Consider the following 57,584-nt stretch of genomic DNA (forward strand, 5'->3'; position numbering starts at 1 on the left):
GACCCCCCCTGTGGATCTTGAAATTCTGGATCCGTCACTGAGTGCAACAATCCTCAAGACTGCATTGGAACTCTATTATTAAGTAAACGTGTGAAAACTATTTGACAAATGCAATATTATAAATAATTCTTCTTCAAAAAAAATGTAATATTATAAATAATTAAATATTGTTTATTAATATTTTGGGTTAATCTCTATTTACTACCTTTAAGTTTCGTGGTTTTCAACATTTAGTACATGAAGTTTTTTTCGTCCCAGAGTCATACCTAAATTGTTAATTTTGGGACAGTCTCATACATCTGTTAAGTTTTATGTTAGAACTTTTGTTAATTGATAATGTGGCGCCCACTTGGACAATTATTAGACGCCATGTGTCAATATGGATCCGCTTCAATATTAAAAAATTTTAAAAAAAAAATTAAAAAAACACAAAAAGAAAAAAAAAAAAAAAAAAAAATGTCCATACCCATCTTCTTCCACGCACCCTCTCCCTCCCTTCCCTCTTATGCAACCCCACTCATTCCCTCCATTCTCTCTTCTGCACCTGCAGCACCACCACCACCCTCCATTCTCTCCTCTGCAACCCATACCCACCCTTCCCGCACACCCAACCCAACAAAACCTAGTTGACCCAAATCCCTAATTTGGATAAATTCCCAAATCCCTAATGAGGACCTCCACCATCTCACTCTTGGCAAAATAGTTCTTAACAATTTTCATCTTCATCAGACGGTCCTGAATCAGCAACTTCAGCTGCAACACCCTAACTATACCCATCATCTTCATTTTTAGATTTTATCGTCACGCTGAAGTGTAGTATTGTTGATCAGTGTGATACATTATCAGAGAATCCTAACATTGATAATGTCACTGAAGAACTAAGTAAACAAACCATCACGAGGCAATTCAGTTGTTGAAGATGAATTCAAGGCTTATATTTCATACATCATGTTTGAGGTTCGATTCCTTGCACTGTTGAATGGTTAAGGAGATGTTAAAATACCTATGTGAGTCTTTTTAATCCCTGAAAATGTGGACTAACGTGATAAAATTACTGCTTTTAAAGAAAAAAAAATATCTAAGCAATCATATGCTCTATTGATGTGGCAGGCCAATCCAAAGTTTATGGCTACAAATTCTACATGCCTTAACCACATATATAGAATCTTTGCATGATCCACGTTCTAAATATTTTTCATCCGAATATCTTGGTGTAGGTGCAATTAATATGAAATATGACGTGATGAGAGAGACATCAATAAGAAAGGGTTGTTTTACTAACACTCCACATTTTATTGATTACACCCTACAGATTTAATATATCTCATATTTATTTTTTAGATTAAAATTTATCTTAATACACCCCACTTATGTTCCGATACTCTTCACACCTCACATCTTATACACCCCACAATCATCAACTAACCACACATCAAACTCTTCATCTTTTTCAAACATAATAATAATTCACATTTTAAAGATATCCAAGTACTCTTTCAAAATTTCTTAAACAATCATTTTAGATTCTAAAAAAACCTTATGGACAAATGGCAGGAATTGTTCTTATAAGATCATATCTATTTGTGTAAATGGCTTTTCCCGTTTGTGTTTTCAGATTTTAAAAAGGAACACATTTGTTTGTTTAAAAACTGCCAACCGCCATACATTATTTTATGAAAGATTATAACCCAATTCCAAATTCCTTTGAACGGTTATATGTCTAATGGCACTGCTCCAGTTCCTACCAGCCAAGAAACATTGAATTTCCTCATCATCAAACAACTACAATAATATTACATTTAGTTACATCCTAAAATTTTACTACATTCTCCACTTTTCTTCCTATTTCTTGGATTTCAATTAGAGCAGGGCTTTGCAAAATGTCAATTTTATATTCCATTGTTTAAATATTTCTTAAATGTGAAAACCAACGAATGAACGAGGAGCAAAACTTGATTTTATGTTCCGTTCATCAAAAGTAATTTTCATCAACGTGGTTGTGTTTTTAGTGTTTTGTTCTACAATAGAGAGTAAGAGTGCTGTAAGGGCTTGAACAATCATTTCATATTAGAGTTATAAGTTGTTTAGTATTAAAGTTTTTATGTAAAGTGTATTTAACAACATGTGGGATGTTAATAAAAAAACCATAAAAAAATATACTTTGATCGTACGTTATAATTTGGCGAGAGTACAAATTAGACGTGAGTATTGATATTATTACAGTAATAGTTTAAATACTATGTGAAGCTCCTAAACTGTTACCAAAATTTAAGAATAAATGAAGAAAAGATAAACAATTGTATAAATCTTTCATCAAGTCTTAAGTCAATACGAGTACGCGTTCATTATGCGCCAAAGAAAATCAGACACAACCCTACAAATTCTTGGTAAATTCAAGGCCGGCATTCATGTACGTTAGCACCAAAATATGTAATTTACAAGTTGATAACAAAAAAATTGCAAATAAAACATTTTCTTAATCAAAATATCCCCCTCCCCATTCCTTGACTATTTATTTTCGACAAATGTAATGCGTTTAGAAGTGTTCTTAAAATAGTTAAATATGCTGAAAGAAACACCAGCTATGTACTTTTTAGAACCCAAAAACATATTTTTTAAAAACGTTTTTAATTATTTTAAAAACAATTTCAAATAAGCCCATAACTACACTAATTAAAGAGTGTTCAGATCTATTGGCTCTTTTCCAGTTTAGCGGTTTTGGTTGGGGCTTTTTCCTTATTGCATGTTGATTTGTTTTGCGCTACAACACCTTCGTCAAATTCAAGAAGAAGTTAATTTTCTTCGGGCGACTACTTATGTGGTCACTAGCGAGGTGATGGCAGCGGTGATGTCGAGCTATGCGGGATGAGGATTAGGTTTTTTTTATTTTCTGCATTTTTTGTTGATTGGCCCTTCGATATCCCCACCTTATTCGGCTAATTTGATGTACTTGTACTGGGCCTTTCCCTTTCAATGAAATTGCTTGCTTTGTTTTCGACAAATTTTTTTTTAAAAAAGAATGTATCACGTTACAGTATGAGTTTAAATTTTTACTTTTACAATGTTAATTTACAATAAAATATCACTTGTATTTAAAAGGCTTTGTATACAGAACCTCCCAATATCTAAATCATTTTCCCTCAACCACCGAAAAAGAAACAACCCCAGAAAAAAGAGTGAATTTTCCAAGGATCTTTCCAAATACGCGGCAAGATTTTTTATGTTTTGTTTTTATCAACATGGGGACATGAATCACGTGGTCGTGAATATACACATGGCTCATAGAGTGGTCCAGTTGATTTTAGATTTTTCATCTACTTTCATTGATTTGAGAATTCTCCGAATTTAATTTAAATTTTTTTATTAGATAATTGTGTGTAGATTTCCTAATAAAATAAATTCGTTATCGGTCCAACTCCAAGAAAAAACAAAAAAAATATCGATATAGTAGCAGATTATTGGGAAGGTCCAACTTTGTCCAAAAAGTAGAGGTTAAATCATCAAAAGTATTGTCAGAGTCACATAAAGTTAGCTGACCATGACTTTCGGAGGCCATTTTTCAGGCTTTAATTTAATCACAGTCAATCTTGAAATGTTTCATGCGTCAGCGCTCACGTACGTGGTTTGTACGGTATCCTGAACCTAGTTAAGGGGAATAGATCTTAAGGGTGGAAACTTGAAACCGAAAATCGAAACACGAATCAAATCAAACTACACTGAATGATTTGGTTTTGTAGTTTTGAAACGGTTGTAGTTTTGAAACCAAACCGCAAAGTAGGAAACTGTTTGGTTTCGATTTTGGTTTTTGAAAACCGCACCGAAATCGAAACCACACATCAAATTAAATGTCATCTTTTATATGGTTGTTTGTTAGAGTCCATATATTTAGTATTGGACTCAACTACACTAGTATGTCATTCTTTTCCACTCCTATTCTATTCGACAATTATCACTTATCAATGCAGTCTTTCGAAGAGGAAGAGCTATCTTGCATTTCTTTAGGAAACAAAATAATAGATTAACAAAATCATCCCCAGCTTCTCCATAACAAACCATGTTCTTGGATTTGATAACCATAAGCTTATCAGTAGATGGTGCAAATTAACACTTGCATTAGGATTAACATATCATTTTATTGGTGCAAATTTACAAAAAACGTTTTTGGTATTTTACCATTTTAGTATTAACATTTAAAGGTGGAAAAACAGGCGTGTGTGTGTGTGTGTGTGTGTGGAGTTTGAATATTTGTCAATTGTTACAAGCAAATATGGTGTGTTGACTTATAAACAGTTCTCCTATCCTCCTCATTTACATGTTCGATGTAGGCTTTATTATGCTAATCAGCCTCTACTGCAAAATACAAATCTCCTTCGTGGCCAAGTGAAAATATGCAGACGATCCTATTTTATTAATTTTCAGCATAAATTAACACTTGCGTTAGATAGGTGTAAACATGTATTGTTTGGAAAATGAGACCGTCTTATGCAAATGACAAAACAAAGGTGTAAATGAATAGTACCAGGTGTGATTTTTCAAGGTAAAAAATATACTTAACGTTAAAAGTGAATAATAAGGAGATTGTTTAAATATGATTCCTTATTTTATATGCTAGTCAAAGCAATTCCACTCGTTAAAGGGGCAAGGGCAGCTGAATGACAATGTACTATTACTCTTTGACTTGTTGAACAAGGGCAATGATGATTATTTTTGCTTAAAAAATTAAATTTATAACGAAAATTTCGGACACAACTAAATCCAGTACAATAAAAGAAGAAAGCATAACAATCATTCATCGAATGGGCTTTTTTGTATAAATCTTTTATCAAGTCTTAAGTCAATACAAGTACGCGGTCATTATGCGCCAAAGAAAATCACCACAGCCCTACAAATTCATGGTAAATTCAAGGCCGGCATTCATATACGTTAGCACCAAAATATGTAATTTACAAGTTGATAACAAAAAAATTGCAAATAAAACATTTTCTTAATCAAAATATCCCCCTCCCCATTCCTTGACTATTTATTTTCGATAAATGTAACGCGTTTAGAAGTGTTCTTGAAATGATTAAATGTGCTGCAAGAAACACCAGTTATGTACTTTTTAGAACCCAAAAACATATTTTTTAAAAACGTTTTCAATTATTTTAAAAATAATTTCCAATAAGCCCATAACTACACTAATTAAAGAGTGTTCAGATCTATTAGCTCTTTTCCAGTTTAGCGGTTTTGGTTGGGGCTTTTTCCTTGTTGCATGTTGATTTGTTTTGCGCTACGACACCTTCGTTAAATTAAGATAAAGGTAGTTTTCTTCGGACGACTACTTATGTGGTCGCTGGCAAGGTGATGGCAGCGGTGGTGTCGAGCTATGCGGGATGGGGATTAGGTTTTTTTTTTTTTCTGCATTTTTTGCTGATTGGGCTTTTGATATCCCCACCTTATTCGGCTAATTTGATGTACTTGTACTGGGCCTTTCCCTTTCAATGAAATTGCTTGCTTTGTTTTCGACAAAAAAAAAATAAAAAAAAATAAAAAGAATGTATCACGTTACAGTATGAGTTTAAATTTTTACTTTTACAATGTTAATTTACAATAAAATATCTAAATCTTTAAATTTTTACTTTTACAATGTTAATTTACAATAAAATATCTAAATCTTTAAATTTTTACTTGTATTTAAAAAGCTTTGTATACATAACCTCCCAATATCTAAATCGTTTTCCCTCAACCACCAAAAAAGAAACAACCCCAGAAAAAAGAGTAAATTTTCCAAGGATCTTTCCAAATACGCGGCAAGACTTTTTATGTTTTGTTTTTATCAACATGGGGACATGAATTTCCATGGCTCACACATCGCGCACATGGTCGTGAATATACACATGGCTCGTAGAATGGACAAGTTGATTGTAGATTTTTCATCTACCTTTCATTGGTTTGAGAATCCTCCAAATTTAATCTAGAATTTTTTATTGGATAATTGTATGTCGATTTCCTAATAAAATAAAATCGTTATCTTTCCATCTTCAAGAAAAAAACAAAAAAATATCGATATAGTAGCAGATTATTGGAGATGGTCCAACTTTGTCCAAAAAGTAGAGGTTAAATCATCAAAAGTATTGTTAGACTCACATCAAGTTAGCTGACCATGACTTTCGGAGGCCATTTTTCAGGCTTTAATTTAATCACAGTCATTCCTGAAATGTTTCATGCGTTGGTGTGTCAGCGCTCACATACGTGGTTTGTACGGTATCCTGAACCTAGTTAAGGGGAATAGATCTTAAGCGTGGGCACTTGAAATCGAAAACCGAAACACAAATCAAATCGAACTGCACTAAATGGTTTGGTTTTGTGGTTTTGAAATGGTTACAGTTTTGAAACCAAACCGCAAAGTAGGAAACGGTTTGGTTTTTATTTTGGCTTTTGAAAACCGCACCGAAACCGAAACTGCACATCAAATTAAATGTCATCTTTTATATGGTTGTTTGTTAGAATCCATACATTTAGTATTGGACTCAACTACACTAGTATGTCATTCTTTTCCACCCCTAAGCTATTCGACAATTATCACTTATCAATGCAGTCTTTCGAAGAGGAAGAGCTATCTTGCATTTCTTTAGGAAACCAAATAATAGATTAACAAAATCATCCCCAGCTTCTCCATAACAAACCATGTTCTTGGATTTGATAACCATAAGCTTATCAGTAGATGGTGCAAATTAACACTTGCATTAGGATTAACATGTCATTTTATTGGTGCAAATTTACAAAAAACGTTTTTGGTATTTTACCATGTTAGTATTAACATTTAAAGGTGCAAAAACAGGTGTGTGTGTGTGTGTGTGGAGTTTGAATATTTGTCAATTGTTACAAGCAAATATGGTGTGTTGACTTATAAACAATTCTCCTATCCTCCTCATTTACATGTTCAATGTAGGCTTTATCATGCTAATCAGCCTCTACTGCAAAATACAAATCTCCTTCGTGGCCAAATGAAAACATGCAGACGATCCTATTTTATTAATTTTCAGCATAAATTAACACTTGCATTAGATAGGTGTAAACATGTATTGTTTGGAAAATGAGACCGTCTTATGCAAATGACAAAACAAATGTGTAAGTGAATAGTACCAAGTATGATTTTTCAAGGTAAAAAATATTCTTAACGTTAAAAATGAATAGTAAGGAGATTGTTTAAATAAGATTCCTTATTTTATATGCTAGTCAAAGCAATTCCACTGGTTAAAGGGGCAAGGGCAGCTCAATGACAATGTACTATTACTCTTTTACTCGTTGAACAAGGGAAATAGTGATTATTTTTGCTTAAAAAATTAAATTTATAACGAAAATCTCGGACGTAACTAAATCCAGTACAATAAAAGAAGAAAGCATAACAAGCATTCATCGAATGAGCTTTTTTGTTAATGTGGCAGCTGGTGGGAGTTCACTGGCTGAGTTAGGCCCGTTTAATATAGCGGGCTAATCTGAACAAACGCTGTTTTTTACATGTGGGCCTGGATTAAAATTACCGAGTCGGCGTCGTCCAATCAGGCCCAATAGCGATCGCGTCCAATGGTACTGGCATCGCCAGATCGAAAGAGCCTGCAAATCGCGAGCTTCTGGTTTCAGCGAATTTCCAAAATTAGGGCTCTTCTTGTTTGAAATTCGGACTGCTACGATGTCAGATTACGAAGGCGTCAGCAAGGTTCTTTTCTAAATTCCCTTCTGTTAATTTGTTAACCCAATTTCTGAAACTATGCTTTCTCGTTTAATTTGTCAATTTGTTCATTTTCGATATGTTAATTTGTCGAATCGGATTAGATTTGGGTAAATAATTTATTTATGGTTTTCCAGAGTAAGATGTTATTGTTTCTGTTTGTTAAATCACTTAGGGCATGAAATTAGGCAGTAATTTGGTATATTTGAGTATGAATCCCTTTTCCTTAGAGGAAACGATGAATTTGAAATGAATTACTTGATTTGAATGCGAAGTAGTTGTAAAGAGTGATGCATACGTAGTTTCGGATCGCGATTTTCTGTTGTGTATGTTTGTGTGACGATTATCGAATTGCTGAGTGATGTTTTAATTGCCTCTGCCTCAGCACAATTCTCGTGGATCAGAACGTGAGAGCTCGTGGAGAGATCGAGAGCGAGACCGAGGTGACGATAGAGCAAAAGATGGTGACCGTTATACACGGGAGTATAAGGATAAAAGTGGAAGATTTGACAGAGGGAGAAACTCGTACGATGGCCATTGCCGCGGTAGAAACCAAGATTTCGACAGGTTAAACATGTGCTTCTTAATGAAATAAACTTATCCAAGTTGTTCGCATAATCTCAATTGCATTGTGGAGTTATCAAGTGAAGTTGTTTTTTCAACTTTAGGTTTGCTTACGTTGTATGTTTATCTTGTAGGCATCGTCATTATGATCAAGATAGAGAAAGGATGCATAGACATAGATCACGGTCACGTTCTCCTTCTCGCTCAATGGACAGATCTCCTTCTTGTTCCCGTTCAAAGAGGTTCGGGAAACTTTTACATAAACATTCACTTTCATATTGTTATCTTGATCATGACACATCTGATTGTCTTTTTAGTTGATGAGAAATATATCTTTCTTGCTCCTTTAGGTTATGCATTTCGTGTTGAGTAATGTTGTTCAAACATTATTTCCTATTTCAAAAGCTTTAGCTGGTTAAAACATAATATGGATGCTGTTAGTATTTTTTCATGAAAGCCGCATTGCTCCGTTGATCTTGCTGAAATCCTTGTCTATAGCAAGAGTACAAGTGGTTTTGACATGGCACCACCTGCTTGGTCAGTGCTGCCTAATGCTTCCGTTTCAGGTTTGGATCTGACTACTCGATCACCAAATTCTTGTCAAAGTATATTTAGCACTTTCCATTCGAGAATAGCTTCCTGACCTCCTGTTATTTATATGAGCATGCTAGAAGTTATCTTTCTTATTGTTTTACTCTGGAAACTGAGAGCCATTGTTGTGTTGTTTGGTTGTTGTTGTGTTGTTGTTTGTATGTGTTTGCTTTTATGGTTTGGGTAAGAAGGCGATTGGCATGACTACATCAATTGATGTTCAAGGGAGAACCAATGGAATGATTAGCTGGACATTCTTCTCCTTCGACTGATACAGTTGACATTTGGTTGACCTACAGATATTTCCCTACCATCCGCAATGATGGAATTTGTTTCTTTATTATTTCATGGTATATCTTAGGTATGAAATTTTAGCTTTTTCAATGTAAAAGATACTTCTGGGCTTTCAGATGGCTTTCATTACTAGTGTAGTTGTGACATATTTTTTCTGTATAGCTATACTACTGATCCTTCTGTTATTGCTTCAATAATAATAATGCAGGACAACTGTCAGGTATTCCACAAACAATGCCTGGAGTGGTACAAAATTCATTACCTTTTGGGGCATTGCATGTACGTTTCACCAGTATAAGCTTCTATGGGATCTTGAGTTCTATTTTTCTTTTGTGTTCTTTGTGAATAACTCATATGCTTTTGCTTGTTACAGATGGCTCTTCCATTGATGCCAGCTCAAGCCATGACTCAGCAGGTAAATTTATTGTATTTATGTTCATATATATAAATTTGCAATTTATTTTTCTCATAAATACATGAACGGTGTCTTTGTCATTGGCCGATGAGCAGTATATATATATTTCTCTCTAGCAGGCTACAAGGCATGCACGTCGGGTATACGTTGGTGGGCTTCCTCCCTTGGCTAATGAGCAGGTTATAGTTCTGGATTCTTTCCCAAGTCATAGCAAGTGTTTTGACTCTATACTGGAGTGGAGATGAACAGGGAATATAGGCTAAAGTTTGATGCCATTTGTGTCATCACTCTAGAATCTAGGGATTTACTTTGTATATAAGGAAGCTTATAAGGTAGCTTTCTGTAGGTTGTTACAGGGCCATCTGCAATGGGTTACAAATAAGCCAAAATTTTGATTAACCTATTTTTGAAATTCTTGTTTGCCTCTTTCTTGTATTCTTTAAAAGACTTTGATGGAATGTTATCTTTTTGTCAGACAATTGCCACATGCTTTAGCCAAGTCATGGCTGCCATTGGAAGAAATTCTGTTGGTTCAAGTATGTGTAATCATAGTCTCACTTTAACTAGGTTCAACATGTGCCTTAATGTATTACATGATTCAGGATCTCATGGGTTTTATCTGAGAGCAATGTGTTTTCTAGTATCTGAACTTGCAGGTGATGCGGTTGTAAATGTCTATATTAATCATGAGAAGAAGTTTGCATTAGCTGCAACACTTGGTCCCAGCCAACCAAGTCCTCACCTTAACTTGGCTGCCGTTGGTCTCACACAAGGGTAGGTCAATTTCGGTTTTTCAATTTGAAGACTACTTTAGTTTCGTACTCTCTATAATTACTTTTGAAGTTGTTGGATTTGAGTTGTAAAAGTCTTCTGTTGTACTAATTTTGCATTTGTTTGGCAGTGCCGTTGGTGGAGCTGAGGGACCTGACCGTATCTTTGTGGGTGGGTTACCTTACTACTTCACTGAAGCTCAGATTAGAGAATTGCTTCAATCCTTTGGGCATGGGCTTAAATTTCAAGCAATCTTGACATTCCTCATTTGTGATAAAACCATAGTTGCATATTCTAACTTCGTATTGATCACTGCAGGCCTCTCCATGGTTTTAACCTCGTGAAGGATAAAGATACAGGAAACTCTAAAGGATATGGATTCTGTGTTTATCAGGTACATACTCAAAGGCCTGGCTTTGATTTTGATTGTTACTTTTTCAATTGTTTGTTTCTTCTCAGTGATTGATTTTAGGCCGTCTCCTTTCTCTTTTATACCTATATACTGTTTTATGATTCTTGGAGGTCACTCCTAAAAATCTGCTCGACTGATGTTCTAGAACTTGAGGATCCAACTGTGACAGACATTGCCTGCGGTGCTCTCAACGGCTTAAAAATGGGTGATAAAACTTTAACTGTCCGGCGTGCTACTGCCAGGTTGTTATTCTTTCAAACTGAAGGGCAAGCCTGATTTTTTTATTATTCAAGCCAAGTTAGATAATTTGGAACCTTTTTGCAACGATTTTACAGCAACGGGCAGTCTAAAACAGAGCAAGAAAACATCTTGGTACAGGCACAACAGCATATAGCCATGCAGGTAAGGAATACACATCATTGGTTCGTTGTAAATGTTTTTCGAATGCACTGTTGACTTATGTCTTTCGTTGTAGAAAATGGCCGTGCAGGTTGTTGGCTTGAATCTTCTAGGAGCTGGAATGGCAACTATGGCGAGTGGTGAGACACCCACTAAAGTCCTATGCTTGACTGAGGTAGTTGACATTTATTCAATACTATGGTCAATCGTATTCAAGCTAAAAATTAACAAAACGAGGTTAAGAAGATTAACAACTTCAGGTCGTGAAGATCGAAAATCACACTCGGTTTTATCCTAATCTCACACAATTCACAAGCTTTGCTACACATAAAATAGCCGTACCTACAAGTGGATTGAAGACCAGCCCATATGAAAAATTTAGGATCCATCTTAGTACTATGTTCTAATGGTATTCTTCTTTTCTTGTAAATGTGAGGTTATAAGTTCGATTCTGGCCAAAGACGAATTTAAACCATATTATTGTGAACTTATTGTGAGGCTAAAGTTACCCACTCCACTTTAGTGGAGATGATATTGGTTTTTTTTTTTTTTTTTTTTTAAAGAAAAAGAAAAAAACAGACCCATCTGGGATTGGCTACCATAGCATCTCTGTAAAACTTGACTTATACATTTTTGTATTCTTGCATCTTTTGGCTTGAGCTGTGTCTGGGCTCACTCTCTAGTCCTGAAAAAACAAAATCCAAATGCAAATGTGTTTTGTTGTGTTTTGAATTCGTAAAATTGAAAGGAAGAAGACGATAGAAATATGTAAGTGTTACGAAATTCAAACTTTAAACATGAAAATTAAAATTTCACGATACTTGAGAGTAATATAGTAAAAATTATATAGTATTATTATTAAGAATACATTCGTTGTCAATCATGACGTGGAAATTACCATTTCGTACTTTTTCTCTCGCAAACTTCCATCTCTTGGAACAGATGTTTTTTAATTTCTTTTATTTTTCAATATAAATGTATGATATTTCTGTTCTTTCTTTTTTCAAGTGACTACAATCAAATAAAACAGAAGCCTGTGGTCATTTTGCCAGAAAAATATTGTTGTTTGTTTGAGGCTTGTCGGTACTAATTGATAAATTTTTAGTTATGACGGGAACACGGATGGTACGCCATGTGTTTTTATGCAAGTGGTGAAAAATTTTATTTTTTAAGTTATTAACTTTTTAACACACATATCTCACAATTTATATGGAAACACGTGGTGTACCGCATCATGTGAAGGTCACATTGAAAGTGCTAATTGGTACCTCTATATAAAGAGGGCATGCATGTTCATTGTTGCAAGCAACCTACCATACCATTTATGCAAGCCATGAACACTCATCTGCTTCTTTCACCCCCTACTACAGTTATTGACCGTCGACCTAATGATTTGTTCCCAAAGAAGCTGTCCTCCCAAAGTAGCTGTGTAAATCGGAAGGGAAGGCGGAGCTGCTCTGTAGGCTACAAAGGAGCAAATGGTGCTCACAATATTAACCCTACCTGCCGTATCAAGCCGGAGGCCGACGAGGATAGGAGAAAAAAAATGGACAGGAGAAATGTGTTAATTGGTCTTGGAGGAGGTCTTGGTCTTGGAGGAGCAGGTCTTGGTCTTGGTCGTGGTCTTGACACCAATCCATTGCCCTCTGGTGCACCAATTCCCCCTCCGGACTTTACCATGTGCGGCAAGACTACGGGCGAAGTAACAGGACTTGATTGTTGTCCGCCAACAAGTGAAGTCAAAACTCCCACTCCCTTCAAGCCAGTAGCGCCCCCAAAAAGCTCAGTCCGCACTCGGCTAGCAGCTCAGAATGCTGTCAAGGATCCTGACTACATAAAGAAGTACAGAAGAGCCACTGAGCTCATGAAGGGCCTTGACGTTGACGACCCGCGTAATTTCTGGAACCAAGCTAATGTTCATTGCAGCTATTGCGATGGTGCGTTTAATCAAAACTTAGCTGGGTACAAATGTCTGGAGATACAAGTTCATAGTTCGTGGCTCTTCTTTCCCTTCCACCGCTGGTACCTCTTCTTCTACGAGAGAATCCTCGGTAGCCTTATTGACGACCCGACTTTCGCTCTGCCATTTTGGAATTGGGACAGTCCAGATGGCATGTACTTGCCTGAATTGTTTGAGCTCCACAACGGCGCCTCCCCTCTGTACGACCACTACCGCAACACCAAGCACCGGCAGAAGGATTTCTTGCTGGACCTCAACTACAGTGGTACAGACGTCGCCCAAGACCCAAAAACGCTAATAGATAATAACCTCAAAACCATGAACCGGCAGATGAATACCAAGGACCGGTGCCTATTCTTTGGGCAACCTTATAGGGCTGGCGACTGTCCAAACCCCGGTGCAGGAAACATTGAGCTTGTACCCCACAATACGGTCCACAACTGGACCGGTGACCCCAAGTGGCGTGCGGAGGACATGGGAAACTTTTACTCTGCCGGTCGAGATCCAATCTTTTTTTCACACCACTCCAACGTGGACCGCATGTGGCACCTGTGGATCGAGAAAATAGGAGGCAAGAATTTGGAACAAGATGACTGGCTTAACGCCGAGTTTTTATTCTATAACGAGAAGAAGGAACTGGTGAGTGTTAACGTCCAGGACTCTCTCGACATTGGAAAACTCGGCTATGCTTACGAAAATGTTGACATTCCGTGGCTCCAGACCAAGCCAACTGCACGTAAACCAGCGAATAAGGCGAAACCTGATGGTTTAGGACTCCAAGATCAGTCCTCTGCAGCTAAAGGTGGATTCTCTTTGGACTCCAAGATCAGCATTGCGGTGCCGAGACCAAAGCAGGGCGTGGAGAAGGCGGAACGAGAGGAGATATTGATCTTGCGAGACATTAAATTTCCGAGCGACCAGGGTTTGAAGTTCGATGTATACGTGAATGATGATGCCGACACGCCTAGTCAGCCCAGCCAGAGTGAATTTGCGGGGAGCTTTGTGCATGTCCCGCACAAGCACAGCATGACTTTTAAGACCAACCTGTATTTGGGAATCACGACGTTGTTGAAGGACGTGGGAGCCGATAAGGCCGCTAGTGTTGTGGTCACTTTGGTGCCAAGGTACCGGAATGGGCCGGTCAGCATTGGGGGCATCAGCATCGAGCAATCTTCTTGTGACTGATTTTCGTAATGATTCTTAACGACAGAATCCTGGGAGTTAACTATTAAAACCCACGCTATAGTATATACATATGAATAAACCATGATCTGTCGTCTAGGTCAATGCATGCATGCATGCATCCCTGTTTACCTATGTATCCTGCTGCTATTCCATCTCCCATCTCTGCCGGCTTTAATAAATTCTCTGAACTTTTTATTACTCTGCTTTTATCTTGGTTAGTGATTTTTTCGAGTTTCTTCTCCGTCAAACATATCAAACCCACGATCAGATTGCAGAAAGCAAAATAAAAATTAACCCAAACCCACAATTAAAACATTATAAAATCAAGAACAAGAAAATTGATTATGCAAATGGCCCCTGAGGAAAATAATTGTAAGTTTGATTGATGGGAAATTTGGATTAGAGGGTATGAATCGTATGATGCTGGCTAAGAAAGTTAATATTAATAATTTTGTTTTCTCATTGTATTTGGTTTAGAAAACAACAGGTAGGTGGCTAGGAAGGGGAGCCTGCCATGGAAGACAGGAAGAGTGGCAACGATAAGATGCAAAGTAGTCTAATACAATATTCTCACGTGGCCTTATTAAATTTGTCAGATTAGTCTAGCGGTCCAGATTGTTTTAAATGCGTGTAATATATCGCATCCAAATGAGAGGTTTTTTTGTGCATAATTTGTCACCTGATGCTATTATTCAATATATTAATTGTGTATATTATAGACTTCGGGTAGATAATAAATAATAAATACAATGTTTTTTTTTTGTTTTAATTTTTTTTTTTTAACAAACAGTATTATCTACAGAAAGGGATGGGCTTAGCCTCACAATGGGCCAGCAATAATGTAGTTCAAATTCGCCTTTAACGAGAATCGAACCTGTAACGACCCGTCCTCAAATTTAACGGGTTTATGAATCCAAAAGATGTTTTTTTTTTAAATCACTATTTTATATTATTATTATTATTATATTTTATTTTAAACGTTTAATCAGATATTTTAAATATAATATTAATATTTATGGTGCGTGGGGCCACACCTCATCCAAAGTCGCTCACGGCTCCACGTGTCCCCTTCCTAAGCTCTATGGAATCTCTCCCGAGCTCTCTCTGGAGCTCATCTCTCTCGGCTCATTCCCTCTCTCTCGAAGACTCTCGAACTCTCTATACGTGCCTCCCTCAACTCTCTCAACTATCTCTTCACTCTGTCTCTCCTACATCTCCTCCTCACACTCTTTTTTTTCTCTTAGTCTTCTCCCGCATCTCTCTCTAACTCTCTCCTCCCCTTACATCACCGACGTCGAGGACCACCACCACTCATCGTCTACTCCGGCGAGCATTGCCACCACAACCCAACCTTCCACCTTGTCCTATCTCTATCCCTGAACCCATAACTAAGGACAAAACTGTGGAAAATCCTTGTATCGAATAGCTCCGGCATCGAACGGGATGTTTGACGAATTCACAATGTTACTCCAACTTGGGTAAGGATCGAGAATGCTCAAACCCCCTTTTTTAATAACTTTTTGGTGCGAGTTATGAGTTCCTTGTCTGTTTTGGCAATGAAATTGTACAGAGATAACTTGGAGAAGTTATTTCCCAAATTCCCGCGAAGCCCAAGATGTTTGGAAGCTATTTTCGACTGACTTCGGCCACATCGGGGGACCATAATGGTATATTCTTGTTCCTAGCATTCTTAATATCATTTTTGCCTTTTTGACTCGTAGAAAATGGTTAAGTTTTGAAGCTAATCAAAGCTCGGGAATGTTTTGACCAAAATCTGGCCTTCTCATCCATTGGGTCCGGCAACCCGTGAGCGCAATCGGGTTAACCCAACCCACAACCCAAAACAGAACCGAACCCAACATCTGGCCCAACCTGGCCCAACCCAGCACCCAGTCCAACCCAACAAACCCGGCCCAAACTAGATGCAATCCAACTTGGCCTAACCCAGATGCAATATGACCCGAAACCTAGTGACCCGACCCAATGGAATATTCTTCGAAATATTCTCTGGAATATTCTGAGTTGATCGGCTCGGCATCTCGGTTGACTTTTTAGGGTCAATTGTTGACTTCTTATGAAATTTACCTAAACCCCACTTAGGGTAATTCGACGCCTTGATTCTAAATCTGTGCTCCGTTATCCCAGAATCGATCGTTATAGAAGGGTTTTACTAATTGGTCCCTCACTTATGCTTAGGTACGATTACTATCAGAGACTCCGATTTTCCTAACTCACGGTTGCGACCTCGTAAGTATCTGTGAGCGAACCCCTTCTTAAATTGCATGATTTTTATTAAATGCTAGGCTTGCATTCACAAAAAGCATGATTTCATGATTTTACGTTTTATACATTATTTATGCTTTATCGAATTTACGTTTTACGAAACGTCTAGAATTATTGGATTTTCGTTTATGAAATACTACGAATTTGTGAATATGATTTATTATGGATTTATGGGATGAGGCTTTGAGCTTTTGAGCTCCAGTGATTTGATATGAGTTTTTGAGATACGTTTTCTATGCTTATCTAGTGGGTAATCATACAACACATACACACAACCTGAGTATGTATACGTCTATGGCCATATGACACAGCTGAGGATATTTATGACGTACTCCCAGCTTCACTGGCAAAACCAGTGTCGAACAGTTTCACTAGCCACGGCTAGTACAGTGTGTTATGTAGATATACTCTAGCATAACCCAGAGTCGGACAGCTTGACCTTCGGGTGATGGGGCCTACCATATTTCTTCACTGGCGTAACCTAGTGTCGTACAGCTTCACCTTCAGGTGATGGATATGCCTTCGGGTGATTATGATATCCCTAGTTGAGTATATCGCTGAGTTATTTTACGAGATTCTTTATATTTGCCTCTGGGCGTTTCGATAAGACTTTGAAGAGATGGTTTTATTGCTACAAAGAATTCTTTTGGGCATGTTAGAGTTTTCAGAAAAACCTACTATGTAGTATTATATGATTTTTCAAAACAGGAGGTTAGTCTCATAAAGAAAATGGTTTTCTTATTATTATTATTATAAACTATGGTCCACTCACCTTTTGTTTTTGCGCCTCCTTTAGGATTTAGAATCGAGATGTACGATCCCGGCATCAGGGCACTTCCACATGGGTATCTTCGAGTCTTCTCAGTGTAGTACCCATTCCTTGATTCGTACCTTCTTATAATAATTCTTCCACATTATTCTTGATTAGTTGTATACTCTGAACATGTTTCCACATTTGCGTATTTCTTTTTATTTACATATTTTTATTTACTTTTGTTTACTGATACCACTTGCATGCATGTTAAAATGGCTTCGTCACCCTCGGATGTCGGCCAACACATGCCTATCCTGGTATCTAAGGATATCGAGGTCGGAGTGTGTCAAAACCTATATAATAAATACAATGTTATAAGTGTATCGTCAACATCGTTTTTATTTCAATTGCAGTGTATTGGTAACATGACGTTATAGTGGTCACAAAAAATATTCCCATCCCTGCGTATGAATTATGTTTGGTGGCTGTAATAATATGCTTTTGGACTGCTATTTCACATGACAACTGCACTTCATGTGCTTATTTTTGGGATTTAGCTTGCTCCTTCTATTGATATGGTTGTTTGACGTTCAAAATTGGAAGGTTAATTCTTCATGGGTGTGGATGCTCATCAATACTATATTGGGAGATCAATTTTTTGAAGCTTCTGCCTGTCCATGGCCTTGCGGGTAACAGGGAGTGGAGGTAAGTTGACAAATGCCAAGCTCCTTGTACCAGTCTGCAACTTCGGAACTAGTGAATTGTAGCCAGTTATCTGTAAGTATGGCATGGAGAATACCAAAACGGCATATAATGTTTTGGCAGCTTTCTTTTAAAAAAATTAAAAAATTAAAAATTAAAAACTGATTGTTTATTATGTTTGAAAGTCTGTTGAGGAGAAGTATTCTTGGCAGAATCCTTTTTGGCGATATCTGTGTTCGAGGGTTTGGAATTGTTAATGCGACTCTGAATAAAGTTAACAGACTCAACTTTCTCTTTTTCATCTCCACTTCCTCACTCACACAGGTAGCAATCAATTCATTGACATCTCATTTTTCACGCAGTGCATTATAAGAAAATAACTTCGAGTTGAGTGTAGCTATCGGGCAGTGAATTCATAATAACAAGCACCGGAAAAGTTTCAGATATGGGCACCTCTAATGCTTTAAGCTTTCCAGCAATATCAATCATTTTGAGAGCATATCCACGGACACTTTGAACACCATCATATCTCATGGTTGTCAAGGAGTTCATCAAGTTACTAGTTTCAGTCTTCCCCGACTCCTTGTACCCTTCCTTGATTGACTTCAGAAACTCCTTAACATTTGTTGCATCAGGAAAACCTCGACGCACAACATCAGTCATGGTCCTCTTGATGGTCATCAGAGAGATCCTTTTTTACTTTTGCCATTTCTCATACTTCGATCTCTGACTTGTACGTGGTACTTCCATCAGCAGGCAGGCGCTGGTGGTTCATCAACTCTCAGCGCCAAGTCTATATCCATGACGCACAACACTATTTTCAGATCCTGCTTCATTTCTTGTAGTTGATCCAGTGAGAGGTCGGCCGTGTTGAGATTCATGGAGGTTCACAACTGAACACATAATATGTAAAGAATTAATCTTTAGTCCCCAAAACCATATGTTATAGATTCAACATCTTTAGGTCGAAGAAGAGTGAATAATTTCTCTTGATCTTAATACGGTCATAACCATATGTGTTTGAATTTTCTGTAACCATGTAGCACACCTTTGTGGTTAGAAAACATGGTTGAATTATTATGCCACTTAAAATTCGAAACATGAATAATAAACCTTCTTTAGATGATTAGTATTCATGTTTTAAATTTTAGTGCAAGTACTGATGTTCAGATCGTTGTAAAAAATACATGCATGAACAAGAAAAGGTTTAGGTAATACATGTCCATAGATGACTTCCCTGATGATCTGAAATCAGTCCCTAATCTGCATACAATGGAAATTGTTCTTGATGCTTTCGACAATAGGTTAAAAGGTATGTAAAAGCTCTAATACCAAATGTTAGAGTATGTGATGCTGAAACCAAATCACGATACAACACTCACTGTATGCACTACTCAATCGATAGGGCTTGAGACTTCCTGTATTGCACAAAGAATATGAGAGCAGGGACCTGCTTTATACTGGAGATGGTGGTGTTCAGCGGGATACTTCCCATTATGTAATCCTTATCAAACTGATCCTTATTACTGTAAAACTACAGTATCCATATCACATTAGACAAACTATTCACATTAGGACTCCTCTAGCTACATTATATGTCTACGTACATTCCTTAATAGCTTACTAGTATAGCTAACCCTAACTTTCTTATCCCAAGACTTTAAGCACATGCAAAACAAGTGTGCAGCTCTAATAAGACTTACATACTCAAGCATGCCATTTAAAATAGAGTAATGCTAAGTTTCCAAAAAAAAAAAAAAATAGAGTAATGCTAAATATTAGTGAGACCACAATTTTGTACCGTATTAATAAAATAAAAAATATTAGGGAAGCTACTTTTTTGAACCACATTGGTCTACCATTTGAAGTGGCATCCTTAGCATTACTCTAATAAACCATTTGATGCGGCAACCCACTAGATGTATGAAGTGCCTTGGCATAAATGACCCACGTAATTTCTGGAGCCAAGCTAATGTTCACTGTGCCTATTGCTAGGCCTCATATCATCGTTTAGAATAATAGATCCGCGGGCCGATTGATTTAATATATAGATACGGAGATAAAAAGTTCCTCTATCAAAAAAAGGTAAGGAGAGAGTTGAATATCAGAGGGCGAGACAATTAAGATTACAAAATAATAAGAATATTATTAAATAAACAAGAATGTTAAAATGGCTACAAAATTTCAAGAGACTATATCATGACTAACTTAATTTCAATTGAATAGCAAGCATGCTATTTATAATAAACACCTAACCCTAATAGGTAAGAAACCAAAATCCTAATATTAACAGGCTAAGCCTAAAAATCGAACATTAAAGTAAATACTAATATTTTCCAACATCCCCTATCAAACTCATAGCAGTATACAGCATGGGTTTGCAAACAAGCAGATGCAGACTGGCTTCGATATGCGGACAGGCAGGCAGGCGAACTTGACTTGACTTAACTTGACTGGCGAACTAGCAAACTTAACTTGACTTAACTTGATTGGCAAACTAATTCTTGCTGGCAGGCTGATTCTAACTAGCAAACTAATTCTGATTGGCTAGTATTGAGAGTAAGGAAGAACTCGTGACTCATCACTTAACATATAAGATTTCCATATCTCAATTGTAGCAATGAATGAACAAAAACAAAGTATTATCACTCGAGTAGTCACATATTTAAGTACTTGAGTGGTTACAGAATAATCCTACAGGCCAACAACTAGTGGGCCTCCTATTTTAAACCAAAAATGCCAAAACATCCCATTCCCATGTGGGCCTCAAAACCGCCAACTTTTTCTCTTTCCTTTTTCTTGTTCTTCCTTCTGTTTTTTTTTTTTTTTCCTCCTCTTTTCTCCTTCTTCCTCTTTTTCCTTTCGGTTTGTTCTTTTTTTATTGTTTTCTCCTAACAAGTGCAACCATGGGCGGATTCATATAGGGACCTCAAAGGTCCCGGGACCCTCCTAAAACCTGAAGAAACACTTGTGATTGACCTTTGGAACCTCCAACAATTTGGGCAGGTGCAGCGGAAAGACTTGTTGCCTTCATGGATGTGCATGCAGCAGTGTTTATAACGAAGAAGAACAGGTTTCTAATTTTTGTTTTAATCCTCCAAATCGTCGCAACCTCCCAACTTTAAAATCAAGTTACCCTATCCCCTAGCACCATTTGCCGTTGCACCACCTCTAGCTGCCTAATTTTATTTCTTCCAAATTCATTTAAGTTTTTTAATCCTAGACTTTAGTCTCAACTCTCAATTGTAATATATATGTTACATTAACAAATTTCATCTTTGTAGAATCATTAATTGATGCGTTATGTTGCTAAGGAGAATTTGTTGGTTTTATTACCTTTGAAATTAATCTTGATTATTATTATTTTTTTAAAAGCGAGATAACTAGTGGTAAGCCACGGTTATCCACCTCTTATAAGGGTCTAGAAGACTCACAGAGGCATTTCAGCTTTCTCCTGGCCACGGTCAAGCAGACTCACTAGCTTGGAGCCTCGAAACCGGGACCTCCCTGTCTTTTGTATTTTGAGAGCCGAAATTCGCGGCCTTACCATTGAATCACTTTATGCGGTTGATTAATTTTCATTATTCAATTAACCAAATTCAATAAAAAATAGTGATATGGAACCAAACTAGTCTAATTTTTTTTTTTTAATTTTTATCTTGGGACCCCCCGATCTTGAAATACTGAATCCACCACCAAGTGCAATAATCCTCATACTGCATCGGAACTCTATTACAATCGTCAGATCAATAACAAAAACAGCAAGGACAAAAAATTACCGACAGCAGTTGCAAACAGTTCGATTGGCGTGACTTTTGGTTGCAGGCGGCAGGGTGACAACATCGTGCGATGGCGATGAGATTCTGGTGTAGCACTGGTTCAAACTGACGCAGATGCAGCAAGTGCAAGTTGAGGGGTTTCTGGGTAGGATCTGGTGTGTGCGGTGGCTTCGGTTACAGGCTTTAGGTTCTGTCTTGGCTCCAATGCGGCGGGGCTCTCGTGGCTTAGCGCGATGACATTTTTTTTTTCTTTTTCAAACTAAACTGACGACAATTTAAACAACGAACAAGGCAGAGAAACAAACTGATACGAAATAAGGGCAGATTAAATTTCAAATGATCAAATCTGCTCTGGTCAAGTTGAATATCAAATGCGTGACAATCAAGAATACAAAAATAATAAGAATATTATTAAGTAAACGTGTGAAAACTATTTGACAAATGTAATATTATAAATAATTAAATATCATTTATTAATATTTTTTTCACATTTTAAAATTTTATCTTCACACTGGAGTGTAGTATTGTTGATCAGTGTGATACAATATCGGAGAATCGTAACATTAATAATGTCACTAAAGAACTAAGCAAGCAAACCATCACGAGGCGATTTGGTGGTTGAAGATGAATTCAATACTTGTATTCCACACATCATGTTCGAGGTTCGATTCATCGCACCGTTAAATGGTTAGGAAGAAGTTAAAATACCTATGTGAGTCTTTTTAATCCCTAAAAATATGGACTAACGTGATAAAATCACCTCTTTTAAAGAAAAAAAATATATATATATATAAACAAGCATGTGCTGTATTGATGTGGCAAGCCAATCCAAAGTTTATGGCTACAAATTCTACATACCCTAACCACATGTATACTCTTTGCATGGTCCACATTCTAAATATTTTTCAGCCGAATATCTTCGTGTAGGTGCAATTAATATGAAATATTATGTCACGAGAGTGACGTCAATAAGAAAGGGCCGTTTTACTAATACCCCACATTTTATGACTACGCCCTACATATTTAATATATCTCATATTTATTTTTTAGATTAAAATTTATCTTAACACACTTCACTTATTTTCCAATACTACCTTCACACCTCACATCTCATACACCCCACAATCATCAACTAACCACACATCAAACTCTTCATCTTTTTCAAACAAAAGAATAATCCACATTTTAAAGATATCCAAGTACTCTTTCAAATTTTCTTAAACAATCATGTTAGATTCTAAAAAACCTAATGGACAAATGGCAGGAACTGTTCTTATAAGGTCATGTTTATTTGTGTAAATGGCTTTTCCCGTTTGTGTTTTCAGATTTAAAAAAGGAACACATTTGTTTGTTTAAAACTGCCAACCGCCATACATTATTTTATGAAAGATTATAACCCAATTCCAAATTCCTTTGAAAGGTTATATGTCTAATGGCACTGCTCCAGTTTCTACCAGCCAAGAAACATTGAATTTCCTCATCATCAAACAACGACAAGAATATTACATTTAGTTACATCCTAAAATTTTACAACATTCTCCACTAGAATTTACACAATCACATTCCTAATCTAATAGGACTACAACAATAAGAATATTATTAAGTAAACGTGTGAAAACTATTTGACAAATGTAATATTATAAATAATTAAATATTGTTTATTAATATTTTGGGTTAATCTCTATTTATTATCCTTAAGTTTCGTGGTTTTCAACATTTAGTACATGAAGTTTTTTTTCGTCTCAGAGTCATACCTAAAGTGTTAATTTTGAGACAGTCCCATACATCTGTTAAGTTTCATGTTAGAACTTTTGTTAATTGATAACGTGGTGCCCACTTGGACAATTATTGGACGCCACGTGTCAATATGGACCCACTTTAATATTAAAAAATTATAAAAAAATTAAAAAAACACAAAAATAAAAATAAAAAAATTAAAAATAAAACGTCCGTACCCATCTTCTTCCACGCACCCTCTCGCTCCCTTCCCTCTTATGCAACCCCAATCCTTCCCTCCCTTCTCTCTTCTGCACCTGCACCACCACCCTCCATTCTTTCCTCTGCAACCTGTACCCACCCTTCCTGCACACCCAACCTAACAAAACCCAATTGACCCAAATCCCTAATTTGGATAAATTCCCAAATCCCTAATGAGGACCTCCACCATCTCACTCCTGGCGAAGCAGTTCTTAACGATTTTCATCTTCATCAGACGGTCCTGAATCGGCAACTTCAGCCGCAACACCCTAACTATACCCATCATCTTCATTTTTAGATTTTATCACACGCTGGAGTGTAGTATTGTTGATCAGTGTGATACAATATTAGAGAATCCTTACATTGATAATGTCACTGAAGAACTAAGCAAACAAACCATCACGAGGCGATTCAGTTGTTGAAGATGAATTCAAGGCTTGTATTCCATACATCATGTTCGAGGTTCAATTCCTTGCACTGTTGAACGGTTAGGGAGATGTTAAAATACCTATGTGAGTCTTTTTAATCCCTGAAAATGTGGACTAACATGATAAAATTACCGCTGTTAAAGAAAAAAAATATATATCTAAGCAATCATATGCTCTATTGATGTGGCAGGCCAATCCAAAGTTTATGGCTACAAATTCTACATGCCTTAACCACATATATAGAATCTTTGCATGATCCACGTTCTAAATATTTTTCAGCCGAATATCTTGGTGTATGTGCAATTAATATGAAATATGACGTGATGAGAGAGACATCAATAAGAAAGGGTTGTTTTACTAACACTCCACATTTTATTGACTACACCTTACAGATTTAATACATCTCATGTTTACTTTTTAGATTAAAATTATCTTAATACATCCCACTTATTTTCCGATACTCTTCACATCTCACATCTTATATACCCCACAATCATCAACTAACCACACATCAAACTCTTCATCTTTTTCAAACATAAGATAATCCACATTTTAAAGATATCCAAGTACTCTTTCAAATTTTCTTAAACAATCATGTTAGATTCTAAAAACCCTGATGGACAAATGATAGGAACTGTTCTTATAAGGTCATATCTATTTGTGTAAATGGCTTTTCCCGTTTGTGTTTTTAGATTCTAAAAAGGAACACATTTGTTTGTTTAAAAACTGCCAACCGCCATACATTATTTTATGAAAGATTATAACCCAATTCCAAATTCCTTTGAAAGGTTATATGTCAAATGACACTGCTCCAGTTCCCACCAGCCAAGAAACATTGAATTTCCTCATCATCAAACAATGGCAAGAATATTACATTTAGTTACATCCTAAAATTTTACAACATTCTCCACTAGAATTTACACAATCACATTCCTAATCTAATAGGATTGCAACAATAAGAATATTATTAAGTAAACGTGTGAAAACTATTTGACAAATGTAATATTATAAATAATTAAATATTGTTTATTAATATTTTGGGTTAATCTCTATTTACTATCCTTAAGTTTCGTGGTTTTCAACATTTAGTACATGAAGTTTTTTTCGTCTCAGAGTCATATCAAAGTGTTAATTTTGGGACGGTCTCATACATCTGTTAAGTTTTATGTTAGAACTTTTGTTAATTGATAACGTGGCGCCCACTTGGACAATTATTGGGCGCCACATGTCAATATGGACCCACTTCAATATTAAAAAAAAAATAAAAAACACAAAATAAAAAATAAAAAATAAAAAAAATAATAAAATAATAAAAAATAAAACGTCCGTACCCATCTTCTTCCACGCACCATCTCGCTCCCTTCCCTCTTATGCAACCCCAATCCTTCCCTCCCTTCTCTCTTCTGCACCTGCACCACCACCCTTCATTCTCTCCTCTGCAACCCGTACCCACCCTTCCTGCACACCCAACCTAACAAAACCCAGTTGATCCAAATCCCTAATTTGCATAAATTCCCAAATCCCTAATGAGGACCTCCACCATCTCACTCCTGGCGAAGCAGTTCTTAATGATTTTCATCTTCATCAGACGGTCCTGAATCGGCAACTTCAGCCGCAACACCCTAACTATACCCATCATCTTCATTTTTAGATTTTATCGCACGCTGGAGTGTAGTATTGTTGATTAGTGTGATACAATATTAGAGAATCCTTACATTGATAATGTCACTGAAGAACTAAGCAAACAAACCATCACGAGGCGATTCAGTTGTTGAAGATGAATTCAAGGCTTGTATTCCATACATCATGTTCGAGGTTCAATTCCTTGCACTGTTGAATGGTTAGGGAGATGTTAAAATACCTATGTGAGTCTTTTTAATCCCTGAAAATGTGGACTAACGTGATAAAAATTCCGCTTTTAAAGAAAAAAAATATATCTAAGCAATCATATGCTCTATTGATGTGGCAGGCCAATCCAAAGTTTATGGCTATAAATTCTACATGCCTTAACCACATATATAGAATCTTTGCATGATCCACGTTCTAAATATTTTTCAGCCGAATATCTTGGTGTAGGTGCAATTAATATGAAATATGACGTGATGAGAGAGACATCAATAAGAAATGGTTGTTTTACTAACACTCCAAATTTATTGACTACACCTTACATATTTAATACATCTCATGTTTACTTTTTAGATTAAAATTTATCTTAATACATTCCACTTATTTTCCGATACTCTTCACATCTCACATCTTATATACCCCACAATCATCAACTAACCACACATCAAACTCTTCATCTTTTTCAAACATAAGAATAATCCACATTTTAAAGATATCCAAGTACTCTTTCAAATTTTCTTAAACAATCATGTTAGATTCTAAAAACCCTGATGGACAAATGATAGGAACTGTTCTTATAAGGTCATATCTATTTGTGTAAATGGCTTTTCCCGTTTGTGTTTTTAGATTCTAAAAAGGAACACATTTGTTTGTTTAAAAACTGCCAACCGCCATACATTATTTTATGAAAGATTATAACACAAATTCCAAATTCCTTTGAAAGGTTATATGTCTAATGGCACTGCTCCAGTTCCCACCAGCCAAGAAACATTGAATTTCCTCATCATCAAACAACGACAAGAATATTACATTTAGTTACATCCTAAAATTTTACAACATATTCCACTTTTCTGCCTATTTCTTGGATTTCAATTAGAGCAGGGCTTTTCAAAATGTCAATTTTATATTCCATTGTTTAAATATTTCTTAAATGTGAAAACCAACGAATGAACGAGGAGCAAAACTTGATTTTATGTTCCGTTCATCAAATGCAATTTTCATCAATGTATTTGTGTTTTTAGGGTTTTGTTCTACAATAGAGAGTAAGAGTGTTGTAAGGGCTTGAACAATCATTTCATATTAGAGTTATAAGTTGTTTAGTATTAAAGTTTTTATGTAGAGTGTATTTAACAACATGTGGGATGTTAATTAAAAAAACCATAAAAAAATATACTTTGATTGTACGTTATAATTTGGCGAGAGTACAAATTAGACGTGAGTATTGATATTATTACAGTAATAGTTTAAATACTATGTGAAGCTCCTAAACTGTTAACCAAAATTTAAGAATAAATGAAAAAAGATAGACAATTGTATAAATCTCTTATCAAGTCTTAAGTCAATACAAGTACGCGGTCATTATGCGTCAAAGAAAATCACCACAGCCCAACAAATTCATGGTCAATTCAAGGCCGGCATTCATGTACGTTAGCACCAAAATATGTAATTTACAAGTTGACAACAAAAAAAATTGCAAATAAAACATTTTCTTAATCAAAATATCCCCCTCCCCATTCCTTGACTATTTATTTTCGACAAATGTAACTCGTTTATAAGTGTTTTTAAAATGGTTAAACGTGCTGCAAGAAACACCAACTATGTACTTTTTAGAATCCAAAAATATTTTTTTAAAAAACGTTTTCAATTATTTTAAAAACAATTTCAAATAAGCCCATAACTACACTAATTAAAGAGTGTTTAGATCTATTGGCTCTTTTCCAGTTTAGCGGTTTTGGTTGGGGCTTTTTCTTTGTTGCATGTTGATTTGTTTTGCACTACGACACCTTCGTCAAATTCAAGACGAAGTTAGTTTTCTTCGGGCGACTACTGATGTGGTCATTGACGAGGTGATGGCAACGGTGGTGTCGAGCTATGCGGGATGAGGCTTAGGTTTTTTTTATTTTCTGCATTTTTTGCCGATAGGCCTTTTGATATCCCCACCTTATTCGGCTAATTTGATGTACGTGTACTGGGCCTTTCCCTTTCAATGAAGTTGCTTGCTTTGTTTTCGGCAAAAAAAAAAAATTTAAAAAGAATGTATCACGTTAGAGTATGAGTTTAATTTTTTACTTTTACAATGTTAATTTTCAATAAAATATCACTTGTATTAAAAAAAAACATTTGTGAACATGAACCTTCCAATATCCAAATCGTTTTCCCTCAACCGCCGAAATAGAAACAACCTCAGAAAAGAGAGTGAATTTTCCAAGGATCCATCCAAATACGCGGCAAGATTTTTTATGTTTTGTTTTTATCAATATGAGGACATGAATTTCCATGGCTCACACATCGCACACGTGGTCGTGAATATACACATGGCTCGTTGAATAGTCAAGTTAGCCTTAGATTTTTCATCTATTTTTCATTGGTTTGAGAAACCTCCAAGACTAATTTAGGATTTTCTATTAGATAATTATATGTCAATTTCCTAATAATATAAAATCATTATCGTTTCAACTCAAAAAAAAACAAAAAAATATATCGATATGGTAGCAAATTATTGGGGATGGTCCAACTTTATCCAAAAAGTAGAGGTTAAATCAGCAAAAGTATTGTCATACTCGCATCAAATTAGCTGGGACGATGGTCCACAAACTGACCATGATTTTCAGAGGCCATTTTTCAGGCTTTAACTAAGTCACAGTCAATCCTGAAATGTTTCATGCGTTGATGCATCAGCGCTCGGGGAATACATTTTAAGGGTGGGCACTTGAAATCAAAAACCGAAACACGAATCAAATCGAAATGTACTGAATGGTTTGGTTTTGTGGTTTTGAAACGGTTGCAGTTTTGAAACCAACCCGCAAAGTGGGAAACGGTTTGGTTTTGATTTTGGCTTTTGAAAACCGCACATCAAATTAAATGTCATCTTTTAAATGGTTGTTTGTTAGAGTCCATACATTTAGTATTGGACTCAACTACACTAGTATGTCATTCTTTTCCACCCCTATTCTATTCGACAATTATCACTTATCAATGCAATCTTTCGAAGAGGAAGAGCTATCTTGCATTTCTTTAGGAAACTAAATAATAGATTAACAAAATCATCCCCAGCTTCTCCATAACAAACCATGTTCTTGGATTTGATAACCATAAGCTTATCAGCAGATGGTGCAAATTAACACTTGCATTAGGATTAACATGTCATTTAATTGGTGCAAATTTACAAAAAACGTTTTTGGTATTTTACCATGTTAGTATTAACATTTAAAGGTGCAAAAACAGGGGTGTGTGTGTGTGTGGAGTTTGAATATTTGTCAATTGTTACAAGCAAATATGGTGTGTTGACTTATAAACAATTCTCCTATCCTCCTCATTTACATGTTCAATGTAGGCTTTATTATGCTAATCAGCCTCTACTGCAAAATACAAATGTCCTTCGTGGCCAAGTGAAAACATGCAGACGTTCCTATTTTATTAATTTTCAGCATAAATTAACACTTGCATTAGATAGGTGTAAATATGTATTGTTTGAAAAATGAGATCGTCTTATACAAATAACAAAACAAAGGTGTAAGTGAATAGTACCAAGAGTGATTTTTCAAGGTAAAAAATATCCTTAACGTTAAAAGTGAATAGTAAGAAGATTGTTTAAATAAGATTCCTTATTTTATATGCTAGTCAAAGCAATTCCACTCGTTAAAGGGGCAAGGGCAACTCAATGACAATGTACTATTACTCTTTTACTCGTTGAACACTTTTGCTCAAAAAATTAAATTTATAACGAAAATCTCGGACACAACTAAGTCCAGTACAATAAAAGAAGAAAGCATAACAAGCATTCATCGAATAGGCTTTTTTGTTAATGTGGCAACTGGTGCGAGTTCACTGGCTGAGTTAGGCCCGTTTAATATAGCGGGCTAATCTGAAGAAGCGCTGTTTTTTACATGTGGGCCTGGATTAAAATTACCGAGTCGGCGCTGTCCAATCAGGCCCAATAGCGATAGCGTCCAATGGTACTCGCATCGCCAGATCGAAAGAGCCTGCAAATCGCGAGCTTCTGGTTTCAGCGAATTTCCAAAATTAGGGTTCTTCTAGTTTGAAATTCGGACTGCTACGATGTCAGATTACGAAGGCGTCAGCCAGGTTCTTTTCTAAATTCCCTTCTGTTAATTTGTTAAGCCAATTTCTGAAACTATGCTTTCTCGTTTAATTTGTCAATTTGTTCATTTTCGATATGTTAATTTGTCGAATCGGATTAGATTTGGGTAAATAATTTATTTATGGTTTTCCAGAGTAAAATGTTATTGTTTCTGTTTGTTAAATCACTTAGGGCATGAAATTAGGCAGTCATTTGGTATATTTGAGTATGAATCCCTTTTCCTTAGAGGAAACGATGAATTTGAAATGAATTACTTGATTTGAATGCGAAGTAGTTGTAAAGAGTGATGCATACGTAGTTTCGGATCGCGATTTTCTGTTGTGTATGTTTGTGTGACGATTATCGAATTGCCGAGTGATGTTTTAATTGCCTCTGCCTCAACACAATTCTCGTGGATCAGAACGTGAGAGCTCGTGGAGAGATTGAGAGCGAGACCGAGGTCAAGATAGAGCAAAAGATGGTGACCGTTATACACGGGAGTATAAGGATAAAAGTGGAAGATTTGACAGAGGGAGGAACTCGTATGATGGCCATCGCCGCGGTAGAAACCAAGATTTCGACAGGTTAAACATGTGCTTCTTAATGAAATAAACTTATCCAAGTTGTTCGCATAATCTCAATTGCATTGTGGAGTTATCAAGTGAAATTGTTTTTGGACTTTAGGTTTGTTTATCTTGTAGGCATCGTCATTATGATCAAGATAGAGAAAGGATGCATAGACATAGATCACGGTCACGTTCTCGTTCTCGCTCAATGGACAGATCTCCTCCTCGTTCCTGTTCAAAGAGGTTCGGGAAACTTTTACATAAACATTCACTTTCATATTGTTATCTTGATCATGACACATCTGATTGTCTTTTTAGTTGATGAGAAATATATCTTTCTTGCTCCTTTAGGTTATGCATTTCGTGTTGAGTAATGTTGTTCAAACATTATTTCCTATTTCAAAAGCTTTAGCTGGTTAAAACATAATATGGATGCTGTTAGTATTTTGTCATGAAAGCCGCATTGCTCCATTGTAATCTTGCTGAAATCCTTGTCTATAGCAAGCGTACAACTGGTTTTGACATGGCACCACCTGCTGGGTCAGTGCTGCCTAATGCTTCCGTTTCAGGTTTGGATCTGACTACTCGATCACCAAATTCTTGTCAAAGCATTTGTAGCACTTGCCATTCAAGAATAGCTTCCTGACCTCCTGTTATTTATATGAGCATGCTAGAAGTTATCTTTCTTATTGTTTTACTCTGGAACTGAGAGCCATTGTTATGTTGTTTGGTTGTTGTTGTGTTGTTATTTGTATGTGTTTGCTTTTATGGTTTGGGTAAGAAGGCGATGTTGAGTTGGCATGACTACATCAATTGATGTTCAAGGGAGAACCAATGGAACGATTAGCTGGACATTCTTCTCCTTCGACTGATACAGTTGACATTTGGTTGTCCTACAGATATTTCCCTACCATCCGCAATGATGGAATTTGTTTCTTTATTATTTCATGGTATATCTTAGGTATGAAATATTAGCTTTTTCAATGTAAAAGATACTTCTGGGCTTTCAGATGGATTTCATTACTAGCGTAGTTGTGACATATTTTTTCCGTAAAGATATACTACTTATCCTTCTGTTATCGCTTCAATAATAATAATAATGCAGGACAACTGTCAGGTATTCCACAAACAATGCCTGGAGTGGTACAAAATTCATTACCTTTTGGGGCATTGCATGTACGTTTCCCAAGTACAAGCTTCTATGGGACTTGAGTTCTATTTTTCTTTTGTGTTCTTTGTGAATAACTCATATGCTTTTGCTTGTTGCAGATGGCTCTTCCATTGATGCCAGCTCAAGCCATGACTCAACAGGTAAATTTATTGTATTTATGTTCATATATATAAATTTGCAATTTATTTTTCTCTTAAATACATGAACGGTGTCTTTGTCATTGGCCGATGAGCAGTATGTATATATTTCTCTCTTGCAGGCTACAAGTCATGCACGTCGGGTATACTTTGGTGGGCTTCCTCCCTTGGCTAATGAGCAGGTTATAGTTCTGGATTTTGTTTTGGATTCTTTCCCAAGTAAGAGCAAGTGTTTTTGACTCTATACTGGTGTGGAGATGAACAGGGAATCTAGGCTAAAGTTCGATGCCATTTGTGTCATCACTCTAGAATCTAGGGATTTACTTTGTATATAAGGAAGCTTATAAGGTAGCTTTCTGTAGGTTGTTACAGGGCCAACTGCAATGGGTTACAAATAAGCCAAAATTTTGATTAACCTGTTTTTCAATTTTTGAAATTCTTGTTTGCCTCTTTCTTGTATTCTTTAAAAGACTTTGATGGAATGTTATCTTTTTGTCAGACAATAGCCACATTTTTTAAATTCTGTTGGTTCAAGTATGTGTAATCATAGTCTCACTTTAACTAGGTTCAACATGTGCCTTAATGTATTACATGATTCAGGATCTCATGGGTTTTATCTGAGAGCAATGTGTTTTCTAGTATCTGAACTTGCAGGTGATGCGGTTGTAAATGTCTATATTAATCATGAGAAGAAGTTTGCATTTGTGGAGATGAGAACGGTTGAAGAAGCAAGTAATGCAATGGCATTAGACGGGATTATATTTGAGGCATGTCAATTACAAGTTATCATTACAGTTTTGTTTTTTGTTTGATCTGTTTATAATCGTCATAGGGGAAGGTGTCAATGGTAAAGTCCCGTAAAAGAAGAATGTGAGGGTAAAATAAGAAGCATAACTAGTGTAGAACTGAAATGTTATCATGTTTATCGGATCAAAGCTTTTCTAATTTCAGTATTATCAAACCCATTAAGTAGGTTAACTCTCTTGGGTAAGGAACCCTATCAAATTTATAGAGAATTATCATAAATATGCCAAAAAAAAAGAAAAAAAAAAACATATTGAGATTTGTATTTGTTGGTTATGATGGGGCTTAGGTCAGAATCTTTAGATAATGTTTTAATCATTCTTCTGTGTGCTCTGTGGGTATGGAGGAAATATTTCTTTGTTAACATGCCCCTTTTGATTATCAGGGGGTTGCTGTGAGGGTAAGAAGGCCAACAGACTACAACCCTACTTTAGCTGCAACACTTGGTCCTAGCCAACCAAGTCCTCACCTTAACTTGGCTGCCATTGGTCTCACACAAGGGTAGGTCAATTTTGGTTTTTCAATTTGAAGACTACTTTAGTTTCATACTCTCTATAATTACTTTTGAAGTTTTTGGATTTGAGTTGTAAAAGTCTTCTGTTGTACTAATTTTGCATTTGTTTGGCAGTGCTGTTGGTGGAGTTGAGGGACCTGACCGTATCTTTGTGGGGGTGGGTTACCTTACTACTTCACTGAAGCTCAGATTAGAGAATTGCTTCAATCCTTTGGGTATGGGCTTAAATTTCCAGCAATCTTGACATTCCTCATTTGTGATAAAACCATAGTTGCATATTCTAACTTCGTATTGATCACTGCAGACCTTTCCATGGTTTTGACCTCGTGAAGGATAATGATACAGGAAACTCTAAAGGATATGGATTCTGTGTTTATCAGGTACATACTCGAAGCCTGGCTTTGATTTTGATTGTTACTTCTTCAATTGTTTGTTTTCTTCTCAGTGATTGATTTTAGGTCGTCTCCTTTCTCTTTTATACCTATATACTGTTTTATGATTCTTACAGGTCACTCCTAGAAATCTGGTCAACTAATGTTCTAAAACTTTAGGATCCAACTGTGACAGACGTTGCCTGCGGTGCTCTCAACGGCTTAAAAATGGGTGATAAAACTTTAACCGTCCGGCGTGCTAGTGCCAGGTTGGTATTCTTTCAAACTAAAGGGCAAGCCTAAAGCCTGATGTTTTATTTATTCAAGCCAAGTTAGACAATTTGACTCATGTCTTTCGTTGTAGAAAATGGCCATGCAGGTTGTTGACTTGAATCTTCTAGGAGCTGGAATGGCAACTATGGCGAGTGGTGAGACACCCACTAAGGTCCTATGCTTGACTGAGGTAGTATCACGGTTGAAAATGAAGTTATATAGAATTCATGCTTTTTGTTTGTATATTTAGTTTTGGCACCCTACTTTTAAAAAATTTAGACTTGTGGATTATGGGTTAATATTTGATTGTTCCTACTGGCTGGTTCTTGTATTTTCTCGTGATAAAGGCGATTACTGCTGATCAACTGGGTGACGATGAAGAGTATGTCGAAATATTAGAAGACATGAGGGATGAATGCAGCAAATTTGGTAGTTTAGTCCTAACCTGTTTGCCTGAATATTTTTTATTTAAAACCTTTGGTGTGTCTGTGGAAGATGTTTGATGTTTTTTCAAGTGAATTGTTGATTGTAGGGTATTTAAATTTGAGTGCCCGGAACTTTAACAGGTTCCCACTGCTTGACTTTTGCTATGGTTTTGATTGGAACTGGGAAATTTCTCGTGTGTTGAATGATTAGGAACTCTTGTGAATGTTGTTATTCCTCGTGCGGATCAAGGCGGAGAACAGATTCCAGGTGTTGGGAAGGTAAAACTCTTGTGCTGCATCCACTTACCGTGCTCTTATTGACGTTCTCTTTTCTCGGAGTATTGTATATGTAGCTTGTTTCTCATTATAATTATACGACGCTTTTAGGTGTTCTTGGAATATACGGATATTGGGGGTTGCGCCAATGCGAAGAATGTACTCGGTGGGAGAAAATTCGGAGGTAACAGTCAATGCCGTTTACTATCCAGAAGAGAAATACTATATCAGGGACTACAGTGCATAAGAGTACTAAGCCCCCCCGGCCTAGGTTTTTATCGTTTTTGTTGCAATGTAAAATAGCTGTACGTTCCAAAGCGAACTTTCGGATGTCGGTTATGGTTGCTCAGGGAACCGATGGCGTGCTAGCATAATCGACGAGTGCCTTTCCCGGCCTTCGTTCTCTTGATGTTTTGATGATGGCGTGGTTTTTTGGCCATTTAGGTTGGTTTGTATTAGTATGGAAGTGTACATACCGTTTAATATACTCCTCAGAGATTAATAGTGGTCTTCTCATTTGCATAGCAACTCTTTATTTAGTGTTCTTTTTATTGGGTCGACCCGTTAACAGTTTGCTCGTCATCTGTTAAGGACACGATAAAATCACTCAAATGACCCGAACATGAGACAAGCACAACCTGTTCGATAGGTCTGGACATTAGGCACTGCAATTTCTTGCATGTCATGTTAATCTGATACGTAACTACACGATCTGTTAACTAATCGAATTATTATTGAGTCATCTTTTAAGAATTATTAAGATAATAGGTTTGATATGACGCGATTTGTTAAAACAACGAGTATGTCACAAAAATAACATGGGTACAATAAAGACGACTCGTTTATCAAGTGTACCTAATTGAATGATAATGCTACTTTTAACAGAGTTTCATTGGGTTCTCTTCGGATTCCTTTTTCTTAATCCACAAAATCAAGAAATTCGTGTCATTAAAAATTGATCAAACGGTTATAAACAGTGGCTCACTTTAAAAATTATAATAATTTTAACCATTGAATCAATTTTTAATTTCACGAATTATTTGATTTGATGGATTAAGAAAAAGGGATCATCGAGAAAACCTTTCCGTTGCATCGGTTTCCTCCATTCCGGTATATGTCTTTGGGCCGTTGATTATGGTCCACGTGTGTGCGTCAGAAGCGTAGGGGACAGTCAAAAAGAGTAATCAAATAAAAGGTCGGATTGGACGGTGGATGACTCAGATCACCGTCACTAACAACGCACGGTTTAAACCTCCACTTGTACTTTGTTTATAACTGTTTAGTTTTGGATAAGAGTGTTCGTACAACTCAACACGTTTTTGACTGTTTCCAAAACACCAACTCAGTTTTATCTTAATTTTCTAATCATCTGGGTGATCGGGAGAACAAATTACGTAATAACATCCTAAACTAGCGGCGAGCATAACTATCATTTTAAAAACCGTTATATAACTTATATTACATGAATTTAATTTCTTAGATTTATACAACTGATAAATTAAAGTTAGGTCAAACAAATACCAAGAAACCATTGCACCGTTTATTTAGCATAAATTTTTAACTGGGTTATAATCTAATGGATATAAAATTATATACTTTTTTCTATTATAACATTGTTGTTATCCTCAATTCACGCCCTTCATTTTGGTTTGGCAAAAAATTACTATCTTACTAACTTTAGTAAATAAAAAGGATATTGCTCATCTCCTTTCTTACAATAAAAAAAAATTACAAACAGTAACGTATAAACTAAGTCTTATCTTAATACGCAGGGTCGATTGTATGAATTGTAAAACATCAATGCATTCGATTTGGCTTCAAGTCTTTAATTAGTTTCAAGTACTCTATATTTTTTTATAATCTCTTTCAAATATTTTTGTATACCTCTCTTTTAAAGTTTTCCTAAGTCTTTCTCTATACCTTTTGCACTGAGTCTCCATCTCATAGTCGCATATTCTAACTAAAACATCTGTATATTTTTGGTTCACGTATTCAAACTATGTTAACCGATTTTCTCTCATCACCTGTCCAAACCGATACATATGCAGACATGATAAAAGAATATTGTATAAGATTAATTTTGTACAAGTGTCGATCTATAATTTGTACGGTGTAGCGAGTCAAGTATTATCCAAATAAAAATAGATTAAAAGTTGGATCGAATCTCCCTTAAGTGATAGAGGAGAGAGAGTTTTGGATAACGTCGCCACGCACACTTTCCTACTATCTCTCTCTCGAAATATATAGTATTTAGCTATATATACCCCAACAATAACGCATTAATCTCCACAAGTTCCCTTTGCCTGCGTTAAACTATTTAGTACCATCTTTTGTGTTCGAGAAATTTGATCCAAAAACTTTTTTTGAGATTTGTTTTTGTTGGAAATTTGAAAATGCTTGCAATATTCAACAAGGAAGTGGTGCAGCCACCGCAGGAGCTCCACAGCCCCGCCGCTGCCTCCGCCAATCCGGCCAAGAAGCCTCAAGAAATTGCCAAAGATTTCATGTCCTGCCATGATACGAACAATGCAGTTTCAGTCTGTTTTGGAAACACAGCTTTGCTTGCATATGTTCCTCCAGCCAACCCCTACACGTCCCCAAAAAGGTATAACCCCAATATCTTTTCCTTATAATTATTAATATTTACTACCATAGTCCGGTTACGCCCGAATATATGTGGATATGTCATCGTTAATGTGTCCATGTCATGATATCACCGTGACAAAATATATCGATATCAAAATTAATCAATACAGCTTTTACTAGGAGGGCGAAAATAGAGGAGTGCAGAAGGGTTCAACCGAAAATTATCGAGTATAAGAACAGACGTCATGCACAAAAAAATTCTATATAACTGGCATGTGGGCGTTCTCAAATCTCAATCCATCTATTATTTATAATTAACTAATTGATTAATTCATTGCAGGGTGTTCTGTTCGTTGGACAACATATACTGCATTTTTCTGGGGGACCTGAACAACCTCTGCAGCCTGATCAAGCAGTACGGGCTGTCGAAGGGCACCAATGAGGCCGTGTTCGTGGTGCAGGCCTATCGGACCCTCCGCGACCGCGGCCCGTACCCCGCTGATCAGGTCCTCAAGGATCTTGATGGAAGCTTTGGATTTGTGCTCTATGACACCAAGGCTGGAACCGTCTTTGCTGCATTGGTAAGTTCCAAAATTAATCAAATGTTAGAAAACAAAGGCTGTTTGCAAAATAAGAGTAAGGTTGCGTATGATAGATGTTCTTCTGACCTCGCAAAGCGTAAAGCTTTGTTGGTTTGGGATCGTCCTTTTACAAAGCGTAAAGCTGGGTGTCCTTATCAAATATATTTTCAGGGTTCTTAGCATTTTTGGGTGTGGTTTATTTTTATGCAGGGTGCCAATGAAGGGATTAGCATGTTTTGGGGCATTGCAGCAGATGGTTCGGTGGTGATTTCTGACAACTTGGGGGTCATAAAACAAAGCTGTGCTAAATCTTTTGCCCCATTTCCAACCGGTATGTAAAACGCTACCATTGACACGACACGTTGCAGTACTCGAAATTTGTACGAATACAGAATTCGATGTGTACACAATTATTACTTTTACTAGCCTCTAATGTTTTGGTGGGTGGAATTTTGGATGCAGGGTGCATGTTCCACAGTGAGCAAGGGTTGATGAGCTTCGAGCATCCAACCAAGAAGATGAAGGCAATGCCTCGGATTGACAGTGAGGGGGTCATGTGTGGGGCCACCTTCAAGGTTGATGCTCACTCGAGGATTCCCAACATGCCACGTGTCGGCAGTGAAGCCAATTGGGCAGTATGGGGCCAACAAGCCTAAATCAAAGAGATAAACTTACTTACGTTAACGGCTGATAATAATTATTTGCAAGTTTCATATTTATTTGGTTTAATCTCAATTCATGTACATATTTCCCTGTAATTTCCTTTCCCTTTCTAATGAGTACCTACATATTATGAATGAAGAACTATGTGTAGTTGTTTCTCTGGAGTTCGCTTCGCGTGACATTTTACCAAGAAAATGAAACTACCGAATCTCGCCCAACGCCATGTTTTATCGCGTTTCACATTTATAATAGTTCAGGGAGAAAATTGATCAAAATAATAATTCAAGGAATTTCAGGACCAAACAAATGTTAGAAAAGAAATGGAGGGAGAGAAAAAGTAGCAAAGTGCGAATTACCCTTCATCTTATGTAACAATAGTTTCCAAGCAATTGTATCAGAAATCTGTAGTTTCATTAGCTACTCCGTTTAGACTACTTACGGTTCATCGCAAGTCATCTAATCTTACAACTATACAATTGTTCCCCAATGTAATCAAACCGTCGAGTACTTGGACAACCCTTTAGGGAAGGAAGAGATTACTGAAGCAAGTCATCAAGGGCCGGAGGAAGGTAAACATCACCAGTAATCGGACTAGAACTTGATGCCTTCCATTCAGATCTGTTTGGCTTGACTAAAGCTCATTGAGGAGACAGATCATGGCATCCGCTCGATGTTTGATAACCCCGCACAGGATGGGAAGCAAAATCGGTAAAACCTAGGCAACGATTTAGTCGAGATCCACAAAAATCTGCAACAAGTCCAGAAGCTTGATCAGAAGTGAATAATAGCAAAAGCATTAGGGGTCCTAGTTTAGACGGCAATGACTATTTTACCACAATTCGCAATTGTTAAATATGTTCATTCAAAACTGAAAAAACAAAAAAACTAACCTCCAAATCTGGCAAAGGGTCATATGACTTTTTCTCTCTTGTGTTAAACACGGTAATGCCCGTGATCTTCTGAACTCCAAGTTTAGTAGCAATGAGGTTCTGCATTAGGAAAAGGCTACTCTAAGAAACTACTCAAACAGTTGAAATATGAAAAGCAAATTGTTTTAAAGGTAATAATCTCAATGTTATATTGTTGAAAGATGACTGGTTACTTTTAGGTTGCGGGGTTTAGAGAGCTACTCTCAGGACAACAATACATTCACTGACATCCCTATAAAGAAATTATCACTATCAATCATCATCACCATTGTGATTATCATTTACCAAAGATGTTTAAACTGAATCTATAAGGTGCTGGTGAAATTATTTTCCGTACCAGATTGATATTTGTGGAACCAAACGCCTCAACCCTCGGCAAAACCTGTGTGTGGATTTCAAATTCATAAATCAGTTATATAACAAGTGAGATGCTAAATATTTGGATTTTAAAAGTATGAGTTCAAATATGCAACTCATGGTTCCTAATATATCTTTCATCACGTAAACTTATGTAATCTAACTGAGACAACCTAAAAGTTCCGAGAGTATACAGGGTCTGTTAAAATATCGAGGTCAACATAAGCAATTGAAAATATAAAAAAAGGCACTAACGAAGGCCTAAAAGAAAGGCTTGGATAGGACATTCCTATGATACCATCTAAAATCGTATATTGAAACAGACTTTGGGACAGCATAAATTGTTATAAACTTGGGGAATACTCATCAAGAACAATATTTGAAATCTGATTTAAAGCATTACCACTGTTTGAAGACCATTGATCACAACAACCTTCTCCTCAGGTGAATCATCTTGTGATAACCAAACTTCAAAGGGGCCGAGTTCCTTATCTGTCTCATTTTCTAATTTCAAATGTAGCTGCATAAAATTTTTACTTGCTCAGGTCCAAATCATTGCATTAGTCAGTGGCTAATTCTATTAACTGAAGAACGACAAGTACAAGAGGTAAATAGAGGGTGAACTGTGAAGTATGAAGTCCAATAGCCATGAGAAACCTCTGTTGGTGACTTTACATAGACAATCAAGCTGCAGTAATCTAATTAACAAGAGACATACAAGAAACCAAAAGGAACGAAAATTACCGAAAAGGGTCTTTCCAACTTGATGGCAGACGGCACCTCCACCACATGCAACTCAATATCCTTTCGTGTTATGGGCTGCAAAAGTGTATATCAAGAACATAAGTGTAATACCACTTAAGCTCTAGCATGTCCTACTTACACCTCTCATGATATATCCAAAAAACAATTCGTACAGCATTCTAAAGTCCATAAATGCCCTGCCTAGTTGAAATTAAACTAACAATATTTTAAAAGTTAAATAGTAAAATCAAACCATATTTTGAACTTCCCATTTTCTGCAGAAGTTTTCATGAGTTTGAATTTAAAGAATTTAAAAATTAACTATACTCTCTATGGAAGTTACCGGATAAGTGCTAATAACCACATAAACTTAAAATTGGGCTTGCAAGCTGTGTATGTGAGCCTTAAATTATTGCATGGACTTCTAATTAGACAGAATTTTCAGACAAAAAGCCAGAAAATAAACACCCTGCAGATCTAAAGTGAAACAAAAAGTAGTGGACAGTATTCTTCTTCTAATATTAGTGTTAAAAAATGAACACTCACAGTTCCCATAATTTGCTGTGTCTGCAGGCGACCAGGTTCGCCCAGATTAGTTCGCCATGTTATCTGAAGTTTACCAAGAATATTGCTTCCCTCAACTTTCACTTGGGCAGAACCATGTGATATTAACTGATAAAGATAGTTATGAATTCCCCCGCCAGATTTGATAAGAATTGGCGGCTTAAATATCTCTCTGCCATCAACAAAAGCAGAAGAATATGAAGAAAAGAAGGGAAAGAGGAATATGAAGAAAAGAAAGGAAAAGAGGAATATGAAGAAAAGAAGAAAATTCAACAGAAGAAAATAAACCATATTGTACCTTGTTTGAGAATTCTTTTCAGAATGATGTTCGTCAGCTTTTAGGATTTTTGCACTCCAATGCTGAGCGGGCTCAAACTCAACTTGGTCCATAAGAAGATTTGACTTGGTATGATTCTCGATGCAAGCTTCTAAAAGCGTGATTTCCTGTGATAGAATGCATTTATCATAGAGAGACTAATTCGTTACAGGTTATCAACAAGATTACAGCAGTTACTTAGGCTGCAAAGAATAGAAGTAAACAATAGAAACCGAATGCTGTTTAAAGAGGCACATGCTTTGGCATCGGTATAACACATACGAGACACTATGTCTAAGTTTGATCCAGTGTGGCGTATACATACATGGTCATGTTTCTACTGAAAATCATCAATATATATTTAAACACCATAGCAATGCTAAAAAGCAATGTAACCTGTATATGTATCGAAAAGGCAGAACTTACAAACTTACAATCAATAATTAAATGAACCTCAACGTACCTTTACAACACGGACCTGAAAAATCAAAATCAAATTCTTAGTTTCACTAGGATTTATGAAATGCAGTTATTTCACATGTATGTGAATTGAAATTCAGAACTGCACATGAAAATTCCACGGCGTGTGCAAGGACAATACCTTAGTCCTGACGGAAAGCGGATTGGCCACAATGAACTTGAAGAACTGCGGTAGATATTTACGCTCTCCCTCCCCATCATAGTACAATGCAGTGCATACCAACCTATAGAGATTACAATACCTTACCACAATCAAACAACAAAATCATAATACATGAGTTTCGAGGACTGAGGAGGAGAGCTTACGTGTGAGCGCCGAGTTCCTTGACATCATGTTCAACAATGAAATCATAACGGCCGCCTGCACGTATGGATTCAACCGGAGATTTCGACGTGTCCAGCAGCAAAAGCCTCTGCCTTTCTGTTTGCATTTCCGCCTGCAATTCTCAAAGTTAACAAAAGATTAAAAATTGAACTGAATTAATTTAACATGAAATAATTACGGAATAAATGGAAAATAAATTTCAAGAATTTGAGATTAAAACCTTGATTATAATGTCCCTGACTTCGAAATTGGAGCTGTTATTGATGCTAATATAGCTACAAAATGTCTCCCCTAAATAAATTGCTCTGCAAAATCACAACTTTATTAACAAATCAAGGAATTAAAATGCGGGTAAGGAGAGGGAGAGAAAGAGAGAGAGACCCGAAGGCTTGGGGGAGGACGAGGAGGCCCGAGAGGCCGATGGAGTCGGAGGGGTGGTGGAGGAGGAAACGGGTGCGGTAGGTGAGATCGGAGGAGTCGGAGGAGGGGTTCGAGGCGGCGGAGGAGTCGAGGAGGCGGGGGAGTTGAGCGGCGGCGATCGGGTCGTCGAAGATGTCCTCGCCGACGACGAGATCGGCGGGGTCCAGAAGGAGGGGAATGGGGTCCACCTGGAACGAGGGCTTGCACAGCCTCATCACCCGGAAGGCTAGGGAGTGGGGTCCAGCTTGACCGCTGCTCATCGCTGCTTTCTCGTCGTCGATTCGCCAGCGTCCGTCGAGATCAACCGAACTTTCGCGCTTCCGAAATTAGAGCCAGTGTGACGAATTTTGACAATACTCCTTTTTCAACTGCGTTTGTTGGTGTGTTAACAGCAACTCCTCATCGTTTTAACTTTTAACCACTTGGGAAACTCTGGTAAATAAATTTGACGGCGGTAAAATGCACTTTAACGAGACACGTGGTGGTGTTTAAGTAGCAGTTCTCACGTGGTGTCATAAGGATTTCAATCTCTCCTGGGCAGAAGGTTCAAATTCTCTTGACAAATATTTTAAATTTTGATCTAACAGTTACAATTATTATAAAATTATTTAAGTTATTACGTCAAGAGAATTCAAATCTTCTGCTCAGAAAAAGATCCAAATTCATGTCATAAACGATTTAAGTTAATTAGAAGTGTCAATAGTATGATAGAGAAATAATCTTAGCGTCATATAATGTTATTAATTTATTTGTTTAGAAGAAAATTATTATTAATGTAAAAGCTAGTTGATAAATGCGTACAACATAATCCGAAATTCAACCCAACATTGATAACGAACTATCATTAGAATAAGAGCTAAATGCTATTTGATAGGCGAGCATAACATGTACAGAATTTAAACTTCAAATTGTTCCAAAACTAGAAAGAGAACTACCACTACACTGAAAATTACTTAACAAACGGAGACACAAGAGAAGATTATAGATGCATTTTTGCTCAGCACTCTCGAGCGGTGGAAAAGCTCGTCACTATTAGATTTGTTTAAATTTTGAAATTTGTATCTATTCACCGTACAAATCTCAAAATGTAAACTAATCTCGGTAGTGAATAGGGCAATGAGCATTGCCATTGTGGTCAGCAAAAAATATTTCTCCTATCCACTATACTAATTAGGATTAGGAAAAAGAAAGGAGTGAATATGTTTGTATTGATTTGCTTCAAAAATGTTTACAACATAGAATACAGGAACCCTACCAACCACCTGCCTTCACAACCCCACGCCCAGAAGAACGGCAAAGTTCGTGCAACTCCAGTGTTAAAACTACAAATCTAGCAACCTGATAAAGCAAGTGGATCCACGAGAGACATTTGCCGAGGCTACCATCTCAACGGCGTTCCCCGGCGGCAGCTATTAACGTTTATATATGCGTATCAAATGTTATATTCTCACTCCAGGTCAAATGGATCCACGGAGGTGGCCGGTGAAGATGATTTACAACCTGCAAAACGGAAACCCTAAAAGAATCATAACTCGGCAGCAGTTGCAGATGTGAAGGAGAGTTTTCCGTAGCAAGTAAGAATTTATCATTAGACAGGAATCCGAAAATAATGAGCAGGATGCCCCTGATTTCTTTTAACCAACAACCACTCACCAAGGTAATCTTCTAAACTGACTGCCTTAACGAACTCTTGTACTGTATATGTCCAATCTGCACCATATGACTCAGTCGTCAACGATCAGCAACAGTTTATGCATGTCCACCTTGGAACTCGTTCCATATGTAAAAGGATTAGGAACTCACCTAATAAATAATAGAGTCAGTTCAGTCACCTAAACAACTCGAACCCATGTTCCGCCACACATAGGACAGCAATAAGCCCAGCGGCTGATCCACCAAGTCTCCCGCCCAGTTTGATTCGCTGCAGTAGCAGCATCTGGGGAAGCAAAAGCTGACGTCTGCCGCAAACATCTTATGCACTGCATGCACACAAGTACAAAATAAGATTCATAGGATCACTACCTGTTAAGATGGGGAGACAAACAGCATTGACTTTTCATATCAAACCTTGTACCAAACCCCTTCAAGACCAGTCTTCCATACGGCAGTAACAACATCTCTCCGTGAACCCATTATACCAAGATATGCCCCTAGACCCACAGAAGTATTTAGGCCAAAAGCTGCATCTCTTTCAGACATCCTGCGCTTCCTTGGCCACAGGCCATGGGCTCCATAATATACATCACAACTTTCCAAAGATCCAGAATCAGGTAGGTCTGAAGAATTACATAGTTTGGGGGTATCATCTTGAGGGCCCATGTCATGTGGATCAGACCAAGGCCCACCGTACATGTTGCGCCTATGCCACTCTTCAGCTGGAGGGTGGAGTTCTAACTCTCGGAGTAACAGACCAGCGGCATCTGCACCTCTAGGCCGGGGCATATTCTGTATAGCCCATCAGAAAAAAGATTGTTACTATGAAATTTCAGATTGTGATTGACACTAAAAAATTAAGTAAAGTTACTCCAAAGATTTTAGAGAACTTTAAGCAACCAGTTAACAAGAAAGTTAATCCTCTTTTACAGAATAAAGTTGCAGGCATTGAGTTTAGCAGCATTATTGATAAGTAGAGCAGAAAGCATGCCACTCCATGATCATGAGTGGTAAGGAATACAACTATACCTGCATATGCGGGCCAAGGGATGCTTCAACAACCTCCGGAAGAACTGTATAATTACCATCAATATAATGCAGCCGCACCTGAATGTTGCTGCTTCCCACCTGAGAAACTGGCAATGGATGTGCCAGGCTGGCTGTTCGCCGACAAAGATCCATAAGGATGAGGAAAAGGACTTTCACCTGCAGGACAGCAACAGAGTGCATTACATCATTCTAGCTTTTGCTTATCAATTTTCTATGATGAACGGAATTATCCAATTAATTCAGAATACCCTATAGTGTGTCAAATGTCCAAAAATGAGACATAAAGATTCAAAATTCCATTCACAGTTCACAAATCAAATAATATAAACCAGATATAAACAACTTAAGGCAACATGTAATTTTTTGTAGAGATCTTGGATGAAGAGAGCATCAGTTTCTACCTCCTCAAAAGTGTAACCCTGACCAGCATTTCCAGCACCCAATCTTGACCTTACAGCAGGTCCTTCTTCAACTCCTTTTGCTCCAGGTATCTGACTGGGCCGGGCTACCTGACCCTCCTCCGGCCTGACCATGGTTGTAGATGATTTTGCAGAAACAGAACTGACCTCCTCCACCTTCCCAGGAGCACCAGGTTGTGGCTTTTGCATATTTGCATCAGCATTTCTCTGTGCTCCCCCAGAGAAACGGGGTAGCTGAGTTCGCCGAAAGAAAAAACAGAAAAGCAAAAGCTGGCATAACCTATGAAGGAAATGGCAATCCCCAATTAGCCTAACGGCAGGTGTACCAGGAAAGGTTCCTGTGTTGATACTTATTGGCATGAAGGAAGATGGCCCGCTAATGGGGTTTGGAGTTGAATTGGAAACTCCATCAGAGGTGCCACTAATCTTTGCAATGGCACCTTGAACCCAAGCTTGCATCTGGGTGTTTCCTGTAGAATTTGTAGTTCCACTTTGACCCCCTGAAAAACATAGCACGACATTGTCAAAGAAATGTTGCATTGCAGATAATGCAAAACAAGAAGTAAATAAACAAGTATAAAATTCAAATGCTGCCTGTTTCTCCTAACATAAATAACGGCAAACACCTCCTGAGTAAGAAAAATCATGATACTTAAACCCTAAGATGCCTCCGAAGCGAGTCGAATTTCCAAATGGTTTGGGATTTTTTTAAGGAACCATATCTGGTCAATCCTGATGTAAAAGATTATTTATGCAATTTTCAAAGAAAAAAATTTCAAACTTCTTTTGCACCTGAATCAAACTATAGAAATAATATCTTCAGTTTCCATAATGAGAAAAAGAATGCACACTGACCTTGACTGGTTGCAGGAGAAGCCGAACTTTGGGTAGGACTAGCCACCATATTGCGGTTGCTGCCAGCTCCAGCAGTAACAGCATGGCTTGCCAGTGTGCGACAAAAACTTGCATAGCGCCGCAAGCGAGTGATGAAATGCGAAGCTAAATCAAGAACTGCATCGACGTAAGCCTGTATTACGTGGAAAGATTAGGTAAGCGAGATTTGAAGAAAATCTTACAATGATCCTGGGACTTGTGAACTGACTGGAGGAAGGTTCAACCATCTTCATAACCATACATGGGTTTTGGAAGCCCAAACTAGCTCACGCATTACTAGTCTTTCTACTATTTATTTCATAGAAATGAGGACCAGGGCATAACCATAATCATGCACCTACATGACTGGATTCCACATTGCTGACAATAAAATATACATTTCAATAAACCAATTATTTGTCAAACTTTTAGCGACGGCATGACCATTTTTCAGTGTATAACTTTCAACAGACGAAAACAATAAGTTTTAAGATTAAGAACAGTCAACAGAAAACCTGAATATGTGGAACTAGTGCTGGTTCAATAGCCATTGCTTCAGGATCAATGCCTGATAACATTTCCCCAGATGCCTGCCATGGCTCTGGTACCAAAGCAGATGGATTTATTAACGCTGATTCTATTCCTTTCCCCAGCATGTCAAGCAACAACCTGGCTTGCATGTCTAAAACCATCGCCCTAACTTCTTGTGCATTTGTACCTTCCAGTAGCCTGCACTTTATCCTGTCGAGACTCTGCATCAAAACAGAATAATTTTCTTAGTCAAACAACAAAAGTAGTCAACAAAGACGTGAAACTGAGGATGGAATGGTATGGATGTGTGACTGTGAACTACTAAACCCTGTCCTGAACCTAAAAACAGGGATAGAAAAGGATAATAAAAAGGCAGGATGTAGCCATGAAACAGCATGAAAGGTTGATTGAAAACCCGAGTCTTTAGGCCAAAAGTCATGCGCAAAGCCTCAACTTCAAATTACAGTCTAGCCATGTTCCCATTTAGTCAGTTTCCCATGCAATCTGTCTTAAAATATCCCAAAACAACTTTTTCCTTGAAAGACACGCCAAGATACTTTTACAATCTCCAGCATGGGAAACAGGGAGGCCATCTAGGTGATACTTTGCTTGAGCAAATAAGAAGCAAGTAGAATTGTCAACACCTCTTGCATGTAATGCCAATAGCCTTTAACAGCAAGAGAGTCAACAATACCAGGCCATTCAGATAAGAAAAGATTATGGGATCTTGAATTCATTTAAAACTCAGCATATATAACTACTTGCACGAAACAAATTATTTTACATCATATCTGAAAGTTTTTATCAAAAAATTAGGGCCATCCACTAGAATAATTATGGACAAAATATCTCTGACATATGAGTAATAAAATGTTAGTGCATCAAGATTAAAAAATTAAAAAATGCAGCAACTAATTTCACTAAAATGACACATGGTCCTAATTGTCATGAAAAAGTTAGCATGGACAAGAAAAAATCTGTAAGCATGAAACAACCTGCGTCAGAGCAAAAACTTACAGGACCATACTGTTGCCTGTGCTGAGTAGAAGGAAGAGAATGAAAATCTGCATCCAGTACTGCAATGACACTATTCAGAGAAACTGCAACAAACAAACAAAAAATCATGGTCAGAAGGTTGTGCACATAATTTACGAAAGAAATTTTCAATGAAATGCAAATAAAATGGATTGGAGACCTATAATTTGTTTCCTAAATCTCAAGTACTTTGCAATTTATCAGTGACACAAGAATACCACCAATAGGAATCGAAGGTTTATTACCAATGCCATCCTCAGCAGCACTCTGTGTACAGCCAACAGCATCCCACCAATCAACCCCAACCAAAAGACTCCACCAAAACCTGCCATGATGACCATCACTCTATTGTACCTTAAACATTCATAAGAACTAGTTTCAGGGATTCAAGTTTTATCAGGGTGGAAGTACCTTTCCGCAATGGCACGTTCCCAGGTTGACGAGTTTGCCTTCACTTGGCTGCTTGGAACAGCAGGAGGAAGAACACGTATTATTTTTAAAACTGTACGGTCCTTAGCACTATCGTGCCAAACAGAAGCTGAGCAGCAGCTTGTCGATGAGAAGGCTGGGGTAGCAATTGCAGATCCAACGTTAATCTGGTAATTATCAACAGGTGCAAAGTTCGGACCAGAGAAGATGTGAACCCCACCCCGGAGAAAAGCGACAGCAATCTCACCACCATGAGCAGAATAGACTATTCGAGCAAGTGTTCTAACATCACTTGGCAGGTCAAAAGGATCAAAACTGACTCTTTTTACTTTCTCTATGCTAGAATCAGGAGTCTTCCTTGCATCAATGGTTGCTGCCATTGCGGCTGCTTGGTAACTTTTAAAATCATTAGTTGGTTGTATGCTTGTGTCCACTTTGGATAGCCAAACAGTTTGCATTGGTGCCTGCCCACCAAAACTGGAAGTAGGATTTCCAAATATTTGGTGAAGGACAACGGGCTGAAGAGATGATTCCCACCGTTGCACTCTCCATCCTGTAATCGATGGACCCTCATCTGGATCATAAGGAGACATGTATTGTCCTGCACACATGAAATATAGGAATCATGATTTAATTAATGCAACCACTATAGTTCAGACGTATTTCTAAGAAAACTTAGTTTAGGAGAAATTAAGACTCTAACAACCAACTTTAGGAGAATTTTTTTGGGAAAATGTACATCTGGATTAGAAAAGATTAACAAATAAATGCATGCATTTGAATTCCAAATGTAAAAGATAGGGAAACAAAAGGCTTTCAAGGAAGAAGACAATTAGTACCCTCAACTATGACAACAGCAATGACAGAACCACCACGAGTTGGATCAAAGGCAACTGCTGTAACTCCAGATCCCCATGTAGTAGTAGTTGCAGACTGAGATGCAGCCTCAGGACTCACATACGCTGAAAAATTAGAAACTGGAGAGCAATGGAGTGGTAAAGTATCACTGAAATCTGGATCGGTCTGCTTTTGCCCTTGCTTTGCGTCGGATATAAGATAATCCTGCCAGCTAAACAGATATGCAGCCAAAGGGGAAAAACCTGCCCAATTGGGTGGATTTATTGAAGGTGGGACCCCATTAGTTGTGCTGATCTTTGGACTTGCATGAAATCCATTTCCAATACCAGGAGTGACCTCCCAAACAACAACAGTAGATGGGTTTACAATTGGAACGCCTGCGACATGCATGGCACCACTATCTGTTATGATAGCATCAGCTGCCATGATCCCACTAGGCCCAGCACCCAAGAGTCCCTTGCTTGTTTGAAACCATTTTGGTGCAGCACTGGTCTGATTAGGAGGATACTGGGACCAATGAAGCTGAACAGAGCCTGAAGAGAAAACAGAACAGATGCACAGAAAACTGGGCCACCTAGCTGCAACAAATAACAAAATATTGCATCAGATACCAACCGTACACACATTGTATCATGAAAAAACGAAAATATAAGAAAACTTGAAAATAAGAGAGGTTGCAACGAAAATAAATAAAATAAATAAAAAACCTGAATTCTGAGACTGCTGGGAAAGAAATTTTTCTTCAAAAGTTGACTTTGCATTGGAGGATGTACTTGATTTTGAGGAAAGCCACCTATACTGGTTCATCAACAAAAAGATTAAAAAAATATTAACCGTCAACACCATCTGAAAAAGAGTACCATAGACACACCAGTAGACGTAAAATTAGATATTCATATAAACAATAAGCAAGCTAAAATGTTACATTTCAAAGAACAAAAAACATTCAGATGGGCAAAATATCTTCTAAAACCAGATGAGTAGCAGACAACAAAATTGCTTACTGGGGACACTCCTGACAGCCACTTTGTAACAACTGCAATATCCTGCCGCCATTCATGATCTCGTTGCCAGCGGCTGGCATCACGCACGAGATTAGCTGGCCCCTAAACAGATAGATCAAATATAAACATTTAATAATAGTTTTGTAAAAAAAAAATGTGGGAAAATTGGCCAAGATTATTGCAATTTAGCTGTTACTGGAAAAGCCACGTCAAAAGCTTGCAAAGGGAAAAAGTTATATACATAAGAGAAATCAGTCCAGCAAGTGTAACTTACTTGAGAAGGCTGAGTCCAGATCGTTACTCTCCCATGGAAATTGGCAATTAGTAAGGCATGAGGGCAAGAAGTAGGGGACCATTCAATAAACTGAACAGAATCACGAGGAGAATCTGCAAAATGTATTCAATGTGACTATCATGCATGGTTAACAGAATTAGAGCCAGTATTTAGGAAAGCAAAAGCAAAATATCAAAGGTCTTCCTAACCTAGCAACGAATGAAAAAGACATGCAAAGACACATGCCAACTGTCAGGAAACTTCTTCCAATATTTAGGGAATTGTCATCCAAATGAGATAGGATCTGAACACTTAAATGAACTAGCAGGTAATAACTATTTTACTGTGGATGCTAAAAAACAACTTTGTATGCAAGAGTTGCTTGGAAAGAAAAAGAAATTTGACATATGTAGATGTTCAGAGAAAAATCATACTGTGCATCAATCAAGGCCAAAGAGGATTATTAAGCCTTCATAGTCATCAAGCTATTCACTGAATAAGTTGCAGTGAAGAAAACTTGGGCAAAGAATCTAAAGAACCAAAGGTTCTTATAAAATCAAATAACTCATCTAAGTACCTGCATTCACATTGAACACTGCGCACTCAGTTGGTCGCTCTGGGATCACAATATGTATGGGAATCCAAAAAGGTGCATTTGCATTAGAACTACAGAAAAGTCGATAATAAGAAGAATTGTCATAACTGTATGCCGATGTAACTAATAACAAGGGAGAAAACAAAATAAAATATAGGGCAAACTTAAGCAAGGTTAATCCCCACCAGGCTGCCTAGGTTTTTAAACTCAAGTCATTCCTTGATTCTCCAATTGGACCTTATATGAAAGAAGGAAAGACATTCTATTTTTAAAAGCCAGCTACAATTCTTAGACATTCTTGAGAGATTCGTCCTTTTCTTTTCATAGTGCTTTTTGAGGTCCAACTAAGCAAAAATAAATGGTAGGTTCCATAATCAAGCATATTGTCATAACAGAATAAATCCCACATTTCATGAGACTAAGAAAAAAGTGAGCATAAACAAGGAAAACCAACCTTGGAATTCTTGCACAAGTTTCGGATGCACAAGCGATGGCATTCAGCTTCCCGCACCATGCAACAGCACTGGCAAACAAACAATAAAGCCAAATCTTCTGTATGTAACTTAAAACATAAATGTAAGATGTCCAGGGCAATTTAGCAGAGTCATGGTGATAAGGAAGTAATATATTTTCCAACTAGTTTTCCATTATGCTTCTCATTTTCAGATTTCTAGTTACCTTGGCCATAATGAAGCTGATAACCCCTACGCCTCTCACACTAAGGTGAGTAATTGTTAATAAAACTAACAACCGAATTACGCAGTGTAGAGAGGTGGTAAGTTCTCCAGTGTTGTCAAAATGAAGTAGCCACTATCCAGTACTCAAAATTCTTATGTCCACCTTTATTCACATCATGGAAAGTTATCAACTGGCAACGGTTCATAGGGCAATGGCGTAACTAAATCAATAAAGACCTAAAATTTGGGTAATTACCAGCCATAGAATCCCCAATATCAATACTTCTCTCTCCACATTTCAAATTCAACTTCTTCTCTCTCCTTCCCACCTCGGTATACACCATATAACAACAATTTCTTGTCTCATTTCAGTAAATTCAGAATTTTTCTCCATGAACACACAACTACAGAGCTCAAACATACAATTCTATTCATTTTATTTGTAATACCGCTTCGAAACCAAAATTGTAAACACAATTCAATCAAATGCCCACCACCCCCACACAAAAAAAGATGCATAATTCAATGAAAACAAACTGGAGCTGGAATTTCAAAAAATACCTGAAATTGCGACAAAGCTCGGGGACGCTCATCTTGTGCTGCAAATTGGACCTGGGCTGCTTGAGCCTGATACAGAAGACGGCGGCGGGGCCGGCGGCGTCTTCGTCCATGGGGTCGTCGGGCTTGTCCACCGGGTCTTCCTCTTCGATTTCTCCTCCTCCGATGCTCTCAACACTCCCAGTTTCGGGCTTATCGATCTCAAGGGAGTGAGCTACAGGCTCGTCGTCAGAGTCCTTCACTTGACTCATTACCCCAAAACCCTAAAAAACTATATATACAAGGAATCACAAAGCAGAGAGAGAGAGAGAGAAGAATGTGAGTGGCGGAAAGTCGTAATTGAAGGCGACAGAAATCACTGTGGAAAGCGAGAGAGAGAGAGTAGTGGGGTTAGTGTGTGTATGTTTGAATATGTTGATTGTTGTGAGAGAGAGAGAGAGAGAGAGAGAGAGAGAGAGAGAGAGAGGGAGACTGGATTGGGGGATTGGAATTGGATTTTGTTTTCTTTTTTGGATTTTGAGGGCAGGCCTGAGGCGATTTTGATTGATACTTTTTTTAGGGTTTTTGGGTGGCTGATAAAGGCATGTGATTCCAAAACCCAATTTCCAGGTGTTGGTGGTGTTGGATTTTTTTTTTTTTTTTATGGGTGTCAACATCTTGTCTTTGTAGCTTTCTTAACAAAAACTAATGAAAATGATTTGAAAACTTTTAGTTTTAACTATAAAGACAAAATAAAGAATAAAATGAATTGTACCACGATTGACTTTTTAGTCTAAAAATATGATTTTTCGTTAAAATAAATAATACCGATAGCTTTTCGTTAAGGTATTATTTGTTGGCCTAAAGTTTTGGGAATTCATTTGGCACAAGGGTTTTTGGGGATTGGGCAAAAATTCCTGTAGTCAAATTCTTGAGTTTGCGTAATCAATTACGTCACTTATCAAATCATACAATGTACCAACACACAAAATCTTTAGAGGGCATTCGCACGATATAACGTTCAGACCTACAACTTTCTCCAATACAAGAGTCCTGCTTGTTGAATCTGTGGTCATATGAGTGACGTTTTTTGTAAGAAAAGAAAATGATCCCAAATACACAAACAAACAAAGGGAAAAATACGTTAATGGATGGTACTAAGCACAATTTTAAAATCGTTATTTAATGAAAATTAAATAGCGAAGGTTAGAAGGGCACATCCTACCCACCATGCGTAGCTAGCAAAATCGTGTATGACTTGGACAAAAATATTTTCTTAAAAAAATGGGGAGGGAGGTGTCGACAGCAAATGGTATCTGTCATTTATCTTTCTTGGCCCGATTAGGAAAGGAGGAGACACTGTTGTGCTGCTGATGTGCTTCTTTGTCTAACACTACTATTTTTATAAGAAAAACTAATGAAAATAATTTGAAACTTTGAGTTTTAATCAAAATAACGAAAATGTATTGTAAATAAATGGTAAAAATAATAACTTTTTAGAGTAGAAATGTCGTTTTCGTTAAAAATGAACAATACCGGAAGTGTTTCGTTGAAACTCTTATTTTTATATGTTTTAGCGTGTTTCTATCCACCAGGCACTCGATTGGAAATATTTTTAAAATAACTGAAAAAAGCTTTTAAAGAATTTTTTTTTTTTGTTTCAAAAGCATTTAAATGTTTCATACATGAAGCCCGTGACTGACATTTTTATTAGGGATGGTTCCAAAAATATTTTAACCAAAAGTGTTTTTAGTCATTTTAAAAATACTTTCAAACGAGTCATATCTTTTTATCACAAAATCTTACCCTTTCTAAAATAACGAAATTGGATCCTCTCGTGAGCACAAACTTAAGATCCTCCTGACCATCACATGTGAGCATAGGGGGTCTCTCTAAAAATTATAATAATTGCATTCGTTTGATCAAAATCTAACAATTCACGTGGACTGGTTAGCAGGATATTGAGCTTATGCTCAAGAAAATATCCAATTTCTAAAATAACATCGTTCAGAACAATGAATGTTATCAGTTACAGCATGTTAAACGTCTCACGGCTATGTCATTTGACAACACTGACGGCCGAAGCCAAAAATCCATCAAGTCAAAGCAACTTTTGAAAATAATGCAGACATATAGGTAATGGGGAAGCATGAGCTTCGACGTGGAAATTGGGTTAACTCACTAAGACCATCACCAACATTCTCACTAAATGTCGTTGTTTCAATATTTTAATGAAAAAATGCATAAAACGTCATTCCAACAGCTTTGCTAAAAGGCTCGCTATTTTACTTTGATGAACAGTCACGCTAAATTTAGCAAGAAAGAGAAATTTACAAGCTAACTAGCTAACATAAACTAATATTATTTCGCTACTTTTCCTTACTTAGATGCTGGATTGGTGGATACGACGACACGAAGACATGGAGGTAAATATGAAAAGGCCTAGGATGGTGGACTCGAGGACAACTACCAATGGAGTCACGATCGATAGCTGCGACCATGAAGACCGAGCCAATGAGATCTTAAAGAGAACAAATTAAATTTGAGACGATTGACCAAAGAAAGAAGAGTTACGGACAAAAAAAAAAAAGAGGAAGAGAGAGAGGGGTTAAGTAAGTGATTGTTAAAACAGAAAGCGTTGTCGAAGATGATAAATTAATTTTCTTACACTATTCACTTAATAGCATAAATTTAACATTATTATTGGAGATGTTCTTAAACAGTAAAGCGATGGATGTGCATATACATGCAATTATACTTTTATACTTTGATGTACGGATTATCAACTCACTCATGATTTAATGACATCGCCGATTAAAAAATTTATGATAAATATTTTTTAACAACTCAATGTTTATGTTTTATATTGTAGTGCGACGTGTTACAGTATGAGTGTAACATCCCGTCCCGAAACTAACGAAACGTACGTGTGAATTTACAATTTTACCCCCCTAGCTGTTATTTTACGTGTATTTTTGTGTTGTGTGGTGTGGTAGGACCACACACAATCATACATTTTCTTTTTCTTCCCGGGATTCCCTCCCTCATTCCCTCACTCTGTCTCTTCTCTCAGTCTCTCTCTCTCTCTCTCTCTTCCTCCCCGAGTTCACCTTCTTCTTCTTCTTCTTCCTCTACACACGGACACACATACAAACCTAATCAAATCTTCACCAAACAAGAAACCAAGACCACCATCGTGTTCGTGGAGCTGAGAGGAGTTCAAAGGTGCCATTTTCAGGTAAGGAAAACACCATTTTCACGTCGATATCACGAGGTCCGATTTGAACACTGTTCATGCAAACCTAAACTAGCTTGTTTTTGGAATTTCTAAGCTTGTAGTTGTGCTTGTGAGGTCCCAAGGAGCCTCGGAGTAGTTCGTTGGGTGAATTTGGACGTCGGGATCGTCCTGTACGAAGTTGGCCGATTCTTGAAGTTGAAGACAGGTATGATCTAGCAATTTTTAGGCCTTAAAACTAGTCTAACGTGATTCTACTAGTCCTAAGCTTCATTTTGGTATAAAGAACGTGAAAAATGGTTGAAAAACGAAGGAGAAAACTTAGTTTGAAAATTACCCAGTTTTCCGGCGCCGTCGCCGGCGCCGGCGTCTCGCCGGAGAAGAAAGGAGAATATTCCGTTAAGTCTAACGGAATATTCCTAACGGCAGTGACAGAATCCGGTTAGATTTGACGGAATATTCCGTCAGTTAACGGAATATTCCTGACGGCGTCAACTGACGCCGTCAGTGTGCAGTGCACGTGGGCCGCGCGTGGGGGCGCGTAGGTCCGTGCGTGTTCAGGCGCGTGGGGGCGCGTGCGTGGTCCAAAAATTTTTCTAAAAATATGGGCGTGATCCTGAGGTTGTGTAGGTCACGTTGGTATATTCATTTGTCCAATTTGAGCAATGTATGAGAAGTTATTACGAGAAGTTGCTTAGGTGCTTTTAAATTAATGTTTTCGTAACTTTGTCGCGTATAGGTGATTTGTTTTCCGAGGACGAGCGTACGCACTCGAGGCAGGGGGGCTACGACCCTTCTAATTATCAGTGAGTGGGCTTTTGTTTTCCGTATATACCTATATACATATTAATTCCCAGAAATTAAATAGAAAAGGTTATATGTTTTATGCCATGCATCATTTGAATATTGTTTACGCATCATCACGTGCGTTGGTAGTTGGCATACATATATAAAGGTGTATTTGGTGCTGTGGACGCACAGGTAAGTGCCAGGTAAGCGGTATTCATGTGGTTATGCATTCCTGTTTATTATGCAATAGTAGTTTGAAATGCTTAGAGAGCTCATAATCTGCACCCCCGGTGTTAGTGCTCCCGCCCAGGGCCAGGGCACAGTCCTTCACGTGATGTTCACCAGCACCACACGCTCGCCTTGGATCCAAGTTAGGTGCAAGCCTTGTCGTACAGACCACATTAGGTGGTTCCGACTCGTAGGTGACCCGCGATTATTCGCACAGTCTTCACGTGATCGTAGCACTAGAGCGTATATATTACACCCAGTCTTGTCGTACAGACCACGTTAGGTGGTTCCGACTCGTGTGCAGATTCAGATATTGAGTTGAGATTGAAGCTCTATATGCAGCCGTACAGGTCACGTTAGGTGACTCCCGGCTGCCAGATTATATATATTCGATGTGAATTACGCTTGAGCATTTATAATTGATTATGATATTCTGTAATGGCATATTCTCAAGCATGAATGGCATATTGCAAAGCATGAATGGCATATTGTGAGCATGAATGGCATATGTGGAGCATGATTGACATATCTATACATACGTATATATGTTCATTTTCTGGGAAGTATACAGGTTTTACGGCGAGGGGTTAGAATGTGTTTTGCTAAAGAGTTTTCAAAGAACTTTGTTTTTGCCCACTCACGCTTTTGTTTTTGCGCCCCTCCAGGTTCTAGTGGTCTAGCAAGTTCGGTGGTCTATCCCAGAGGGCGTCCCGGCATTTCTGACAGACACTCACCATTGTAGGG

At 37.4% G+C, this 57,584-nt stretch overlaps 6 protein-coding genes across 12 annotated transcripts; 4 read left to right on the plus strand and 2 right to left on the minus strand.

Annotated features, from left to right (window-relative positions):
* The first annotated feature begins 7,553 nt into the window (after window positions 1-7,553).
* Window positions 7,554-35,216, plus strand: LOC137728816 (splicing factor U2af large subunit B). The gene is made up of 17 exons (XM_088678335.1): window positions 7,554-7,699; window positions 8,097-8,278; window positions 8,410-8,517; window positions 8,774-8,841; window positions 9,369-9,439; window positions 9,534-9,575; window positions 9,695-9,754; window positions 10,051-10,111; window positions 10,217-10,349; window positions 10,477-10,575; window positions 10,665-10,740; window positions 10,912-11,000; window positions 11,094-11,160; window positions 11,234-11,332; window positions 34,335-34,416; window positions 34,624-34,691; window positions 34,800-35,216. The coding sequence occupies exons 1-17, from the start codon at window positions 7,673-7,675 to the stop codon at window positions 34,989-34,991; spliced, it is 1,524 nt and encodes a 507-aa protein (XP_088534461.1). The 5' UTR covers window positions 7,554-7,672; the 3' UTR covers window positions 34,992-35,216.
* On the plus strand, window positions 11,118-14,500 carry LOC137728813 (polyphenol oxidase, chloroplastic). 2 transcript variants are annotated; one of them, XM_088678334.1, is made up of 3 exons: window positions 11,118-11,160; window positions 11,234-11,332; window positions 12,528-14,500. In XM_088678334.1, exon 3 carries the CDS (start codon window positions 12,704-12,706, stop codon window positions 14,300-14,302), a length of 1,599 nt encoding a protein of 532 aa, XP_088534460.1. In that variant the 5' UTR covers window positions 11,118-11,160; window positions 11,234-11,332; window positions 12,528-12,703; the 3' UTR covers window positions 14,303-14,500. The 2 variants fall into 2 exon arrangements, with proteins under 2 accessions (XP_088534460.1, XP_068323686.2); XM_068467585.2 differs by lacking the exons at window positions 11,118-11,160; window positions 11,234-11,332 and having other exon boundaries at window positions 12,467-14,500.
* LOC137728815 (splicing factor U2af large subunit A) lies at window positions 19,260-35,216 on the plus strand. The gene is given in 19 exon segments (XM_088677502.1): window positions 19,260-19,353; window positions 30,573-30,735; window positions 30,853-30,960; window positions 31,219-31,286; window positions 31,835-31,893; window positions 31,987-32,028; window positions 32,148-32,207; window positions 32,525-32,541; window positions 32,543-32,559; window positions 32,665-32,792; window positions 33,215-33,330; window positions 33,458-33,497; window positions 33,500-33,558; window positions 33,648-33,723; window positions 33,895-33,983; window positions 34,079-34,177; window positions 34,335-34,416; window positions 34,554-34,691; window positions 34,800-35,216. Coding segments are annotated over 16 exon segments (1,164 nt in total). The 3' UTR covers window positions 34,107-34,177; window positions 34,335-34,416; window positions 34,554-34,691; window positions 34,800-35,216.
* Window positions 35,217-36,959: 1,743 nt separating this feature from the next.
* On the plus strand, window positions 36,960-38,682 carry LOC137728821 (stem-specific protein TSJT1). Its single transcript, XM_068467591.2, has 4 exons — window positions 36,960-37,293; window positions 37,615-37,855; window positions 38,066-38,186; window positions 38,318-38,682. The coding sequence occupies exons 1-4, from the start codon at window positions 37,082-37,084 to the stop codon at window positions 38,509-38,511; spliced, it is 768 nt and encodes a 255-aa protein (XP_068323692.2). The 5' UTR covers window positions 36,960-37,081; the 3' UTR covers window positions 38,512-38,682.
* A 174-nt stretch (window positions 38,683-38,856) lies between these two features.
* Window positions 38,857-43,044, minus strand: LOC137728820 (uncharacterized). Of its 3 annotated transcripts, XR_015952800.1 has the most exons (13): window positions 42,615-43,044; window positions 42,454-42,538; window positions 42,215-42,345; window positions 42,030-42,132; window positions 41,892-41,906; window positions 41,411-41,556; window positions 41,095-41,284; window positions 40,549-40,623; window positions 40,208-40,324; window positions 39,785-39,829; window positions 39,621-39,679; window positions 39,409-39,507; window positions 38,857-39,266 (listed from the first exon to the last, which is right to left on the minus strand). XR_015952800.1 is itself a non-coding variant. In XM_068467589.2 (12 exons), the coding sequence occupies exons 1-12, from the start codon at window positions 42,911-42,913 to the stop codon at window positions 39,246-39,248; spliced, it is 1,326 nt and encodes a 441-aa protein (XP_068323690.2). In that variant the 5' UTR covers window positions 42,914-43,044; the 3' UTR covers window positions 38,857-39,245. The 3 variants fall into 3 exon arrangements, 2 of the variants coding, with proteins under 2 accessions (XP_068323690.2, XP_088534972.1); XM_068467589.2 differs by lacking the exon at window positions 39,621-39,679; XM_088678846.1 differs by lacking the exons at window positions 39,621-39,679; window positions 39,785-39,829.
* Window positions 43,045-43,843: 799 nt separating this feature from the next.
* Window positions 43,844-53,222, minus strand: LOC137728822 (mediator of RNA polymerase II transcription subunit 16-like). 4 transcript variants are annotated; one of them, XM_068467592.2, is made up of 18 exons: window positions 52,613-53,222; window positions 51,829-51,897; window positions 51,357-51,445; window positions 50,780-50,892; window positions 50,506-50,607; window positions 50,209-50,299; window positions 49,483-50,079; window positions 48,626-49,244; window positions 48,460-48,539; window positions 48,197-48,279; window positions 47,164-47,400; window positions 46,631-46,802; window positions 45,758-46,275; window positions 45,336-45,512; window positions 44,721-45,098; window positions 44,457-44,632; window positions 44,307-44,363; window positions 43,844-44,153 (listed from the first exon to the last, which is right to left on the minus strand). In XM_068467592.2, exons 1-16 carry the CDS (start codon window positions 52,858-52,860, stop codon window positions 44,486-44,488), a joined length of 3,720 nt encoding a protein of 1,239 aa, XP_068323693.2. In that variant the 5' UTR covers window positions 52,861-53,222; the 3' UTR covers window positions 43,844-44,153; window positions 44,307-44,363; window positions 44,457-44,485. The 4 variants fall into 4 exon arrangements, with proteins under 4 accessions (XP_068323693.2, XP_068323694.2, XP_068323696.2 ...); XM_068467593.2 differs by having other exon boundaries at window positions 43,844-44,169; window positions 52,613-53,008; XM_068467595.2 differs by having other exon boundaries at window positions 50,209-50,294; window positions 52,613-52,874.
* Between the last annotated feature and the right edge of the window lie 4,362 nt (window positions 53,223-57,584).

Source organism: Pyrus communis, chromosome 10, assembly GCF_041283825.1.
Source record: "Pyrus communis isolate YQ-2024b chromosome 10, ASM4128382v1, whole genome shotgun sequence".
Taxonomy (NCBI): Eukaryota; Viridiplantae; Streptophyta; class Magnoliopsida; order Rosales; family Rosaceae; genus Pyrus; species Pyrus communis.

Excerpts from the sequence above, each read along its gene's own strand:
- LOC137728822 (XM_068467592.2), bottom strand. The coding sequence starts at position 52,860 with ATGAGTCAAGTGAAGGACTCTGACGACGAGCCTGTAGCTCACTCCCTT. Across the intron at positions 46,276-46,630 it reads TTCTCCTGCAACCAGTCAAG|GGGGTCAAAGTGGAACTACA; the intron begins GTCAGTGTGCAT and ends TATGTTTTTCAG. Across the intron at positions 45,513-45,757 it reads AGGGTTACACTTTTGAGGAG|GTGAAAGTCCTTTTCCTCAT; the intron begins GTAGAAACTGAT and ends GCTGTCCTGCAG.
- LOC137728820 (XM_068467589.2), bottom strand. The coding sequence starts at position 42,913 with ATGAGCAGCGGTCAAGCTGGACCCCACTCCCTAGCCTTCCGGGTGATG. Across the intron at positions 40,325-40,548 it reads AGTTGGAAAGACCCTTTTCG|CTACATTTGAAATTAGAAAA; the intron begins GTAATTTTCGTT and ends AATTTTATGCAG. Across the intron at positions 39,508-39,784 it reads GTTCCACAAATATCAATCTG|AACCTCATTGCTACTAAACT; the intron begins GTACGGAAAATA and ends TTCCTAATGCAG.
- LOC137728821 (XM_068467591.2), top strand. The coding sequence starts at position 37,082 with ATGCTTGCAATATTCAACAAGGAAGTGGTGCAGCCACCGCAGGAGCTC. Across the intron at positions 37,294-37,614 it reads CCCTACACGTCCCCAAAAAG|GGTGTTCTGTTCGTTGGACA; the intron begins GTATAACCCCAA and ends AATTCATTGCAG. Across the intron at positions 37,856-38,065 it reads GAACCGTCTTTGCTGCATTG|GGTGCCAATGAAGGGATTAG; the intron begins GTAAGTTCCAAA and ends ATTTTTATGCAG.
- LOC137728816 (XM_088678335.1), top strand. The coding sequence starts at position 7,673 with ATGTCAGATTACGAAGGCGTCAGCAAG. Across the intron at positions 10,576-10,664 it reads GAATTGCTTCAATCCTTTGG|GCCTCTCCATGGTTTTAACC; the intron begins GCATGGGCTTAA and ends TGATCACTGCAG. Across the intron at positions 10,741-10,911 it reads ATGGATTCTGTGTTTATCAG|GATCCAACTGTGACAGACAT; the intron begins GTACATACTCAA and ends CTAGAACTTGAG.
- LOC137728813 (XM_068467585.2), top strand. The coding sequence starts at position 12,482 with ATGCAAGCCATGAACACTCATCTGCTTCTTTCACCCCCTACTACAGTT.